Here is a 62,874-nt window from a genome sequence, read left to right on the forward strand (position 1 = left end):
TAGTTTCCAGGATTGTCTGGGAAGCATTAGGAAGTGTGGCTTTGTGGGAGGAGGTCAGTCACTGAGGAGGGGCCTTGAAGTCTTAGAGACTCTCGCTCTTCCCACTGTCTCTGCATCCTGTTTGTGGTTCAAGAGTTGAGTTCCCAGCTGTTCCTGACACCATGCTTTTGCTCTACTTTCAAGGACTCTAACTTTCTGACCATAGTCCTCATTAAATATCTCCTTTAGCCGGGCAGTGCTGGTACTGTTATCCCTGCACTCAGGAGGCAGGGGCAGGCGGATCTCTGGGAGTTCAAGGCCAGCCTGGTCTACAGAGCAAGTTTCAGGACAACCAAGACTACACAGAGAGACCCTGCCTCAAAAACAACATTTCTTTTACAAGCTGCTTTGGTCATGATGTTTTTCACAGCAATAGGAAAGTGACTAGGTCAATGTCTGTGCCACTCTTGTACCTGGTGCCAGAGGAGGCTAGAAGAGGGCTATGGATGCCCTGGAACTGGAGTTTCAGACGACTGTGAGTCACCATGGGGGCGCTGGGAACCGAACCCAGGATCCCCGGAAGAGCAGCCATCTCTCCAGTTCCACTTTTGTCATTTATTTTTCAGTATCGGGGATTTAATCTAGGGCTTCGTGCATGCCAGACTCACTATGAGACTCACGTCTGAGTCATTCACCTTCAACCCCTCTCTGAGGTTCTGAGAGGAAGTCTACACCCTGCATTGTACCCAGTCTCACAGGGGCTTTCATGATGGATGATCACGCCCCCAGCCCCTCATGGGGGGATTTGAGGCAGGGGCATTACTGCTGTGTCAGTCCCCAATCTTTACGTTTACATTTGTGTATAGCCATTACAGTACTGAAGACTGGCCCTGAACTTTAGATTCTCCTGCCTCTGCCTCCTGAGTGCTAGGATGACAGGGAGGGTGATGGCATGCAGATGGAATCCAGAACGCTGCCTAGGGAGCCTCTGTTGGTATTGGTAGACAGGGTTTCGAACAGCCCAGGCTGTCCGGCAGCCCCCGACGCTCCAGTCTCAGCCTCTGGACTGCCGTTATGATTGACACCTCTTAGATTCAGAAAACGCAGAGTTGGATTTATACTTCACCAGGAACTTGCGGAATAAGTTCCACGTAGGAGCTCCGCCCTCATATCGCCGCGCCTACACCAGACCACGCCCACTGCTGTCATTCAGTGGCGTAGGGAGCCCCCCCCCCAATACTTGGCGTCCGCCGTAGGAGGCGCGGTTAGAACGTCTGTAGGGTCCTGCGCTCCAATGAGACTTCAGGGCGCTGCACAGGAAGGGGCGAACCGCAGGGTGGCCAAGGGCGGTGCCTACTTTTCTATTGGGTGGCGTGTGGTTGTCAAGGAAACTGCAGTGTGGGGGCGGGGCTTCCTGGTGGGGCGGGGCTTCCGGGACGCCGAGACTCTCCGTCAGCTGACCCACCGCCATCTTGGCGGCCATTTGCGAACGGTGCTGAGCTCTAAGGCGAGGGTGCTGTAGCAGCGGGGCCACCTTCGCCGCCACTCTCCCCAGACTGGTCTCGGGCCGCAGCCGTCGCTCTGGCCTCCACGTTACCCGCTCCGCGGCGGCCGGAAGCGCAGCGCGTCGCGCGCCCGAGGTGTGGTCGCCGCGTCCCCGCTCCTCCCAAGGCAGCGGCGGCGGCGTTCCCCTCGGAGGCCTCAGCTCGCAGGCCGCCGCGATGGCCCTCAAGATGGTCAAGGGCAGCATCGACCGCATGTTCGACAAGAACCTGCAGGATCTGGTGCGCGGCATCCGCAACCACAAGGAGGACGAGGTGAGCCGGCGCGGAGAGGGGCTGCCCGGCTCTTCCCGCCCGTGGCCTCCGGCCCGCCTCGAAGGCGCCTCCTCGACCCCGTCGCCATTCTCGTCCCACCCGCTCGAGAGCCGCAGCTCTGCGCAGCTTCGCTTGGCCTCAGTTTACCCCCCAGCAGCTCCCGTCGTCTTGAAACAGACGCTGCCCCAAACGGCTCCGGTGTCTCCTCTGGCGTCACCAGGGGCCACTCCCCGGGCCTCCACCCTGTCCACTTGGAGCCAGCGCTGGCCCAGAGGCCCCAGTGTTTAGGTCTTGCAGTTAAGGCCACCCCTTGAGCCTCAGTTTACCTGCTCGGAGGGGAGCCGGCCTCCCAGAGAGCTAGCGCGGCCGTGTGCTTAGGCCGAGTTCTGGTAACAGAGCTTGGTTCCGGAGCCCACCCTGAGCAGTCAGGTGACGCACCCTCCCAGGGAACCATGGCACGGGGCTGCAGGCTGCCGTCTGGGGCCTGTCGGGAAGCCTGCCAGGTCTCAGTTCCTGTCCCCAGATCCCCCTAACTACCAGTGTTTGCAGCCCAAGTCCCAGGGGTGTCCTGGAATGGAGAAGCGTAGAATTCAGGGTGTAGGAGCGATTTTTCCAGAAGTTAAGCTGTGAGCACGAGCCTGCTTCCTTTTCTCCCCCCCTCAGCCGGTGACCTAGATTAAGGAAGAAGTGAGATAGCGGCCGCCTCCCGCCTGACTCAGTGGAAGGACACAGGCCTGTGCGGGAAGGCCGTCCTGAAAGGGGGCACCCGTGTCAAGGACCTTCTGGGCATGGTTGCTGTGTGACCCAGAGTTCAGGAAGCAGACCCCTGACTGGGACGATAGTTTCTCTGTAGAGCCCCCCTTCTGGCTGCTACGTCAGTGGAAGTAGCTGATTGACCTGCATTTTGCTGAGAAACTTGAACTTTCCTTTGTGCTCTCTTGTGGTCCTCTGTTCTGAAAGGGAACCCATGCCTCCTCATGCCTTCCTTCACCCGTTCGGTGAGTGTCCTCTGGGAAGCCTGCAGCAGTGCCCTGCCGAGAGAGGTTACATTTTAGTTTGGGTGCCTCAGACAGGCTCTAGCTAGGTACATAACCCAGGCTGGCTTGAAGCTCATGATTCTCCTGCCTCAGCCTACCCAGTGCTGGGATGATTGATCCGTAGGGGCGTGTGCCATGTCCTCAGGAGCCCGTGTTGTGCTTTGCTCTTCATGATCCCCACCCCCAAGGCTCGTGTCTTCATTGGGAATTGGTGTGGATGGACTGTGCCTGCCCTACAGGTGTCCATGGAGGCGTGCTGTATATAACATCGGGTTGTTTGTTCGTTTTTCCTAGTGTCTTTGGTGTGAGACATCCGGTTTTATATGTATTTTCACACGTGTACAGTGGAGGAAGTGCTTTCAGTAGTGCATAGCCGGGCCTGTTCAGAAAGCCCTCCAAGGCCTCATCTACATGGCTTCTGCCGCTGGCCACCTGGCATTCTAAGATTTTGGTTGTGAGCCTACCTTTAACTGCTAAGCGTCCCTCCTTCTTGGAGACCATCCTACTCCTGCTTGGGGACCGTTGTCAGGGGCCCAGCACTGACTATGGGCACTCACTTTTGGGGGTGCTGATGCAGGGCAGTCACTGCTGGGAAGCCTTGCAGCAGAAGCTATGCAGTGATCATCACTTGCTTGGCAGTGTGGTTGACACATATATCACTGTGCAACCCCGACTGGCTTAGGAGCTGTAATCTTCCTGCCTTAGCCTCCCAAGTATTTGAATTGTAGGTATGTGCACTCTGGAAGTTTTGTGGGTTTTCAAGATGATCTTTTATTTATGATTTTTCTTTTTTTCTTATTATTAAATTATAAAAGTTTCCATTTCAGCCCCTCCTCCCACCACCCTCCCATATTTATGATTTTTCAAGACAAAATTTCTCGCTGTAACAATCCTGACTGACCTGGAACTCTCTCTGTAGACTAGACTGGCCTCAAACTCAGAGATCTACCTGCCTCTGTCTCCCAAGTGCTTGGATTAAAGGTGTGCAGCACCACTGCCCAGCTCTCTATTTTTCAAAGGTTACTTTCCTTTATGTAATAAGTGTGTATTTGTGTGTCTGCTGTGTATGTGGATGCCTGCAGAGCCGGGTGAGGGCATTGGATCTGCAGGAGCTGTAGTTACAATTGGTAGTGAGCCTCCGGACATGGGTGCTGGGAACCAAACTCAGGTCCTCGGCAAGAGCAGCAAGCCTTCTTAACTGCCGAGCCACCTCTCCTCTCCAGCCTTTAATTCTTATTACCTCCCACCAGCTGTGACCTGGGAGACTCCAGGTACTTGATAGAGCTCTATTACTAAGCTACATCCTCCATCTTTGCCTTGAGCTAGGCTTCATTATGTAACCCTGGCTGGCCTCCACCTCGCTCCGATTCTCCTGCCTCTGCCTCCTGAGTGCTAGCATTAGAGGTGCGCTGTGCTTGCTTATCCTTCTGTAAAACTTTTTCTTTTTTTTTTTTTAACACACTTTTGATGTTGTTAAATAAGAACAGACAGCATCCTTCCCATCAACTTCCCCCACTCCTTCAAAGCAGCCACTTCCATAGCAGGCATGAGGCCTTGGCCTCTATCCTAGGTACCTTGCAGGAAAAAAAAAAAGAAAAGAAAAGAAAGAAAGAAAGCAAAGCAAAAGCTTACACTACAGGGTACCCCCGGAGTAAGTTTCTCTGCAGCTGGCCAAGTCTCCAAACATCCCGCTGTATTTAGCTCAGCACCTTCTGTAAGCTTCCTCTGGGCACTGGCTGGTCTGTACAGTGCAATCAGGCCAGCCTAGTTGTTTCTGAAATGCTGGTGTAGCTATCTCATGGGTTTTTAGCTGTTCCCCTCTGATGGAATGTTCCACGGGCTGGGTGGACATGTCTTCTCTGTGGCAATGTCTGTAGAGCTAGGATTTCCAGATTTCCAGAAGATATTCCTTGCTAATGTTGGTACTGCTCCATTGCCTGGCTCTTGGAAGTTTCTAGGAACTTCTAGGACCAGAAGTGCTCTCTGGTACTTGTGGCACCCCATTAGTGACTGATGGTGACAACTCAGGTGACTTCCAAACATCCCGCCTTGTTCAGGAAGAAGGTGGATTGACTCCATGCATCTGTACCCTGTGTGTCAAGGCCCCTGCCATTCTGCTCTAGCTAGTGACGAGGCTTCATTCACCACTATAGACTGGCGTTGTTGGACTTGGCTACCACCATATCATGTTTCTGTCTAGCCACCCACAGGTGTGTGCAGTCCTGTCCTTAGGGTCAGGGACTGCTCCAGGTCCTGGGTTGGACTTTTGCTTGAAATAAATACTAGCCTGGCTCCTTGACAGTCTGGGAGCTCATGGCTGTTCCTGTGACCTGTGCTTGAAGCTGCCTGTGTCCTTTGCTCTGCCTTGGCCATTCTTTTCCTGCTTATTTTGTACCCAGCACAAATGGCTGATGCTCTTAATTTTTTTTAAAAAACTTATTTATTTAGTATGTATACAGTGTTCCGTCTGTCTGTATGCTTGTAGGCCAGAAGAGGGGACCAGATCTCATTAAAGATGGCTGTGAGCCACCATGTGGTTGCTGGGAATTGAACTCAGAACTTCTGGAAGAACAGCCAGTGCTCTTAACTTCTAAGCCATCTCTCCAGCTCCCGTGTCAATTGTTTTTTAAAGATTTATTTATTATGTATGCAAGGTTCTGCCTGCATGTATGGCTGCACACCAGAAGAAGGCACTGGATTTGATTACAGATGGTTGTGAGCCACCATGTGGTTGCTAGGAATTGAACTCAGGACCTCTGGAAGAGCAGCCAGTGCCCTTAACTGCAGGTTGCTCTCTGTTTTTTTACTTTTAGACAGTGTCGCTGTGTTATCCAGGTTTGTCTTTTTGTGATGGTAGAACTTTTGGGCCAGTTCTTTATAGGCGTGTTTTTTAATCCCTGAGCTACATCTCTAGTCCTCATTGGGGAGTTCTAGGCAGGGGCTCCACCCCTGACCACACCCCCAAACTACTGCTGGGAGAATCCTGGTGTTGGGGGGTTCTACCTCTGAGCCACACTCCTAACACTCTTTTCATTTTGAGATGGGTTGTGCCAAGTTGCCCAGGCTGAACTTGACATCAAGATCCTTATACATTGGGGGCTGGAGCGATGGCTCAGAGGTTAGGAGCACTGGCTGTTCTTCCAGAGGTTCTGAGTTCAATTCCCAGCACCCACACGGCGGTTCACAGCCATTTATAATAAGATCTGGTGCCTTATTCTGTCATGCAGGCAGAGTACTGTATACATAACAAATAAATGTTTAAAAAAAAGTTTTTTTTTTTTAAAAAAAAAGATCCTTATACATCAACTTCCTGATTAACTCAAAGGACAGATATTGGAATCCCTTTGGATTGCTTATACAGAGGCTTTAGCTCCCCCCTAGGACTTTGTAAGTTAGGCTTCCTATGCTGCTACCTGGGTTCCATGTAGTCTCCAGACGTCACCTGTCACCTTACTTCCCAGGCTCCCCACATATCCACATTCCCTTTCTGTGTTGCAGGTGGGGCCAGTTCTCCATCTCTTGGTTTCTCCGCTGTAGCCATGGGAGCCACAGCTCCTGGCTCAGTCTTGCTCCTACTTTGGGTGACTTGGGTGCCCTGAGGTGACTTTTTTCCACCAGAGGTGCCCATGTGAGACCTGTGAACACATGCCCTCCAGTGACAGAAGGAATTCTCCAGATGGGATCTTGGATCGTCTGGACCCGTCTCATCATCAGGTCCTCAGGGAGGCAGGAAGGGGAGAATGGCGGATACTGGGAAACTGCAGCAAGTTCTAGGGGAAAGAAGGCGCCATGAGCCAAAGCTATGGAGCTTCTGGATGCTGGGCACGCAGGATATGGGTGCTCCCTGGAGCCGCATGAGTGATAGCTGTGCCCGCCTATACCGTAACCCAAGGAGGCTCCGCTGTCCTGTGATGATGTGCCCACATGGGCCGGTTCCTGTCCTGAAGTTGAAGTTTGCCTGTCTCCCAGAACGTGAGCCATGTTGCTTGTCAGCCCCGCCTGCCACAACTGCCTGCTTATGAGCAGGCTGGCATAGTCCTTATCGGACACCTGGGTTTTTCTGTGTTTGTTTGTTTTGTTTGTTTGTTTGTTTTTGTTTTGTTTTGTTTTACTCAACCAGGAAGTGCAAGCTGGACCATTGGTTTCTGCCTGGCTTCTCTGGGTTTGGCAGCTGCCTTCTTATCAGCCTGAGAAAGCAGCCCCCTCTTTTACAAAGCCGGTTGGCACAGAGCACACTCCTGGAAGAAAGCCCAGGCAGGAAGGTCCACCTTTAAGGCCAGCCTGAGTTACACAGTGAGGCATGTTTGCGAAGTCCAGGGCTGTGACGTAACAGTGGTAAGCAGACGCTGGGCTGCCCAAGGCCTTGGACTTCTTCCCCAGCACCACAGAAACAAAAGTATCTGGAGAAAGTGTCTGCCCTGTTTTTTATTTTGTCTGTCTGTCTCTTCTCTTCTACTATGTTGTTTCAAGGGATCAAGCTCAGGTTCAGGCTTGGCTTTCATTTTTTTAGAGACGGGATCTCACTCTGTAGCCCATGCTGGCTTCAAACTCAGAGATCCTCCTGCCTCTTCCACCTTTGTAAGTACTAGGGTGACAGGAATGTACCAGCAGTCTGAGGAGATACCAGCCCTGCTGTGTCTAGACAGGCCGCGGTGTCCATGTAGAGGTCAAAGGACAGCTTGCAGAGTTTGTTTTCAGGAGCATACCTTTGTTGCTGTTGTTTTTATTTTATGTTTTAAGATAGGGTATCTCTATATAGGCATGGGTATCATGACAGTTGGGATAAGAGATGCATGTTTGTACACTATGGGCACACAGTACCTGCAGAGGTCAGAAGAGGGCACTGGATGCCCTGGAACTTGACTTACAGCCCTTGTAAGCTGCACATCAGACCCTGGCCCAGTGAAAGAGCACCCAGTGCCTATAACTGCTGAGTATCTTAGTCCCGTGCTGCTTCTTGAATTGGGAATTTCTCTTCTTTCTTTCTTTCTTTCTTTCTTTCTTTCTTTCTTTCTTTCTTTCTTTCTTTCTTTCTTATTTTTGTATGGTTTTTCGAGACAGGGTCTCCCTGTTTAGTAGCCCTTGCTGTTCTTTAACTCGCTCTGTAGACCAAGCTGGACTTGAACTCACAGATCCACCTGCCTCTGCCACCTGAAATTCTGGGATTAAAACCATGTGTCACCACTCCTGGCTAAAGTGTGAGTCGCTGTTTTCACAGACTCTAAGGTGGTAGAGTCTTCTGTTCTCTGTTCCCCTCTGGGATTTATACTTAACAGCCTCAGCTCCTGCACCAAGGCTGTAAAATCCACTGGGTGAAATACATTATACCAGAGCCCTTACACTCCCGTGTGCCCGTGTGTGGCAAGTAGTACACAATCTCTGACGCTCCTGTTATGGACAGGCTGGCCTGTCCATTGCTCCTGAAGTTCCTGTCTTCACCTGGAATTGCACGTCTTCAGCACAAATAGCACTTTACCCACTGAGCCATATTTAATGTATTCAGTGTTGTGCCTTCATGTCTGCCTGGACATCAGATTCTATTAGAGATGATTGTGGGAATTGAACTCAGGACCTCTGGAAGAGCAGCCAGAGCTATTAACCTCTGAGCAATTTTGCCAACCTTTTTTTTTTCTTTTAAGATTTATTTATTTATTTTTTAATGTCTGAGTTCTCTGTCTGCATGTATGCCTTTCTGCCAGAAGAGGGCATCAGATCCCACTGTAGATGGTTGGGAGCCAGTATTACTAGGAATTGAACTCACCGCTGGAAGAGCAGCCATTGTTCTTAACTGCTGAAACCGTCTCTCCAGCCCCTCTTTGTTTCTTTTTTAATTTGGGTTTTTGAGTCAGGGACTTTGCTATGTAATCCATTCTGGCCTGGAACTTGAGGCAGTCCTCCTGCCTCGGTCTCTCAGGTACTGTGATTACAGGTTTGCCCTACCAGACCTGGGGAGTAGAGTCTCTTTAGGTTGTGTTTCAGGCAACAGTGGCCTTCCCTCCTGAAAACCAGGAGGATATTGCAAGGACTATGAACATGCAGCTTCTGAGAATCCTGGTGGAGCACTGCTCTGAGTACTTGGGCAGGCATCACTTGCCAGATGGAACTCTGGCACCTCTGGAGTTCTCACTTGGTTCACTCTTCAAGTTCCACCCTCCCTCCAGCTGAGGGTCCACCCCTTTCATAGATGCTGACCTTGAGTTCTTCCCTTTTCAATCCTTGACAGTCCGGGTTCTTTGAAGGGAAGAGGCAAGGTCATTCCTACAGCAGGACAATGCTAAGGATCCCCGAGTGTCATTTAATTTCTTGAGGTGGACTGTGGTGACACTTGTTCCATTGGACTCAGTCTAGATCATAAGATATTGAGGAAAGTACTCTGATTAGCCAGGCATGGTAGCCCATGCCTGCCATCCCATGGGGGTCAGTTCAGTGCATGGCAGTCTGGGCTATATGAAACCCAAGAGGCCAAAATGAACCAATCTGTTGTTGAGAGGGTGCTGGAACAACTGTGGCTCTTCCCTGTGGCCCCATGCTAGGAACAAGACACCCTGCGCAGTGATGGTCCCACAAACAGCCTATTAGGTCAGCCTTACGGAGCCTTGGGGTGGAAGCTGATAACGACGGGATTGTGGTAGAGGGTTCTGGGGTGTGGTGGGGTTGCTGATTCTGCTGTCATGACAGAGCCAGGCTCCATGCTCTGCTGTGGCTGCACCTCAGCGCCTCCTCCAGCTCATGCTGTCCCCGGAAGCTGCTTTGACTCCTTTTGTGCTTGTCCCGGAGTGGTGTAGGAGGCATTGCCTAGGGCCCACATCTGTTTCTCTGGACTTTGTGCCTCAGTCCTCAAGAAGTCATTTAGTGTATTTGCTGAGCTTGTGCCAGGGGAGGGGGAAGGTCAAGGGTGAAAGCCAATGAGTGGGACTGTGCAGAGCAGCCCATGGGAGGGAAAGGGGGTTCAGTGGGCTCTGTAGCAAGGGTAGATCAGGCAGGTGGCTGCAACACTACCTACGTCCAGAATTCTGCCTTCCCTTCCTCCAGCTGAAACCCTGTCACCTAGAAGAGTCACTAGCCTCTCCCAGTTCCACGTGTCTACTTTCCAACTCTAGATTCTGCTGTTTTGGATTTTCCAACCAGTAGAGAATAAATAGATGCCCAGTTGGACTTTGACACACAGCTAGGGTTCAGGTCTTTGCAACCAGGCTGTCTCGACTCTTCGTCCTGCCCACCTCCCTGAGCACCTGCTGGCAACCTCCACCTTGGTCACTGATTGTCCTGCATCACACTGCTGTCTCCCACCCAGGCCAAGTACATCTCTCAGTGCATCGACGAGATCAAGCAGGAACTGAAGCAGGACAACATCGCTGTGAAGGCCAACGCTGTCTGCAAGCTCACCTACGTGAGTGCCTCCTTTGTGGGCCTGTCTGCCTGCTCGTCTGTCTGTCCATCTTACATTGCTGCTGTGTGCAGCACAAAGCTTGTGCAGAGTCCTGCCTGATGCTCTTATGCAGGCTGGGCATGTGATGCAGAAGCTCCAGTTCTGAACCTGCCCTTTCGCTACAGGGCAGGTGAATGTGGCTGCCCTCTGCCCCCATTCCTCCTCAGGTTGGGAGGCAGGTACCATACTGATTCTCTGTATTAGAGTGTGCCACAAGGCCGTCACTAACCATTGTAGGAAAATTTGCCCTTCTCTATCTTTTTACTTTTTGAGCCCACTCCGTAGACCAGGCTAGCCTTGAACTCACAGAGCTCCACCTGCCTCTGCCTCCAATTAATGGCATGAGCCACCATGCTAGCTCTTATTTATTTATTTATTTAGGTTTTTTTGAGACAAGGTTTCTCTGTAGCTTTGGAGCCTGTCCTGGAACTAGCTCTTGTAGACCAGGCTGGCCTCAAACCCACAGAGATCTGCCTGCCTCTGCCTCCTGAGTGCTGGGATTAATGGCGTGCAGCACCACTGCCCAGCTCTGGGTTTTTTTTTTTGTTTTTTGTTTTAATGTTTATTTATTTATTATGTATACAATATTCTGTCTGTGTGTATGTCTGCAGGCCAGAAGAGGGCACCAGACCTCATTACAGATGGTTGTGAGCCACCATGTGGTTGCTGGGAATTGAACTCAGGACCTTTGGAAGAGCAGGCAATGCTCTTAACCTCTGAGCCATCTCTCCAGCCCTGCCCAGCTCTTTAATTTTTAAAATTAAAATTAAATTAAAATTTTAAAATTAAAATTAAAAGTGCTGGATTGGAAGCCCAGTCTCTCACATGCCAGGGACTTTTCTGCTGAGCCACACCCTGAGAGCAAGGGGAATTCTCTGTGGAGGATTCTAGGTGGGGCTGCTTCCCTGAGGAACTCTCCCTCTGAAGCACCTCCAGCCTTGTCAGAGTCATTTGTTGGAAAGAAAATATAAACGTTTACAAGGAAGTGTGGTGGATGAAGTTTGTATGCTCAGATTGAATGCTTTTTGTTTCCTCACATGTGTTGTGAGTGCTCTGATTGTGGCTGGACCTTTGTGCCTTGTCTCCTGAGTACAAACTTCCGTGCTTCCCCCTTAACAGTTACAGATGCTTGGGTACGACATCAGCTGGGCTGCCTTCAACATCATTGAAGTCATGAGCGCCTCCAAGTTCACATTCAAGGTGAGGACCCAGAATGTCTGGTAGGCAGGTGTGCTGTGTGTAAGGTCCCTGAGGGAGGGGGGTTCTCTGGCAGGAGGGTACCCTTGAAGGTGTGTCCTGTGGCCAGTGTCCTGCTGTTGAAGGGAGACAGCATGTTTGCCCAGAAAGTGTCACTTAGCCATCCTGCCAGTGGGGAGGGCCTGAGATAGATACGGTAGCAACAGCTTCTGCCTGAAGGACAGTGCAGGTGGAGTGCCAGCCACCCTTCACTCGGCTGTTTTGTTTTTTGAGACAGGGTTTCTCTGTGTAGCCCTGGCTGTCCTGGAACTTGCTCTGTAGACCAGGCTGATCTTGAACTCAGAGATCCACCTGTCCCTGCCTCCCGAGTGCTGGGGTTAAAGACATGTGCCACCACCACCCAGCTTGACACTGGCTAGGGATGACTGTGACTTTCCACACTGTGGACTGGCTTTGAACCCCCTGTAGTCTTTTGCCTCTGCCTCCTGAGTGTTGCCATGAGAGAGTGTGCCACCCTATACAACAGTAGCAGTGTTTGATTGGAGCATACCTGACCCAGGTGGCCAAGGCTGATCAGCACTGCTGTCCCAGGGGCCCTGATACCTAGTTGTGGGGTCATTGTCATGGCGAGTTATTTCATAGCCGCTGGTAGACACCCTTGGACACACTGGTCTCTTTAGATATTTTTCCGTTACCTGTTTTGTTCCATGCATGTGTGCCATATGCTGAACATACCCAGCCCCCAAACAAGTCCCTCTTCTGAGAGATGGAGTGGTAGGTAATCATGAGAACCAGGGGCTGCCTGCTGTGCGTGTGTAAACAGCAGAGTGGGTAGACCTGTCTGCACTTACTGAGAGGGGCATTAGGGAAGAATGCCTTGGAACCCTGTGTCCCAGTGCCTGTCCCTCTCCGTAGGAGCTCCTAAGAGATTCAGGTGCTCTGTTGTTGTCACCCTTTGTCTACAAGAGTTTGCTGGGTGCTCCCGTTGGGCTTCACCCACGGGCTCCAGGTGGCTCTGGCTCTGATGCTGTGGCTATTGATTCTGTAGCGTGTCGGCTACCTTGCCGCCTCCCAGTGCTTCCACGAAGGTACCGATGTCATCATGCTGACCACCAACCAGATCCGCAAGGTAGGCCCTGATGCTTTCTTAACCACTCAAGTGAGCTACAGAAGGCCACCACTGAGGGCCTTGTCAGTGGTGCACTTCCCCCGCCGCCTGGGTCAGCTTTTCAAGGCCATGGTACTGCTCATATTCCCTACCTCTCAGCAGGCCTGAGCTTTCACACTCTGGGGGCCTGAGGCTGGAGCTTTCTGCATGTCCCTCCCCACTCCCCATTGGTACTGTAGGGCAGCGGCAGTCAGTCCCTCCAGAACTCCAGTGCCTGTGGGTGTCCTTGGCCATGCCCCCTCCTTCCTGCCTGCCTTGTGCCGCAGACCCTTTATAATTTCTATCATAGGACACACCCTATATTCACAAATAACCCCTGCAGGTTTTTGTTTGATTTTTCGAGACAGGATTTCTCTGTATAACAGCCCTAACTGTCCTGGAACTAGCTCTTGTAAACCAGGCTGACCTCGAACTCACAGAGATCCACCTGCCTGTGCCTCCCAAGTGCTGGGGTTAAAGGCGTGCATCCCCACCACTCGTCTTGAGGCTGGGGTTTTAGAAGTGTGTTGTGGGCAGGTGTCAGGTGAAATAGGGAGCTCTTGGTGCTGGTAAGGGTGGATCCTGGCTGAGGGTGAGGCTGGAGGTGCAGGGCTGAGTGGTGCCATAGCTGCGAGCCACTTGGGCAGTGTGTCAGGGTTATGGAGTCATTCAGGCAGGAGGCCTGGGTGAGCCAGAGCACTTGGAGGAGCAGATCCTGGGTTGGTCAGGCGTTCTGAGAAGAACAGGGGTCTAAGTGACTGGGTCCTTCTGAGAGCAGCAGGGGCCCAGGTGGGCATAGGTGGGGCCTTCTAAAGGACAAGGTCCTGGGTGGGTGGGCCTTGTGGGGAGAAGCTGCATCTGAGAGGCCAGGCTCTGAGGGGAACTGGGCTCTAGGAGGAAGGGAAGTGGGGTTGGTTTGGGGCTGAGACTGGCTCTGGCTGGCTACATCAGCATCTAGCTGTCTGTGTGCCTTCAGTGTGTACGGCCAGGGGTTAGGTCTCCCTCTGTAAGAGACATGGGAGCTTGGAGAAGGTTGGGGAGTTACTGCTGTCCTTAGCATTTGCTGATGTCCTTAGTGGGCCCTGGTGTCTGTGTGGCTCAGCACAGGCACATGTTGTCCCAGGCCTCTGCAGTCCCAGTGCAGTTTAAAACAGCCTGGAAGAGCAGTGCTCTCATTGCTCACTCCTTTTCTTCTCTGTCTGTTTGGGAGGCGTACTGTGACGTCTGGCCTCTGAGGACAATTGGCTGTGCAAACGCAAAGGCCTTAAAGCTTCCAATATTCTGCTAATTATTACTCAGCATGCCCCAGGGTGTCCATGACGTAGCTGGGAAGCCCTTCAAAAGTGGATGGTGAGCCCTCTAATGACAGGTGCACTGCCTTAGTGAGAGCGGGGAGTCAGGACACCAGAAGAAATGGAGGCAAGTGGGGTCAGTCTTCTGCCTCAGGTTCCCTGCTTATTAGAAGGATGAAGTCAACACTGGTCCAGAGCCTCTCAGCTCGGAAACAGCCAGAGGACTGTCCCTAGTATCATGGAGAGTGCCTGAGTAGAATCAGATTCCTATAACATTACCAGGAGCTGGGCTGTCCTTTCCTAGGAATTGTGACTTACAGAGTAGCCTCTGTCCCCAAGGAGTCCAGAGACCTGTTGGCTTCCATATAGAGCTTTCTAGTCCTCTGCCTCCAAACTGTGTTCCTATTGATGACAGCAGAGGAGCTATGAAATGCCACCTCCTGCTGGGCAGCAGAGTGACTGGGATACAGACATCAGATAGTCCCAAGGGACTGCACTGACGCTCCTGCTGTCCCCTTGCAGGACCTGAGCAGCCCCAGCCAGTACGACACTGGAGTGGCACTGACTGGTCTGTCCTGTTTTGTCACCCCAGATCTTGCCAGAGACCTGGCAAATGACATCATGACCCTGGTGAGTTTGTGTGTGCCTGCGCCACCCTTTACCTTCATCCGGCGATGCCCAGAGTTGAACTCTCGCTCTGAGGAGACAGAAACAAACCCTCGAAGTGGCTGGTGTGTGGCCAGGGTGGATGGGACCAAGCAAAAATCAGCCTTGGGTTTGTCCCCTGGATCCTGCCTGGTGAATCTCAAAGTTCATCAGTACCGTTGCGGGGAGGGGGCAGAGCCCACTGTCTTATCCAGATCTAGCAGGTACCTGTTGTAAACAGAGTTCCAGTAGGACCTGCCATGCCCTTCTGTGGTGGCTGCAGCTGTTGTGACAGATTGTTTAGCCCATTGAGTAGCAGTGCGGCTTGTGAAGCTTTCCAGATAGTTGCCAGCCCTGTGGACTAGAGAGCATGCATGGCTTGCACAGAGCCCACCTAGAGCCTGATGAGATAAGGGGTACTCCTGCTAGCGGTCCATGCGGAGACTGTCCTGGAGTAGACTCCTGTGAAGGCAGCCTGGGGATGGGGCCACATGTTATAACCAGATCAGCTTTACAAGTGACTGGCACCCTCTGTGGGCTGGCATGTCTAACGTAGGAGGGAGGCCGACCTGAGTGAGGCTGATATGGAACCTGAGGGCAGCAGGGCCTACTTTAGGTGGGTTGTGGAGGGAGGAAGGGGTGCTGGGCGGCTCGCTGAGCAGGTGAGTTGCTGACCACCTAGTGTCCCCTGCAGATGTCTCACACGAAGCCGTACATCAGGAAGAAGGCAGTCCTGATCATGTACAAAGTGTTCCTCAAGTACCCCGAGTCACTGCGTCCCGCCTTCCCCCGGCTTAAGGAGAAGCTGGAAGACCCAGACCCAGGTTGGTAACAGGAAACTGCCTAGCCAGCTCCTGGGAGGATGGGAGGATGGGGCATGGAGGGAGGTATCTGTATCCCCACTGCAAATCTCCTTTAATCCACAAGCCACAGTTCACAGAGTGAGTAGAACTTCCCATGGCTCCTGGGACCTCTCCTTCTGGCCTGAGTGGATTGTCAGGTGCAGCATAGCCAGCTTGCTCTGAGGTCAGTGGAGCCCAGGGGTTCCCTGGAAGCTATGCAGCTGTGGCCATTGAGTCTTGCTATCTCCTACCTCTGCAGAGTTGACTGAGCGGTGCAGGGTGTTGTGGGCCTTACATCTAGCCCAAGAGCTTTGAGGGGCTGGGGAACATGTGGAGGCTTTAAATGTCATTTGATTAAAATTGTAGTCATTTAGGATTTGAGCTCAGGAACATCTCTTAAGGTGAGACACACAGGTAAAGTAACTACGGTGTCCTTCTCGGGCTTGTGCTGCAGTGGCAAACCAAGGGAACAATCCCACTCAAGTCTGCTTATGTCAGCATGGGCATCTTGTGGGTGGAGACCGCTGTGGAGTCTCCCTCCCACATCAGTACCCAGGCTCAAGGAAACAAAAAGGGAGGCAGGCGAGTACTCCAGGCAGAGGCAGGTGGATCTCTGTGAGTTCAAGGTCATCCTGGTCTACAGAGTGCCAAGACAGCCAAGGCTACACAGAGAAACCCTGTTGCAAGCAAGCAAGCAAAAAAAAAAAAAGACCAGAAAGAAAACAAAAAAGCTAAAAGCTAACTAAAGGGAAAGTACAGCTTGAGAGAGGGCTCAGCTGCTAATAACATTGTCTGCTCTTGCAGATGATCCAGGTTCAGTTCTCAGCAGCCACATGGCAGTCCTTTCTGGTGTGCAGGTGTAAATGTTACTTAAGGGGCAGGGCATAGATAAACCGTTTCTGTCCTGAACAGAAGCAGTGTGTCTTCGGAAAAGCGCAGGAACTGTGCCCCATGCTGTGTGTACGCAGGCTTCCACAGACGCCTGTACCACACGTTCTTGTTATCCAGGGTATCCCTGTAAATGGGAAGGCTCCTTTGCTGTGTTGGGATGTCCGGATTTTTGGGTGTGATTGTTACTCATGGGGATGGTCCCTATAAATGGGGATCACCCCACTCTTTGCTGATGTGAGCCCGTCTTTCTGTCCTCAGGGGTGCAGTCTGCAGCTGTTAATGTCATTTGCGAGCTAGCCCGCCGCAACCCCAAGAACTACCTGTCCCTGGCCCCGCTGTTCTTCAAGCTCATGACGTCCTCCACCAACAACTGGGTCCTTATCAAGATCATCAAGCTGGTAAGTCCAGAAGGCTGGGGTGTGTGCCAGGCCTGAACCCGCAGTCTGCGGTATTCCAGTGACCACAGCACCCTTGTCCCTGTAGTTCGGCGCCCTGACTCCCCTGGAGCCCAGACTGGGCAAGAAGCTGATCGAGCCTCTCACCAACCTCATTCACAGGTAGCTGCTACTCAGCCACCATCCCTGGGCAGGGACATTGGTGCCACTCTGACATTGGCTCCTCTCTATCCTGCCCTTCTTGGCTCACTGAGTCTGTTTGATTTTTTTTTTGAGGCACATTTCACTCTATAACTCAGTCTTGCCTGGAATTCACAGCAATCCTCCTGCCTCAGCCTCCTGGGTACTGGGTTTATAAGTGTACACCACTATACTCAGTTTCACCTATACTCCACATACCAAGCAGTGCATGTTGCCCTTTACCCTTCTAGGGCCCCAGCGCCATGTCATGTCCCCCTGGACTGACCCTTTGGAAGGGTGACACAGGAGGAACTATAAGCAATCATGACATGCAGGGATGGTTTTGGAGTGGTCTGGGGCTCAGCCTCAGCCTGGAAGTAGGAGAAGTTGAAAGTGTTGGGTTGTATTCCCTGACTGGGAGGACCAAAGTAATCACTGTGATGTCACAGGATTTTAAAGGGACAGCAGTAATACTGTTCCCATGGAGCCCAGCAGAGTGATCTTGTTTGTGTGCGACACTGCTTGGGCTGGGTCCTCACACCTTCCTCTCTCTCAGCACCTCTGCCATGTCTCTGCTGTACGAGTGTGTGAATACCGTGATTGCAGGTGAGTGTGTTGACCATACCTCTGCTAGGAGGGTGCTGGTGTGGGTGGGAGATCAGCCCCCCTCTCGAGCTGCTTCCATGCTAGGAGAGGATGCAGGCCTTCTTGCTGGAAGGAGCTGAGAGGCCTGAGCATCTCCTGGATGAGGTGGTTAGCTCCTGACCAAGTCCTCTTCTCTGGTGCTGCTGTAAACTCAGGTCTCTGCAGGGCTCATCCCTCAGCCCTTCCTCAGGCCCCTTTGTAAGTTTAGAGGTTATTCTCCCATGTGGGGACAGAGCCCAACCTGAAAGGTACATCCCACTTTTCCAGATTTCTTCCAGTCCCCTGCAGCAGAACTGAGCTGAGATAGTCATATCATCCAGAGATTACGTAGGAGCCGGACTTTGCAGGCACAGGGGATTGAGCACAGTCTGCAGCACTGTCTGTGTCCACTTTAGTCACTCTGTGCTGCAGGTTAGGAAGGATGGGAAGGGTTACAGAGGACGCCTGCCGTTTACCTTTGTCTCCATACGAGCACACAACACCCAAGGAAGTTAGGACTTGGGCCCAGCATCCTTGGGCTTGCGATTGAGCATGACTGTTCTGCCTGGGTAGAAGGAGCAGAGGAGAAAAGATAGCATGAAGGTGTAAGCTCCCAGGTGAGGTCTCAAGGTCACAGTGATCACAGGGGAGTCCTTAGGACTCACATGGCCACCCTTGTGGCTATACCCCAGTGACACAACCCAGCTGTCAGCCACAGGAAGAGCAGTCAGGGCTTCTGGAACCCTTTCTGAGAATCAGATCATGCTGTGTCCTCAGCCACATACAAGATATGATGTGTGATTGCTGTCATCTGAGAGCTCCCCAAAACCATCATCACTCAGGGTTTTTGCGAAGTCTCGGGGACTGCTCTGCCCAGCATAGGACTGCACCTCAGATCCCAGACATGAGCAGGGACTGTGTACCAGTGCTTCAGTGCCCAGAAACTATTCCTGTTGGGGAGGGTGGGAGACCCAGGCTGGATCCCCTGACTTCTGAACATACAAACCGTCTCAGGCCCCTGTTGGTGGGGATGGGTCAGCAGGGTGTCCTTGTCTGACCCAGGGTCACTCATCTCATCTTCCTTGTGTCCCAGTGCTCATCTCATTGTCTTCGGGCATGCCCAACCACAGCGCCAGCATCCAGGTGCGTCTCTGGGAAGATGGCCTCCGCAGATCAACTGAGCTGGGACTTAAGGGCCAGGCGTGGTGCTCACCTCCAAGTTCTCTTTTCTCAAACAGCTGAAGTGTAAAGAAACCCCTCTAGCCCCAGCCTGCCCTCAGGCACCCTCTTTCCCCACTGTACTTCCACTTGCCCTGTGGGGACCAAATGCAGTCTGCCTGGGCAGCTGCTGTTATCATGAGATACCCCCACTGGCCCCTCAGATCATACTGAGCAGGGTCCCTAGTGAGAAGGCTGCAGTCACCTGCCCTCTTGCACCCAGATACATGCCCTTGGTCGGGACTGTTAGCAGGCTGCAGGGCGTGTGGAGGGGTGAAGACCAACTTGAGCCTTGCCTGGGAAACCGTGACTAGTGTGATATTTCTCCTCAGCTCTGCGTTCAGAAGTTGAGGATACTGATAGAAGACTCAGACCAGAACCGTAAGTCACTGCCACCTGCTAGGCTGCCATTGCATGAATGCCATGCCTGGAATTCAGAAATCCCAAAACTCAGGACCTTCTGCTGTCCTCATGCCTTCCAGCATGATGTTTTTGTGGGTTTAGTAGGAGCAATCACCGTGGGGAGCAGGCACTAGGTAGTTGCAGCCCAGGTACCCTGACAGGTGGGGACTGTGCTGAGTGTAGTGTGGAGACAGCAAACATGAAAATGATCTAGGCTGGGTTCAGGCTTAGTTGTTTGGGCATGCTGGTGTGCCAGGCTGTAGGATCCAGGCTTACCTGGGCCTCAGAAACCAGGTGGGGCCATCGGTGTCAAGGTCATGCTTGGCTACCTAATGAATTCAAGGCTAGTCTGAGCTCCATAAACCTTGTCTCAGAAATAAAGTAAACACTGTAAGGTCTGCAGGGAGCAGGACACTACAGCAGGAGAGGTGAGAATTCAGGGCCAACCTGGATCTCAAAACTAGGGGGCTGGTAAGATGGCTCAGTGGATAAAGGGGCTTACCACCATGCCTGATGCCCTGATTCCTTCCCTGGACCTCATGTGATGGGCTGACAAATGACTCCTACAAATGGTCTTCTGACCTTGGTGCACACCCCCATATAAAAAAAAAAATGTGACTGTTTTTTATTTGAAGGAAAGGGAGGCCTGGTGTACGGGTTATCATGTGCACTTGGGAGGTGTGGAGAGCCAGGGTTCAGGTCCAGAGACCTCTGGCTAGGTATGCTTGGTCCTCAGTGACCTCCCACACTACTTCTAATTGGAATTCTTGTCAGTGACATCAACTGGTAATCAGACCAAGTGACAGGCCCAGCTTCCAATGTCTACTGTGCTCCCCGTCCGTCTTCCGTGGACCATAGCATCTCAGCGGCTCTCATGCTCTTGCTGTTGGAAATCATCTCTGTCTGTCTGTCACAAAGTGAGGACTCCCGCTTCAGCCTCTCCCTTCACTTTTCCATGAGGCCTACTCTGGGCTCAGTTTGGCTAGTTTTACTAGTTTGGGCTCAGTTTTACCTTTAGATCATATTGAGAGGGTCCTCAAACACACCATCATTGGGGTTCTTTTTTGTTTTGTTTTTTTGACACAGGGTTTCTCCGTGTAGCCCTGACTGTCCTGGAACTTGCTCTGTAGATCCGCCTGGATTTAAAGGCATCTACCACCACACCCAGAAGGGTTCTTTTTCAAATATACAAAATTTTAAGTTCTTTATAAATTTTTATCATTCGTAGTTATGTGTTTGTGTATGGGTCTGTGCTCAGAAATGCCAATTCCTATGGAGACTGGAGGCACCTAATGCCCAGGAGCTGGAGTTGGTCAGAACACCCAATGTGGATGCTGGAAGCTGGACTCGTGTGCACTGGAGGAGCTGTGCACACTACTGCTGAGCCATCGCAGAGTGCACATGGGGTTCACCCTGCATAGTTCTGACACCTGTTCCTCCCATTCCTAGAAGGCTAGGCCAGTGGAGCATGCTGTGATAGGTTGGGGTGCACAGCCTCCACTTTGGCTTCATGGGGGCAGGGTATCTCAGAAGTGGCCATCACCTGCAGTCAGCACCAACTGGGGCCACAGTGGCCAGAAATGGTGACAAATTCTCCCTGTTGCACCCATTGACCATGGTATTCCCCTCAGTATCTGCAAACTAATGGCCACTTGATCTTCACAGTAAAGTACCTGGGGCTGCTGGCCATGTCTAAAATCCTGAAGACACACCCCAAGTCCGTGCAGTCCCACAAGGACCTGATCCTTCAGTGCCTGGATGACAAGGATGAGTCCATCCGCCTACGCGCCCTCGACCTGCTCTATGGAATGGTGTGTGTCACTGTGCCAGTATGGGGAGCCTTTGAAGCTTCTGCACCTGGTCACTCCTGCCCTGACTGGGACAGCAGCCTGAGCTCGCTGGGGTTAACAGATGACACCTATCCAGGCTGTAGGGAGTGAGGCCGTAGTCCCTTAGTCAGACATGATACACTGACTTCTGATGTGTGGGGAAGAAACTGTTCTTCCTCTGCTTATGAACTCAATCTCAGCTGTCATCTCATGACTGCCTGTGCTGACCAGCCGACATTCTCCCACAGGTGTCCAAGAAGAACCTGATGGAGATCGTGAAAAAGCTGATGACCCACGTGGACAAAGCCGAGGGCACCACCTACCGCGATGAGCTGCTCACCAAGATCATTGACATCTGCAGCCAGTCCAACTATCAGCACATCACCAACTTCGAGTGGTACATCAGCATCCTCGTGGAGCTGACACGACTGGAGGGCACCCGCCATGGCCATCTCATCGCCGCACAGATGCTGGATGTGGCCATCCGCGTCAAGGCCATTCGCAAATTTGCTGTGTCCCAGATGTCTGCACTGCTTGACAGTGCCCACCTGGTGGCTAGCAGCACCCAGCGCAGTGGCATCTGTGAGGTGCTCTATGCTGCCGCTTGGATCTGTGGGGAGTTCTCAGAGTGAGTTGGTGGGCCCTCGGAGGTGGCCCAGTATGGCCTGGTGGGGGGGACATGTGGACCATGTGGCTTATAATGACTGTGGAGAGGGTGCCCTCTAGTTCATAGACCATCAAGAGATCTGTTCTTCCTAGCTGGGCAGGCAGTCACCCTCAGAGCCAGGCCTCACCATACACTGGTGGCAGACCCATTCCCGCCGGCCCTGAAATTGCCTGGTAGAGCTCCACACAGCATCTGCTGTGCCCTCGTGCTAGGCTCCAGGAGGATGCGGGTGGATATGCCACTTCGCATACCTGACTCAGAGGACATAGGACAGCTGTGTCCCAGAGCAGATGTGGACAACTCCGGCTGTCCTAGAAGTCCACTGGAGAGCACATTGCTCTGGAAAAGTCACAAAACTTACTTCCCATTGCCCCTGGGCACAGCCCATGGCAGCTGCATATCAGGCCCCCTTTGAGGAGGCCCCAGTGGGGAGTTTCCTCTCTGAACCCCACAGGACATCCACAGAGTACACATGGATGCCAGAAGTTTATTGATGAATGTTTGGTTTTGTGGTGCTGGAAATTGAACCCAGGGCAGAACAGTACATATCAGTCAAATGCTCGTTACCAAGAACATTGATGGCAGTGAGTGGGTCGCTTAGGTCCTCCGTGTCTGTTGCTGATCGTTCCTCGAACCATGTTTCCCACTCACGCTTAGTGAAAACAAGTACCCTGGCCTGGCTTCCTTGTGAGATGGGCCTGTGGGTGTGCTCAGTAGCCTCATGCAGCCCCTATCCACCAGGCACCTACAGGGGCCCCAGCAAACTCTGGAGGCCATGCTGCGGCCCAAGGTCACCACACTGCCCGGCCACATCCAGGCTGTGTATGTGCAGAACGTGGTAAAGCTGTACGCGTCCATCCTGCAGCAGAAGGAGCAGGCTGCCGACACAGAGGCTGCACAGGAGGTCACCCAGTTGCTGGTGGAGCGGTTGCCGCAGTTTGTGCAGAGTGCTGACTTGGAGGTGCAGGAGCGGGTAAGACCTGCAAGCTGGGGATTCTGCTCAGGATTGAGACTAAACCTGATAAGGGCAGCTTCAGAGAGGATGGTTGTGTGATTCATACCCTGTGAACACATCCAGGGCTGGCATGGTGTCAGTCAGGAGTGGGGGCTACCTGCTCACCCCACACGTCTGGCAGGCAGCAGGACTGCCTTCTAAAGATCCCACAGGTGCCACACTTCCAGCTGAAAACATGTCTGTGTGAACATATGTACCCACACAGCTCAGTCTGGAGACCTGTTGGTCCCCTACTAGCTCCTTGTCCCAGTCAGAGCCAGTAGATGGGAGGGATTTTCTCCCTTCTCCAAAGTGGATTGTTGAGGTCTATCCTAGCTCTGCCCAAGCTCTGCTTGGGGTTCCTGGACAGGGATTGTGGTGTGGATGAGCCTGAGAGCCGGCCTAGGAGGTAGGCAGTGCCCTGCTACTGTTGTGGGAGAGCTGATGTGGGACCCCTTTGATTGTGGTGGGGCAGGCTTGAAACAGGAGCCTGCGTGTCTTAGACATGTGCTGTGACATTGAGTCATACCCATCCTGGGACAGCAGGTGGCCAAGGTCCTGGGCTGACACCGGGGAATTGGGACCCAGTGGCCAAGGTAGAACCAAGGCTGCTCCTGGCACCCCATAGTAATATAGGTTCTCAGCAAACCAGGTGCCGTGAGGCTTCTTCTAGGTCTCTGGGGACCCCTTGAGAAGGTCAGGAGTGGGTACTGACCCATCCATGGTTGAGGAACTGACCCAGGCTGAGCCCTGTGAGAAGTAGGGACCCACACTGAGCCACACCTTGATGTTGTTGGGATTGATGGTGCGGCATGGTAGCAAGGACGGCCTAGAGCCAGCACAGGACTGAGGGCTTTATGTGGCCCCACAGAAGGTGACATAGCTGAGCTCCCTCCTGTTCTGACCCTTGTGGGACTTGTCTCTCCCTGTCTTGAGAGAATGAGACATGACGAGGTCTGTGGCAGAGCTAATGGGGAGGACAGGCCCCAGCACTGCATCCTCAAATACCTGGCTGCCAAGTTCTCCCGTGGCTTTAGTGACTGGGCCGGCACCTCACTCTGTTGCTGCTCCCCTAGGCGTCCTGCATCCTGCAGCTGGTGAAGCACGTGCAGAAGCTGCAGGCAAAAGGCGTGCCGGTGGCTGAGGAAGTGAGCGCCTTGTTTGCTGGTGAACTGAACCCCGTGGCCCCCAAGGCCCAGAAGAAGGTCCCAGTTCCTGAAGGGTGAGGATTGGGAACGTGGTGGGGTGATGAGGCTACAGCCACTGAGATGGTTCCTGATCTAGGAAATTGGGTAGGGGTTTTCGTGCTCCAGGACCTGCCACCAGCCAGGGGAACAGATGGCCCTGGGGCTAGATGGCCTGACCCTGCCCTTGCTCACTCACATAAAACCACTCTGTCTTGGTGCTGCTGTACCAATGGAGTACCCTGTTTGTCATGGTCCTGCCAGATTCCATGGTCCCTGTCCTGGCCTGCTGTTTGCTCCCAGACTTCCTACCTTTTCATCTCTGGGTCTTCTCTCCGGGGTTGTGACATCCTGCCTTGCCTGGTCCCTTTGGTGCTGATGTTGAGAGATGTCACAGGTGCATGGCGGGCCAACACAGAGGAAACCAGGCCACTATGTGACTCCCTCTGTACATCCCAGCCTAGACCTGGATGCCTGGATCAATGAGCCACCTTCAGACAGTGAGTCTGAGGATGAGAAACCCAAGGCCATCTTCCATGAAGAGGAGCCAAGGCATACGCGGCGCCGGCAGCCTGAGGAGGATGAGGAGGAGCTGGCGCGGGTGAGCAGACCTTTTCAGGAGTACCCAGCATATGGCAGAAGCTCAGCTTGGGATCTGTTTACAAAGAGTAGCTGATTCTCAGGCCTAGAAACACCTGAGGCTCTGCTATTTGGCCAGACACAGATAGAGGACACTTAGGTTCTACCTTGTCCTCCTGTTCAGAGCCCTCCCATGAGCCCCCTTTCCTGGGCCCTCAGCAGGAACACTGGAGTGGGCTTCTGAGCCTGCAGGAGTAGGAATGGTGGGCAGGAGCTGTGACTCAGGGTGGGGTAGACCCAGATCAGTTCTGCTCCCAGGAACCCAGAACCTCAGGCAGTCTGCCTGTTGATGAGCGCTGCTCTTAGGAGACAGGCCTCCCTGAGAGCTCTGCCTCTTGAGGTAGTCCTCATGTTTTCTGCTCTGATCCTTCCCTGCCCACCTGGAAATGGACGGGCAATTTTCTGACATATGTGCTCATGTAGAGTCCTGTCCCCACAGCGACGAGAGGCCCGGAAGCAGGAGCAAGCCAACAACCCCTTCTACATCAAGAGCTCCCCGTCCCCACAGAAGGCAAGTGGTATCCTTGAGCATCTCCCCACCACCACCACACTGATGCCTCCAAGAGAGGAATGTAGTTATGGCCATACCTTGGGGAGCAAGCTGTATGTGTAGTCCAGCTCCAGCTAAGCCGAGCTGCTCTGCATCCAGGTCTTGGTCAAGAACCTGGGTCATCTGGGTGGGGTCTATCTAGACTGCCCTGGGACGGGTGCTCTGCCCAGCTGGCCCATTGCTCCCACAAGAAGTGCTGGCCTCTCAGCCCTTTGCAGTTTCTCAGGGCCCTGGGAAGTTTCAGCTTTTGTGGGCAGATCCTACAGTGGTATCAGGGTCACTGGTGACTACAATGGCCAAGGAGGAGAGTTCACAACACTCCAGGGAGGAAAGGATACCTGAGGTTAAATGTGTAATACTTCCTCATTTTAGAAAAAGCAAAGATTGGTACTAGGACTAGGACTCTGTGGGTGGAGCCCTTGCCTAGCATGTGTGCACCTTGGGTCCCATCCTCAGCACCACATAAGCCAGGTATGTCAGGAGACAGACAGGAGAAGCAAAAATCTAAGGTCGCCCGTGGCTACATACTGAGGTTGGGGCCACCTTAAAGTCCGTGTCCAAAAAAGTGATAATCATGAATAGTCCTAGGTGTAAAAGTTCCTTCCTGCCCATAACGTAAGACATCACGTCCCAGGGCTATGTCTTTATGGAACCTGGAGCACATGAGTGATGTTCCCATGCTACATGGAGGGCCATCACTCTCTAACACACAGCATTCCCCTTTCCTGCCTCATCAGTCTCGAGCTACACTGACACCCTGTGGTTCCTCCTTCAGCGATACCAGGATACACCAGGCGTAGAGCATATTCCTGTGGTACAGATCGACCTCTCAGTGCCTCTGAAGGTTCCAGGCGAGTGTCTCCTTGTCTTAAGTTCATGTGTGGGACATGACAGGGTTCTGGGTGTCCCTGAGCTCTGGCCATCCACATGTCCCACAGGCATGCCCATGTCAGACCAGTACGTGAAGCTGGAGGAACAGCGGCGACACCGGCAGCGAATGGAGAAGGACAAGAAAAGGAAGAAGAAGGAGAAGGGCAAGCGCCGCCACAGCTCCCTGCCCACAGAGAGTGATGAGGACATCGCTCCTGCCCAGCGCGTGGACATCGTCACTGAGGAGATGCCTGAGGTCAGTCCCTGCCCAGCCCTGTTGGCCCTGGTGGCAGCAGGCTTGTCTGTGTCCCTATGTGCCTGGAGGCAAGAGGCTGACTCACTCTGAACTGGTGACCACAGTCACCTGTCACACAAGCCCTCAATGATGGACATGATTTTACTCCACTTTCTCCACTATGTGAGCTGGCAGCCGCAGCCCAGTACCTTGGGCACATGTAGGTATGGGCATGACTGTCCAGGCATGTTATTCTGTTACTTGAGGGAGAAGTGACAGGAGCCTCCACCAGGACAACATGGTTGCTAGTTGACTGAGCCCTGACCCCTCTATCCCCTCAGAATGCTCTGCCTAGTGATGAGGATGACAAAGACCCCAATGACCCCTACAGGGCGCTGGACATTGACCTGGATAAGTAAGTGATGGGTGAGGAACAGACTGAAGACTGGGTGGGGTTGCTCTTAGGGTGGTGAGGTCCTCATTCCCAGGGTGCTGAGAAAACCCTTGGCCATGGTGGAGGCACTGCATTGGTGGCTGTGTGAGCGAAAAGGCCTGAGCTCAGTCCCCCAGCACTCATTAAAAGCCACCCTAGCACCCGAGGCAGAGACAGCAGACCCCTGAGCTCACTGGCAGCCAACCTGACTGAGGGAGGGAGTTCCAGGTTCAGTAAGAAAAAAACCCTGCCTCAAAAGATACAGTGCAGAGTAGTGGGACAATGCCCACCACATGACTGGGATGTGTGGACTGGCATGCCGACACCCACACTCCACATGGGCATGGATATGGACATCCAAAGCATGGGAGAGCATTGGGTTGCTTGGCTGTGCAGGGAAGAGGGTCAGTTCTCCCAGGTCTGTAGTTGTCATGGGTATTCATGGAGCCTCAGGATTTTTTGGGGCCAACAGCCCTGAGGGTGGGCCCCAGCTCAGCCTGGTGACCCCGGGTCTTCTCCTCCCCCAAGGCCCTTGGCTGACAGTGAGAAGCTGCCTGTCCAGAAACACAGGAATGCTGAGGCTGTGAAGTCCCCAGAGAAGGAAAGTGTCCCCACTGTAGAGAAGAAAAGTAAGAAGCCCAAAAAGAAGGAGAAGAAGCCCAAAGAGAGAGAAAGAGAGAAGAAGAAGGACAAAAAGGTGCGTGCCCTGGGGCTCTGGCTTGAGTGCAAAGCTAGGGCTATGGAGTGTGGGGGCCATGCCAGCCCAGCCAGGGTGCAGAGCAAGAAGCAGTTGTGAGGAAGGGAAGCCAGAGAGGCCATGCACAGCGAGCTGCTGGTCGTAGGCTAGGCTTCTACAAACAGATTGTGTGCTGGGGGTATAGGTGACATCTGGAACCCAGGGCTGTGCACATGCTACATAGGTGCTTACCCTGCCACATCCGCAGGCTGTTTTGTTTTTGGTTTTTGGTTTTGTTGCGATAGGGCCTCACTTTATAGCTCTAGTCGTCCTGGAACTCACTCTGTAGACTGTAGTCTAGCTCTGTAGTCTAGTTGTGGGCTAGACTCAAACCCACAGCCATCCACCTGCCTCTGCCACTCAAGTGCTGGGATTAAAGGTGTGTGCCACCACCACCCAGCTCCCAGGCTACTTTCTTTTTTACTTTTTCTTTTTTTTTTCTTTCCCCTTTTGGTTTTTCAAGGGGTGTGTGTGTGTGTGTAAGTAACAGCCCTGGCTGTCCTGGAACTCAACTGTAGACCAGGCTCGAACTCGAACTCGCAGAGGTGCACCTACCTCTACTTCCCAAGTGTTAGTATTAAAGGCATGCACCACCACCACCAGCTCCAGGTTGCTTTTTACGTTGTATTTGGAGACTATAACTAGATCTCACTGAGTTGTCCAGGTGGTCTTGAATTTGCAATACTCCTACCTCAGCCTCTTGACTAGCTGGCTAGATTTATTTGTTGAATGCTGAGATCAAGCCCAGGATCTCACCGATGCAAGGCAGCCTCTGAGGTATAGCTCAGTGTGGTGACACTTTGGAGACTACGTATCATTCTCCTGCTTAGGCTGCACCCCCATGCCAGCTCTCATAAGACTGAGGGAGAAGGATTCTCCTGACTTCTCCCAGTTTGAGCTACAGTGTGAGAACTGAGTTGCTTTGCCGTGACCTCACTCCAGTCATGGCTTAGCACAGCACTGTCTTCCAGAATGCCTGGTGACTGGTGGCATCTTGACTGAAGTGCTTCCCCTGAGGACCTGTGTGGGTCCAGTCAGAGCATAGCCTGAACTTGCCATGCCACGCAGCAGTCAGATAGTCTGGGGCAGGGAGGCAAGAACCCTTGCTGCTGGCGCTCCCTGCCTTTGCCTAAAGTGCTCCTCTTGTGGCTTCAGGGTGAGGACCTAGACTTCTGGCTGTCCACCACTCCACCACCTGCTGCTGTCCCCGTTCCTGCCCCGTCTACGGTAAGTGCCTGCCCTTCGTGTCCTCAGAGGTATCACCTATGCATTGCCACAGGAACCAGTGCATGCCGGGCGTCTCCCGTGGAGTTCAGCCCGGTGGGATGTCAGGCCTGGGTCTGCTGTCCAGTGGGACTTTGCTTAGCAAGTCTCAGTGAGGCAGAGGAGTGATCAGCAGGACTTTTGTCCACAAGGCATCCTTTGGAGAATATTCCCAACCCTCTGGGGAAGGCACTGGTTAGGTGGGACTCAGAGTTCCCTTTTTGCTTCTTAAGCTGAAATCCTCTGAGCAGTCAAGGAAAGACAACCCCATACCCTACCCTAGCCCTGAAAAACCATCCTGACCTTCCTGGCTTTCCAGGAAGAACTTGCTGTGAGTACTGTCACCTTGGCTAAGGACGAGAGTGAGGGACTCAGGAGAGAGGAGCTGGAGGACGAGGACAACACGGATCATGACCAGGAAAGGGTAAGGCTTACAGTACCAGCGCTTCCTTCAAGTGGCTGAGCCCTCATGCTTTAGCCTCTAAAAGGATTCTGGTATTTCCAGAGCAGCCACACCACCATCTCATTCCAGAACCATCAGCCTAGTAGGAATCCTTACCTCGTGTGCAGTCTGTCCCACCCCTTCCTGATCCACCTTCACCCTTGAGTCCACTCTCTGACTCTGGATTTGGTTGTTCTGCATGTTGACTGGCATGGAGTCCCACATTAAGTGGCCTCTGTTGTCTGGCTCTCTCACTGAAAACATCTCTGATGTTCTTCCCTTTTTTTTTTTTTTTTTAAGATTATTTTAAGCCAGGTCTGGTAGTGAATGCCTAAGAAACCCTGTCTCATTCCTCACCCTCCCACCCCCAAAAAAGATTTTAGTGGTGTATGTGAATGTTATTTCATGGGTCCTGGGATCTGAACTAAGGTCTTCATGATTGGGCAGCAAGCACAACCTAGCCCAAGCCCTATGGGTTTTTTGAGTGTGTGTGTGTGTTGTGTGCGTGTGCGCGCGCACACATGTATGTGAGAGAGAGAAAGAGAGAGAGAGAGAGAATTCAATCTCAGAGATCTGCCTGCCTCTGCTTCCCAAGTGCTGGGATTAAAGGCATGTGCCACCACCGCTTGGCCACCCCATGTTCTTGAAGTCCCTCCATTCCGGTGGCTGTATGATGCTTCAGTGTGTGATTGGACCCCATGCTCGCGTCTGTCATAGATACTGGGCCATTTTCCCATCTCTGTGAGCACTGCTTCCTATGTGGTGTGGCCAGTAGAACTGTGATCCCCATGCACGTCAGTCTTGCTGATCTATACTGTGCATTCCCAACGTTCCAAGTGACGCCTGCCACTAACCTATTAGTCACAAGGTTCTAGTGTCTGCCAGGCCTGGCCTTCAACCCCAGTGACCTGTAGAATTCCTGGCTTTGTTGTCCCATCTCTCTTTCCCTGTGACCCCTACCATGTGATATGAAGGGAGAGAATGACGACAGGCTCCCTCTTGCTGGAGACAAGGGGCCTGAGCCCAGACTCTGCTTTAGAAATCATCCCGGCACAAGAAGAAGAAACACAGGAAGGAGAAGGAGGAGAGGCCACGAGACAAAAAGAAAGCCAAGAGGAAGCAGGCAGCACCGCTGGAGAATGGTGCAGCAGAGGAAGAGGAGCCCATCCCAGTAAGCATCCCCGCCAACTCAACCTTAAAACCTGGGTTCCATTCGGAGAGATCCCAGAGTCTCTGGAGGCTGTGCTCTGTGGTGGGAGCCATGACCCAGCATCATCTGGTGGCTCTTGGTCTTTATGAATGTGTTGCTATCTCTTGAGATACCCACGAACGGCCAGGGCCCTATCACCCACAACTGACATTGTCTCTTCTTCCCCAGCCCATGTCCAGCTACTGCCTTCTGGCTGAGAATTCCTACATTAAAGTGGTAAGTGACACTGGGCTGCTGCAGGGAGGGGGCCATTGCTGGGTGAGCAAACCACCACACGAAGCCTTGCAGGGCTGGCAGCAGCAATCAGACTCCAAGCTCAGGCAGCGGCCCAGGCATTGCCACCAGTGTAGGACCACCATGGCCAGCAGCCTAACCACAACTGGAGAGCCCAATGTGGCCAGGTCACCTGAGGACAGCATTGCTAACAGGACAAAGAGTGGCCATGGCAACATACACATTGGGGTAGAGGCAGGAGAATTACAAGATCAAGATCAACCAGGACTGCATTGCAAGACTTTGTCTCAAAGACTCAAAAAGACAAGGGCTGGGGGTGTAGCTTCATGAAGAGCTTGGTTTGAGGGTGGGGCCCTGGGGGGCCACAGACAGCTTTCACAAAAGAGTCACTGTCCTTGATCTTCACTGGGAGCTTACTCTCCTCAGCGGGGGCCCTGGTGCTTGACCCTGCCCTTGCTCATGCAGACATACGACATCCAAGCCAGCCTACAGAAGGACAGCCAAGTGACCGTGTCAGTCATCCTGGAGAACCAGAGCAACAGTTTCCTGAAGAACATGGAGCTCAACGTGCTGGACTCGCTCAACACCAAGATGGCCCGGCCGGAGGGCTCCTCAGTGCATGATGGTGTGCCCGTTCCTTTCCAGCTGCCCCCTGGTGAGCCCACCCATTGACCCTGGGGTTCACAGAGCCAGCTCTGCTCTTTATGCTCTTGTTACCTGGGCTCCTCCACAAGGAATTTAACTAGAGCTCCTGGCGACAGTCAAAGCCACAGGCCCCAAGCCACTTGCTGGGCTTTCCCTGGGACAAGGCTGGGATCTGGGGCCAGCAGCAGGAGCCCATTGCTTCTGTGACTCTGCAGAATCCTTGCCAGCTATGACGCTCTAGAGCCAGTGCTGACTCAGACCTTGGGCCCCACTGAGTGCCTTGTCTCCCATCAGGCGTCTCCAATGAGGCCCAGTTTGTGTTCACCATTCAGAGCATCGTCATGGCCCAGAAGCTCAAAGGCACGCTGTCCTTCATTGCCAAGGTATTCACTGGGTCCCCAGGAACCATGGTCAGTGCTGAGGAGCCCACTCTACTCTAGGCTCCGGCTCCTTTGCCCTGCCCCAGTGGATGTCAGGCATCCCAGGAAAGGAAGTGCATGTCTGGAAAGTCACCCCACAGCTGCAGCTTCTCTTCTCACAGGATGACGAAGGGGCCACCCATGAGAAGCTAGACTTCCGACTGCACTTCAGTTGTAGCTCCTACCTGATCACCACGCCCTGCTACAGGTGTGTGTGCCTCCACCCCACCAGAAACACCTCCCAGGGTGGGGAGGGCGCAGGGGCAGGGGTAGCAGCTCGGTGATGTGGTGTGTGAGGTGGAGGTAACATGAGACTGTGCTACAGTCACCTTTGACTCCTGACACATCCTGCCGCTGTCCTGGGTGCTGGTTTCTCCTGGGCCCCATAGCATTGCAGAGGCCTCTCTGTCCCCAGACGACTGCCCTGTGTGCCAGCTTCTGATGGTGTCACATAGCCCAGGCTGTCTTGAAACTTGAAGCAGTCCTCCTGCCTCGGTATTCCCAGCGCTGGGGTGACAGGTCTAATACCCAGGCCCTGCCATCACCCTCCATTCTGTCCTCCCACAGCGATGCCTTTGCCAAGTTGCTGGAATCAGGAGACCTGAGCATGAACTCTATCAAAGTCGATGGCATTAATATGTCTTTCCAGAACCTCCTGGCAAAGATCTGTTTCCACCACCATTTTTCCGGTAAACAATGTCACAGTAATATGGGTTTCATCCCACCAGTGTTGCAGAAGCCAACCCCACACTCCAGTCAGTCCCTTCCTACGCAGGGCCTTGGTCTGCAGCCCTCAAGTGCCAGTCCAGCATGAAATTTACAGCCCTTGAGAGGGCCTGACTCTCCTTCTGTTGCAGTTGTGGAGCGAGTAGACTCCTGTGCCTCCATGTACAGCCGCTCCATCCAGGGCCACCATGTCTGCCTGCTGGTGAAGAAGGTGAGGTCATGGTAGCACCTGCTGCTCTGTGGCAGACCAGGGCAGTCTTCAGGGAGAGGCTGAGCCTCACTGACCAGGGCTGCTTAGACCAGTTAGCCCAGGCCCCCTCCACTACGTCCACCCCCACAGTTACACCAATCCCCTCTCCCTGCTGTGCTAAAACCTACTGTTGGACCAGGCCCCCACCTGGTGAGCACAGGGCAAGAGGAAGGAAAGGCTCAGCACAGTTTTAGGCCCCTGACTGGTGAGCAGTGTACTGTCCACCTGCTATCCACGCACTCAGGAGGCTGAAGCAGAGTTCCTGAGTTCTAGGCCAGTTGTGGCTACATAACTTCAAAAAACTAAAGTGAATGCTGGACGGTGGTGGTGCACACCTCTAATCCCAGCACTCAGGAGGCAGAGGCAGAATGAGGGTTCCAGGACAGGCTCCAAAGCTACAGAAAAGCCCTGTCTCGGGGGAGAAAAAAAAAAAAAAAAAAAAAAAAAAAAAAACACTAAAGTGAGGCCTAGGTCCCGGATGAGGGGAGGAAGGGTTGGCATTTTCAGCCCTGGACCTCGGCACGGGCACGGGCAGTATATGCATATGCCGTCCCCTAGGGTGAGAGCTCCGTGTCAGTAGATGGGAAATGCAGTGACGCCACGCTGCTCAGCAGCCTGCTGGAGGAGATGAAGACCACGCTGGCCCAGTGCTGAATGACAGAATCCAGGATGCCCAACAGACCACAGACAGATGTGATTGGTCTTGCCTCTCCTCTCCTCTCCTTTGTCATGTGTACTGTCCCCACACCCAGCATTAATTTAATGCCACCGGCCTCCACTGTGTGACTATGAGGTCCTATGTTGCATCAACTTATTTTATTATCCCTTTTGTATTCTGACCCGCACTCCTTTGGCAAGAAAGACCATTCCAACCCTAGCCAGCAAGGGGCTCCCAGCTCCATTCTCCGTTCTTGAAGATGGCTGTGGGGACTTCAGGCTGGTGGGCCTCCGGGTTTCCAGCAAACAGTGGGACTGATGTGTCCGCACTCTTCTGCCCCCATGCTGCCTCTGGAGGAACCCTTCCAGCTGCTGCTGTCCCCAAATATCCTGACTTGTGGTGTCTGTGGAGAGGTGAGCAGGCCAGCTATTACATTTCTTGCCAGTGTATGTGTGGCCAGATGGAGGAAGTGTGCTTATGGGTCAGCTCAGCTGCTGACAGCAGGGACAGCCCTTTGATTTTCTTCTGTTCAACAGAATTCTGGTGGGATTCTGTTGAGGAGGTGGTCAGTGAATGAGTGCAGTCCATGCCCCTCAGTTTGTCACTACACATCACGGTTTGTCTCTGCGCTGTGCCACAGCTGTGGAGGGCCGAGTGCCTTGCAGTGGAGAGAGTGTGCATCCTGGGAGCATTCGGTGCTTACCCAGCCATTCCGGGCAAGGTGAGGAACCCCAGCCTGGATACTCCCTATAGCTGGGTAGCTGGGCACAAGCTGAGCCTTCCTCATTGGTGATGGTGGTCTACAGACATTCTGGCTGTTCCTTTGAGGACTACTGTCACTTTAGCATGTAGAGTACTCTGTTACCGACCCCACATGACCCTCCAGCTCTATGATGTTCCATGATTGATTTGCTGCCGACATTCCCGTGTGAAGAGAGATATATCACGCTGCTGATGATCGGTGTCACAATGACCCAATAAAGAGTCGCAAAGCACGTTTGTGTGTTTTGTCCTCACAGTACCTGAGAGCACTCCCCAGTGTGCCATTCAGGCTCCTGGGGCTCAGATGAGTTCCCTCAACCTCCACCCGTGGGAGCTGTCACCCACAGTTTTGTATATGTGCTATAAGTACTGATGTGTGAGTATGCGTGCAGAGAAGACAGTGTTGTCTGCCCCATCACTCTCCACTCAAACAGCACTGGGATCAGACTCTGGCCCTCAGGTGTGTGCAGCAAATGCTACTGCGCACTGAACCATCTTGCCATTTCTTCTTTTTTAAAAAAAAGAATTTAGGGGCTGGAGAGATGGCTCAGAGGTTAAGAACATTGCCTGCTCTTCCAAAGGTCCTGAGTTCAATTCCCAGCAACCACATGGTGGCTCACAACCATCTGTAATGGGGTCTGGTGCCCTCTTCTGGCCTGCAGGCATACACACAGACAGAATATTGTATGTAATAAATATTTAAAAAATTTAAAATTATGTAACCAGGCAGTGGTGGCACAGACTTTTAATCTCAGCACTCTCTGTGAATTCAAGGTCAGCCTGGTCTACAGAGTGAGTTCCAAGACAGCCAGGGCTACACAGAAAAACCCTGTTTCCAAAACAAAAACACAAAAATTATGGCGTCTATGTAGCATGTGCACATCTTGTTTCCTGGCACTGCAGCTTCAAGTAGGTCATGTGCCATCCCACACTGAAATGCCAGGGACTCTGCAAATCAACCAGGACTCTTGACTGCTGAGCCACATTGCCAGTCCCCAAAGGCCCCTTTCTTACTAAACTCATGGGGTTGTGAGGTGGAAACAGGATCTTGGGTTTAAAAAAACACTTGCTCCCTCTCAGCTGCTCACTGCCACCTTTTGTGGGGACAGGCAGACAAGTCACAGCTTTGTCACCAGCAGCTTAAATTCCAAGCCCAGGCCTCTGAGGCACAGCACTCTACTGCTCCAAGCATCCTGCCAACCCTGCCCAGGACCCAGAAGCGATGCAGTCAGCAGTCACTAAGTGTACAGAGTGACCACTGCTTGTGGTTGCTGACTGGCAAGAGTGCGGCTTGAGCTCCCAACAGAACATCCAGTGTCCCTGCTCTGTGTCCTGGTCCCTTAGAAGGAAAGAGGGACTTTAGATGCTACCACTTGGTATTTGTAAAATGCTAACCTGCAGCTGCTCATAGGAGCAAAAACTGTAGGGATGTACATAGAGATGTACACCCATCACTGGAGCTAGGAGACTCTAAAGATAACAAGGAAACCGGGTAGAGGCATAAGTCCCTGAGTTTCCTGCAACAGTCACCTCCCAACGCAGACAGCCAACCCTACTCAGTCATTTCTCAGCCCAGACAGCCAGCTGGGCTCTGGTCACTGGCTGCCAGGTGCTCTCTTCTGACCTGGGTCTTCCATGATGAAATCCCAAATAGTAATCTGGCCCCGCTTTCACCCCACTGTGCATTCCATCCTGAGGCTGAGGTGAGTCTGGGCTACAGACAGACTTTAATCTCAAAGCGGGGAGGGGCAGGACTGGGCTCCATGAACACAAGCCAGGTTGCACACCTGTCATTGCAGCAATAAGGAAATGGAGGCAGGGAGAATGTAAGGGCTTCTGCTATGTGGCACACTCCAGAGCATACTGGAATACATGAGATCTCGCATCAACAAGAACAGAACAGCCCCTCTGCAAATCTCATAAGAACTCAAAAGGACAGGGATAAAGTCAGAGTCCCTGGACCCTGAGGAAGATGCTGCAGGTGCCATTCAGGCTGTTGGGTCCCTCCCTCCGTGTGAGTAGGAGATTAGGACTCCACACCCACACATGTTCAGGAGAAGCCCATGCCTCCAGCTACGTCAAATACGCAGCCAGATCTGGCAGAAAAGAATTGCTCATCATGAGAAATGTCAGGGCACTTTAATCAAAATATCTCTGGGGGCCATGCCCAAGGGTCCCGCCATCTATGCACAAGCCCATCTCGCTGCCTTCCCCAGCCCCGGCCCAGCCTGGGCTCCATGGGGTGACCAGAGGCAGGTAGCAGCAACTAGCCTCTCCTGGAGAAACAGACAACAGTGTAGCTGAGTCCTGGCCCCTGCTAATACTGGGGCTGAGCAGCGCCATCAATGCTGGGTCAAACACTCAGAGGCGTTTTCCAAAGTCAGGTTCACCAAGTGCTGCAGTTCCAGACACCTTATACTTGGTGAAAGGCTTCAGAGGAGGAGGAAGAAGTGCCCTGAGCCCATTTGCTCATTCCCTCCTGCCTCCCTTCCCAGGCTGCTTTTCATGACCCATTAATATAGTTCAAGCTGACCCTCTACTTGAGATATCTTGTCTCAGAGGCTTCCTAGAAGGCTGGGATTATAGGTATGCACTACTAAATCCAGTCCCTGTCTTTTTGTTTTGTTTTGCTTTCTGCCTGTTCTTAAGTCCTAAAGAGTGTCAGGGAGTTATCCACCCTCCCCAATACCCACAATGATGGGCCTTAATAGGATATGGGAGGATCTGTGGCAAAGAGGTCGCTTGACGTTGGATTCTCCCCCCACCCCAGGCCACCTGCTTCTTTATTGCCTTATTCCCTGGGTCACTCACAAGGCTGGGGTGGTTCTGCACATCCAAGGCGAGGCCATAGAGAAGGACAGCACAGTTCATGCAGTGGTCACACAGGGCGGTGTGATGGTGTGATTATATTCGTCCAGTGTGCCCACAGGCACACAGCCCTGCCCAGAATGCCCTCCCACTCTCACTGACCCAAAGACTTCGCCCCCATCCCTGCACTCATCCCTCCCCTGTGGAAGGCCTGTCTTACCTCGTGCCTGTATCCTGACTGAAACAGAACAGGGCAGCGATTAGACCCTCCGGGTCGCCATCAACTTGGGAACCCTAGACTTCATGAAGACCCTTCAGCCAGGATGGTCTGCCCCCTTCCTCCAGATGAGCTTAGAGACCCTCAAGGGGGAGGGGGCAAAGTCCTCCTGGGTCTCTGTAAGCTTCAAAATCTTACCATAACGTACATACACACACACTGTCTTGGATAAAACTGGAGATGGATTTGAACAGGAACTTACTTGTGCCAGGTATTTCTACAATGACAATTTGTTTGGAGTCAGGGGACCAGGTGGCCTCCCTTTGTGTCCCCCTCTCTGAGTTCTGGTGCCCAATAAACCCCAGCTCACATGTAACTCAGAAGGCCCTGTACAGCTGACTGCCACTGTGTTGATGACCTGGGGGAACACAAGGCTTGCTGGTGGGGTATTCCCAAAGCCCAGGACCCCAGGGGCAGTGGGATAGGTGGCTAAGGCATACTTGCAGTAGTAACCAAAGCAGACAACACGTGAGTCTGTGCAGTTGACGCAGGAGATGGTCTCATACTGGAAGATGCCTGAAATACAGGAGAGGCAGCCACAGGCTCCCTTGGCCCCCCAGCCTGGGCACCTGCCACTGCGGCCCTCAGTCTGGACCATGGTTCACTTACCACAGTGACGCTGACAGTCGATGCGGCCTGAGGGGGGAGGGGGGACGACAATAGGACAGTGCCTTCTGACAAAGCCCAGAGCTTAAGACCTGTCCCTCAGCCCCACTTCTGTTTCTGTAGCCCAGGCTGACTTGGAACTTGTGGCAATCCTCTCGCCTCATTCCCTCATTCCAAATGCTGCGATTACAGGTATGTGCCACATATTTCATGGAAGTGGGAATGGGTCCTCTAGGAGGACCTCAGTGCAAGATGGAGCTAACCTACGGGATGGATGGTTACTGCTCCAGGTGCTACCAGGAGACTAATATGATAGATGTGAAGGGTGATGGGTGCGCTGGTGACCACTCCTGCAAAAGGGCCTCCTGCAGAGCTACTCCCTCCTGAATCCTGTTTCCAGCACCCCCAGCCCTTTAGTGCCTGTGACTAGGGGCATTGTCCCCTCTGTGGAGCCCACTGCTCACTCTCTATGATGGCGTTCTGGATGAGGCGCACTTGCTCCCGAAAGATGGCCCGCAGCTCATTGGGAAAATACCCTGATGTGGGAGTCACAGCAGAGTGGTCAAGCTCAGGTGTCTGGTGATCCGCACCGGCCCTGCCTCAGTTTCCCTTCTTTACCTGGGAAGTACATCTTCCCCTGGTACAGCTGGTCCATCCTCTGGTACACGGCTCCTGCCACTTGATCCAGCTTCTCCCGGGCTGAGGGCGGGAGGGAGAGGAAGCAGATGAGCTGCCCTGCCCGGGGTCCCTGTTGCTCTTCTCCTGACCCTGGGATGGGCTCCGCCGCTCACTGATCTCGGCGGGAATGGCCAAGTGTAGTTCCTTCATCGTGTTCTGGCTCCACTCGGTAAGCAGCACTCCCGACACGGGGATGTCACCAACCCACCAGGACTTGAGGTTCACGTGGTGGCGGTAGAAGGAGAACTTCTTCGAGAAATTGGGGTCGCAGTGCAGGCAGCCCCGGGCCAGCGCCGCTGTCATGCCCAGGCACAGCAGCAACATCATGGCCTGGCCGGGTCGGTCGTGCCCATCCATCGGCGCCAGCAGCGCCGCGCCCCAACCAACGGCGCCGCCCGCGCCACGCCCCGTCACGCCGCACCAACCAACGGCGCGCGCTCTCGACCCCGGACGAGCCGTCTGGCCCTGCCTCCGGCTCTGGCCCCGCCCCACCACAGATGTGGCTCCGCCCACGAACCAGGGCGTGTCCGAGAATGGCTCCTCCCCTGCCTGGCCCCGTCCCAATAAGACTTCTGACCCAGACCTAGTTTTGCTCACAAGCCTGGTCGCGCGGCAGATGGCTTCGCCCCCTGCCTGTCCTGTCCCAGTCAGGCTCAGGTCTCAGGTCTGGCTCCGCCCTTAGATATGGCTCCGCCCTAAGATTGGTCACGCCCCTATTGCAATTGCAATTGGCTAGTGGTGATGCCAGTCAGCCTCCAGGTTCCACCCCCAATTGGTTCCGCCTCTCCTGCAGCACCTCACGCATGCGCCACGGCCTGGCGCCAGTTCCAGAGCTTCAGCTCACGGAATCAGCCCCCACGTAGTATCCCAGCCAATGAGCAGCGCCTGTCCTCGTCTCCAGGGCGCTGAGAGCCCGCCCTTCATACGGGGCTCCTCTGGAGCTCCGCCGCCACGCCTCCATCCGGGCTCCGTCCCTTTAAGGGAAGTAAATCCGGCCCGCGGGCGCGGCCAGGGCGGGGCGCTCGGCGTGTCCCTCCGCGGGTGTGTCCCTCTGCCCGTGCGGCCCGACACAGCGAGGCGGGAGTGGGCTCCAGACCGCGGTGGTCCTAAGGCGGCCAGGTGGGTCCTCGGAGGGCGCAGGCGGGCGGCGGGACCCCATCCCTCAGAATGACAACGTCCAGTGACAAGCCCTGACTCAGAGGGCCCAGAGTGGGGACCTGCCTGTCAAAAGGAGGATCACTAGGTTGCCTGGACGCTCCCATCAGGAGGGGGAAAGTGAGCGTCATGGGTCTCAACCCCATTTTTAATATTTGAAGCCTCAGGTAGCACGGGCTGGCCTTCAGATGATTGATCGTGTCCTTCACACCTCCCGCCAGACTCATTTCTTTAAACCGATCACGTTTCTGACTAAAAATTCATTGAAGGCCTGAGGCTCTCTTGCTCAGGGGTGAAGTGTTTGCCTTGTGTCTATAAAGCCCTGGGTACCATCCCCACTACCATCGCCCAACCCCCGCCCCGCCCCGCCCCTGAAAAAAAAGCTATTGAAAAGGGTGGACAAGCAAGTTCCAGGACAGTCAGAGCTGCTACACAGAAAAACCTTGTCTCAAAAAAAAAAAAAAAAGAAAGAAAGAAAAAGAAAAGAAAGAAAAAAGAAAAGCAAAAGAAAAAGAAAAAAAAAGAATGGACAGGGACAAGGGAGTTTTGAAAACAGATCACAGGAAGTTAACTTCGGTGGCAGTTTCCTCTTTTCTTTCTTTCTTTCTTTTTTTTTTTTTTTTTTTTTTTGAGATAGGGTCTCACTATTCAGCCCATGCTGTTCTGGAACTCGGAGATCTGCCTGCCCCTGTCTCCTGAATACTGGGAGTAAAGGTGTGCTCCAACGCCTTTTCCTTCTTTCTCAATCCCCACCCCCGTCCTTCCGTAGGCCTACAGTCAAAGTAAAGGGTTGGTGTAGTATGAGGTGTGGCAAAGTCCTTTTTACGTCTTCCAGAGCTCACCTGGATCCTTGTCAATTTTGGTTTCTGATTTGCTACCATTATGCAAAGTCAGGGGACTCGGGTGAACAGAGGATGGAGACCCTGGGACACTGTGTTCCTCACCCAGTCTCAGGTTCCTTCCATACTATCTCCATCTTTCCTGGAGATCATAAACTCTTAGAGGCTGCTGGTAGCCCTGTTCCTAGGCATCCATGAGGGATGAAACCCCCAGATGCAACCCAGGGACAGGAAGAACTCCCCTCTCAGGTCTGAGAACTTTTGGAAGCCAGGTTTTAACCCCACTTGTCCTATCTGGGGCACACTTTATTAGAACTCATATGGAGTGGTGGTAAGGCCTGAGAGTTCTACCCCTGGGCTCCTTGACAGCTGCTCTTTCTCCATCTTGATCCACAGCAATTTCATTTAAGTTCAAGGACAGCCTGGGTAACTTAGTGAACCTCATTTCAAAAAGCAAAAGGAGCCAGGGCAGGGATGCACACTTTAATCTTGGCATTCTGGAGGCAGAGATGGGGATTTCTGAGTTGGAGGCTAGCCTGGTCTACAACAGCCAGGGCTACACAGAGAAACCCTGTCTCAAAAAACTGGGGTGTGGTCAGGAGGAGCCCCACCTAGAATCCCCAGTGAGGGGCTGGGGGCGTGGTCAGGGTGGAGCCCCACCTAGAATCCCCAGTGAGGAGATTGGGGGCGTGGACAGCAGCAAAATATTAGTTTAGAGTATGCAAGGGCCTGGGTTCATCTCCAGTACTGGGGGGAAAAGATAAGCATGGCCCCAAAGTAGATAGATGTTAGGATGGTGTGAAACTGAAACCATTTTGATTTTCCTTTGCCTGGGACCAGTGAAGTAGAATAGGCAGAGACCCCAGTCAGATGTCACTGACACTAGTTTGACAACACCGCAGGGTACCACGTGACTGTCCTAGTGTCATGAGCTTTGGGCTCTGTGGGTGACACACGCCTTTTGACCTAGGAGATACACTTGTGCATACAGTGTGTGTGTGAGCGCATGTGTTCAGCACCTGCCTTCAGGCACTCCTGGAAGTCAGAGAGGTCCGGTCTGCTGGAACTTGGGTCACAGGCAGGTTGAGCCACCATGTGAGTGCCGGGAACTGAACCCCAGCCCTCTGCAAGCGCAGTAAGTGCTTGTTAGCTCAGAGCCTTCTCTGCTGCTTTTTTATTTTTTTAATTTTTATTTATATTGAAACAGAATCTTGCTGTGTACGCACCCAGCTGGTTTGTCCTTCCTTCAGTATCAAACTCAGCAATTCTCCTGCCTCAGTCTCCCAAGAACTAGAACTGAAGATTTATATATATCCCGTTTATAATGGATTTATTGGGCAGAATCACATTGTAAATCAGAACATCTGAATAGTATTCTACATTTCATCTCATAGAGTTCTAGAGGTTTCCATGACATTTATTCTGTCAGCGAATATGTGATGAATATCTTCTTTGGGGAATGGGTTGAGACAGAGTCTCCCTGTGTAGCCCAGGCTGGCCTTGAATTCAGAAATTGGCCTGCCTCTGCCTTCCAAGTGCTGGGATTAAAGGTGCGCACCACCAAAACCTGGCATGTAATTACTATTTTTAAAGAAACTGTCATGTCCTGCTGTGTCGTTTGGCTTGGACCAGAACTCTCAGCCCAGGCGATCCTCATGCCTCAACCTCCTGTGTAGCTAGGAACAAAAGCTGCACACTAGACCCCAGGCATGATAAAGTTCTCTGTAATTAGAGCAGTCCCTCGCTAAATTACTATGACTGCCATGAGCTCACTCTGTGGACCAGGCAGACCCTAACTCCCAATCCTCCTGCCTCAGCTTCTTGAGTGCTGCCATCACAGTAGAGTTTTAGGTTCATGCACAGCTGACTGTGAGGTGGGTTTGGTTCCACAGTGACCTCTTTATGACCCAAGTTGACATCTCTCCTTAGGGCTCAATCTGGGGGTCAGCTGTTGCTTTCTGTGTTGCCTCACTGGGGGAAGGAGCCTGGTGTGCTGCCAGCCCTGCCCCAGGCTCCCAGCACTGAGGTCTGTGGCACTAGAAGTTTAATCACGGCTCTCTGCTCTAGTACAGCAATGGCAAGGGATCTTCTGTATGCACCTTAAAGAAATTTGCATCTGTCTATCTGTCTGTCTGTCTGTCTGTCATCATCTATCTATCATCTATCAATCATTATCCATCTATCATCTATCTTATCTATCTATCTATCTATCTATCTATCTATCTATCTATCTATCTATCTAGTGAGGGAGGAGTCTGGTCTCTTCTTCTACCATGTGGGTTCCTGTGGAACTCAGTTTCTCAGACTGTGGCCAGTGCCTCCACCCACAGAGCCAGCTCACTGGCCCCTGCTTTATTTTTTCTCTCCAGCTCCATGTTGAAACCCAAGTCACCCTGTTATTCTTCTCTCAGGAAGCTCACAAAATGCCACTTCAAAACTCAGGCATGGTGGGGCAAGCCTGGCAGCATAGGTAAAGGCAGGAAGGTCAGGTTCAAGGCCAGCCTGGGCTGCATGAGACCTGATGCCAGTTCAGATCCTCAACTTGTAGCCTCGTGATTTTCACTAGGTGGGATGGCCCAACTCACATGTAGCTTTCATACATGACCTTCATACTCTGAAAGTTTCTGGGGGGCATCTCTATAGCCAGTGTCCCATGCTGTGGAAATCCCCTCCACTTGGAAATTGGGGTTTCACTGAGAGAAGTTTCCGGGAATCCCCAGCAGTTGGAAATAGATGTGGCTTTCCGAGAATGCCTGACTTCAAATGTCTTAACCAAAAAGGGCAAAGCCTGTTCAGGCAGGAGGAGTCCATGCGCCTTTGGCTACACAGTGAGTTTGAGTCCAGCTTGAGCTACATGATACCTTGTCTTTTAAAAAAGGGGATAAGAAAAAGAAAGAAAAAAAAGAATTATTTGGAGACAGAAGGGATGGCCCGGCAGTTAGGAGGGCATGTGCTCTGTGGTTCCATCACGATGAGGTTTGGAAATAGTGTCATAGTGAGCAGAATGTAAACCCAAGGTGGTGTGCAGAGGCCTTATGTCTGTTTCATTTGTCTTTCCTGGGGTACTGGGTTTGAGCCCTGAGACTCAGGCTCCTAGCTCTGAAGTGACCTTCTGTGTGGAGGTGGCCCTGAGACACTGCTTTGTCCTCAGAGTCTGGGCCACACACTGAACAAGCACATGGGACCGCCTCAGGCCCTGTCCCCAAGGCAGTGGCAGGATGTGGAAACCTCCGGAAGGAAGTGGGTGACCCTGGGCTCTGGAGCCCTGCACCCTGGCCTGGGAGGGGTCAGAGCCTTGTTGCCTAGAACACTGTTTTCTTGTTTTCAGAAAGGGAGGAATAGGAGCCTGTGGGTGCTGGGGTAGGAGAGCAGCTTTATCTACCTCATGTCCTTATAGAAGGTTCTGTGTGTCTGTCATGTCTTCTTCATCAGTGGGACAGCCTAGAGAAGAGGACCCTGGGGTGCTGGCATCCAGTTCTGAGCAGGTGTTGGAAGTCCACTAAGAGGACCAGAGAGGAGACGCCCAGACGGTACCTGGGGCTGTATGGGGAGGAGCGTGACGGGCTGTGGCCAGCCTAGGTCTCTGTGCTGGAGGAAGTGTGTTTCCAACAGAAAGCAGTTCATCTTGACAGGGACTCTATCCGTCCCCAGATTTTCTAGAAAGTATTTGCTCCTCCCTTGAAAAAAAAGAGATTCTTCTTTTTAAGAGGACATAGAGCCAACAGTGTGGTGCACGCCTTTAATCCCAGCACTTGGGAGGCAGAGATAGGCAGATCTCTGAGTTTGAGGCCAGCCTGGTCTACAGAGCGAGCTCCAGGACAGGCTTGTGGGCTCGGTAGCTACAGAGAAACCCTGTCTCAAAAGGACATAGACATACATGTGGTGGGGCTACAAAGACCTTCCCCAGTGTCTAGAACAATCCTGTGGGAGTGCAGTAGACACTCGGAAAGTGGATCCTGTGGGGGTGCAGTAGACACTCGGAAAGTGGATCCTGTGGGGGTGCAGTAGACACTCGGGAAGGGTAGGAAAGGTCACAGTGAATTGGTTTGGTGGTGTGAACTGAGCAGGAGGATGGAGAGTTCAGGGTCAGCCCAGGCAACCTAACGAACATTCTGAGAATAAAACCTAAGAACCAGGCAAATGAGAGAAGCTTTCAGAATCTGTTAGTCTAGACCCCAGAGGACCCTTCATGCCTCCCCGTGGTGGCCCCAGCTCCTGCTTCCCCCAACTTAGTAGCAGTATTAAAGGGAATCCCCAGAATTGTCCCCAGGGAAACCCTGTGGCAGACAGAGACAGCCACCAGCAGGTGATGACCCAGCTCCCCACAGGCAACCAGAGGCGATGCATGACCCCTGAGCCTAGCCCCAGCTGCAGCCATGTACCTACCGACTCTGGTAAACTGAGGCTTGTACAGGTAGCATGTGTGGTGCATTTGGATGGCAGACGACAGTTGTGGGCAGGCAGGCTGCGGGAAGTGCTGGGTGGGTAAGGGTGGCAGTGAAGGGGTGTGGACACCCCTGCCTTCTTGACTGTCGGAGTGGGCCCTGTGCTGCCAGGGAAGGCGAGGAGCACCACCAAGGCTGTGCACTGGGGGGTGGAGGGGATTTGATTGGGCACTCAGGGCCAACCTGGGCTAAGCAAGGCCCTGTCAGCAGAAATATACCAAAGAACTGGTGACTGCTTCTCTTAATTCCGTGCCCCTCCCCGATCCCAGGGTCCTGAGCTAGGAAGGCAGAGACCCAGCCCTGGAGCCTGCATGTCAGTAGATTCCTGAAGTGTGTGCGCGGCTTCTGACACCTCCGCCGCACATCCCACTGTCACTGTCCTGCCACAGTTCCCCGTAGGCTGTGCAGGCCTGAACAAGCCAGCTTCCCTCCTGGAGAGTCTGTGGGGCAGGGAATTGCTGCCTCCAGGGGACCCTGGGTCAGGTGGGAGAGGCAGCACCCTGTGTGCGGTGGGTGAGGCACCACACCCTGCATGTGACCACTGAGGCAGAAGAGCCTCAGGGGAGCTGTCTGGAATGAGGTGGCATTTCCTCAGAAGGCTGTGAAGTGCACAGTGCCTAGTCAGGTGAGGTGGGGTGGGGACACCAGGGACAGATGCCGCGAGGAAGTTTGGGCCCATCTGGTGTCCAGTGTCCTGCCTCCAGGGCACTGCAGACCTGAGTAGTATCCCTGGTGACTCCCACAGGCTCACCATTGGACCCCCTGTCAACCTCTGCTTTGTTTTATTTGTTGATTTTGATGTGGTCTCACTATGTAGACTCTACTATGTAGAGTAGGCTGACCCCAAACTCATTATGTTTCCTTGTCTGGCCTAAAACTTATTATGTAGACCAGGCTGGCTTTGAATTCACAGAACGCTGGGATCAAAGATGTGTGCCACCATGGGAAGCCCTTGTTTTATTTCTTATGTCAGGGTCACATTAGCCTGGCCTGAAACTAGCTGTGCTACATAGGGTTATTTCAAAGTCCTGATTCTCCTGCCTCCACCTCCTGTGTCCTGGGACGATGGGCATGAACCACCACCCTTGGTTCTAACCTCTTATGTCTGCCTTTCTCCATAGCTGTGCTCTAAAGGCAGGTGCTGAGTGCGGGCATTGGCATACCATGATAGTTCTGGGGAACTAACCTCGGTTTCTTCATTTCTGGGGTCCAGAGCAGTTTTGTTGGCGTCCTAATTTGTGTGCCCTGTGTCTCATTCACAGGTTTAAGACATAAAAAGCAGGGCTGGAGTGATGTCTCAGAGGTTAAGAACACTGACTGTCCTTCCAAAGGTCCTGAGTTTAATTCCCAGCAACCACATGGTGGCTCACAACCATCTGTAATGAGATCTGGTGTCCTCTTCTGGCGTGCAGACATATATGTAGACAGAATGCTGTATACATAATAAATAAATAAATCTTTTTAAAAAAAGACATAAAAGGCAGGGTTAAGTACAAGAGTACAAGCTAAGTTGTACAGCCACCCACTACCTCTAATTCCAGAACATTCCATCACCCTGTGAACTAGAACTATGCTGTCCCTTCCCGGCCCCCACAAGTTCAGTCCTGCCTCTAACTTGGCCTAATGAGGATATCTACTGTCGTCGAGTCCCTCACCATGGCCCTTTTTGTCTGCGTGTGCTTCGGGACTGTCCTCCTGTGCGTGTGTGGTTCAGTAGTGCCCCGGGCTCCATAGCTGCTGTCCGTCTGCATGTGGGTGTGACTGCAGGTCTGTGCACTCTCGCTGAGGAGGGGCCCTGTGGTCCAGCTCAGCAGGTAGAAGCCACATGAGAGAAAGAAAAAGCACTGAGGGTTGGTGAACCTGGCGTCCTAGCACTCAGGAAGTAGAGGCTCAAAGAGGCCAGCCTGGGCTACATGAGACCCTGTCTCCCAAAAAAACCACACAAGTTATTTACTGTGAGTCAGGTAGGGCTGCCTGTCTTGGGTGGGGCCAGCCCACACCACATGTCTCTCCCCCACCCACACAGCTTCCCCTTTTGTCTGCAACTGTTTCTCCAGTTCCCCAGCGTCTTTGTTTCATTTCATGACTGCACCCCAATTATCTCTCCGGTATTACCTGGCCCATCTCAGGGAGCAGAGTGCAGTAGGTCCTCTCTGGTGCAAGCTGAGAAAAAAACCTCCTGACTAGTGTGAAGTCCTAGGTCCGTCCCCAAACATGAAAGAAAAGATTAGGTCCTTGGCTGCCCAGCTAATGCTGCGTGACCGTATGTTGAGATGTTGAGGCTCTTTCTCACAGGTCACATCCTGGGACTCTGAGGACCAGATGTCTCCACACCACCTGTGTCTGTCACTGCCAGCGCTCCCCCATGCTTCCTGAAGAAGTCAGAGCAGTGCCTGACCTGGGTCAAGCCAGGAAGAGCACGGGTGCCTCTGAGGGCATCGTTTTGTGTCATGTGACCATTTGTCCACAAGGAACCTGCCCCTTTTGGTGAAACTGTTTCCTGCCGAAAGTCTGCAAGCCCAGCCTTTGTTTCTTAGAACAGACATTTCAGAATATAATTTATAATTGCTTACACAGTTCCTAAGTCCTTGCCCTGCAGCGCAGGCTGATCTGGAACGTGGGGAAATCCTCCTGCCTCAGCCTCCTGGGTATGTCTGGCCCCCTGACTGTTTTTGTGGAGAACAGTTACTCTGTGTGGTCCACACTGGAAGTTGTGATGCACCTGCCTTGGCCTCCTGGGGTGGCAAGCCCAGGCGGGTGCCTAGCCCTAATACCATCCTCTCCTGTTTCAGGCCTCTGGGTGACCACAGCATCCCTCCGTGGTCTCTGCTGCACCTTCTGAGACACAAGTGCCACCAAGATGTCTAACCCATTTCTGAAACAAGTGTTCAACAAGGACAAAACATTCCGGCCCAAGCGCAAGTTCGAGCCTGGAACACAGCGCTTTGAGCTCCACAAGCGCGCACAGGCGTCGCTGAATGCAGGACTGGACCTGCGGCTGGCGGTGCAGCTGCCACTAGGTGAGGACCTCAACGACTGGGTGGCTGTGCATGTGGTGGACTTCTTCAACCGTGTCAACCTCATCTATGGTACCATCAGTGATGGCTGCACTGAGCAGTCGTGCCCAGTTATGTCCGGGGGCCCCAAGTATGAGTACCGCTGGCAGGACGAGCAGCGCTTCCGGAAGCCCACGGCGCTCTCTGCACCCCGCTACATGGACCTGCTTATGGACTGGATTGAGGTTCAGATCAACAACGAGGACATCTTCCCCACCAACGTCGGTGAGTCCCAGCTGCACCCGTCTGCTCACACCCAGCAGGGGCCGGCCCAGCCATGCCAGGGCCCATGTCTGCTGTGAGCGCAGCCCTGAGCAGAAAGGCCAGACAGGCTCATCTGGCTTTGCGGTTTGCATGTGAATACTACTATTTCATGTGCATGTTTGTGTGTACCATACAACATGTTTGTGTGTACCATACAACATACAACATGCTGGGGCCCCTGGAGCTCAGCACAGGCTTTTGGCCACCTGGGCTGGAGTTCTAGGTGCTTCTGAGCTCCATGGGCTGCTGGGAACTGGTCCGGGCTCCTCTGCACATGCCTCTAACCACTGGGCCATCTCTCTAGGCCTGCGTTATTATTATTATTATTATTATATAATATTATTGGGTTTTGTTGTTGTTGTTGTTGTTTTGGTTTTTCGAGACAGGGTTTCTCTGTAGCTTTGGAGCCTGTCCTGGAACTAGCTCTTGTAGACCAGGCTGGCCTCAAACTCCCAGAGATCTGCCTGCCTCTGCCTCCCAAGTGCTGGGATTAAAGGTGTGCCCGGCTTGCATGATGATTATTTGTTTACTTTTGGTTTCTAGAGACAGGGTCTCTAGAGACTGTGTAGCCCTGGCTGTCCTAGAACTCACTCTGTAGTCCAGGCTAGCCTCGAACTCAGAGAGATCCTGCTGCCTCTGCCCTGAGTCATGCACCACAAGTGCAGTACCTTATGTTTTTTGTGGAGTATGTGTGCATGGTCATGCGTTTGTGGGCACATGCAGGTGTTTGGGTGCATGCGCACTGGGAGGCCAAAGGCCTCCTTGGGTGTCATCAGAGAAACAACCTACCTCCTTGGAAGCAGTATCTCTTGGTGGCCTGCCGTTCGCCAGTTTGGCTAAAAGAGAGGGTTAGCTGCAAGGTAGCTTCTCAATAAGGCTTCAGGTTCATGTTACCACAGTCCCCGTTTTCATACACATTCTGGGGTGCCCACTCAGGCCTCAGTATTTTACCAACTGGACATCTCTCTAGGCCCTGTTTTCTTTGTTTAGACAAGAGCTTCTATAGCCTAAGTTGGTCTTGAACTCAGTACGTAGCTGAGGCTGGCCTTGAACTCAGTATGTAGCTGAGACTGGCCTTTGATTCTTACCTCAGATTTCCAAGTCCTGAGGTGACAGCTGTGCCATACCTGGCTTTTTATTCATGATTTATTGACCGTTATGGGTTTTAATTTATTTTTTCTTTATTTATTTTGAGATATGGTCTCACTGTGTAGCACTGGCTGGCTTCAAACTCCATAGGTCAGCCTGCCCTCCATCCATCTGGAGTGCATGGTTAATAAGAGGGCTGGGGCGTGGTGGCCTCAGAGGCTCCAGCCTCTCCCTTGCTGAGTGTGTCTCCCAGTGCTGTGACTTAAACCACTTGCCGGCCACAAGTGCAAGTGCTGACCTGTTGTTCCCGCAGGAGGCCGGAGGCTCAGGAGTTCAAGGATTGTCCTTGAATCTAGTGTATCCAGTTAGAGGCAACTCAGACTCCCAAGATAACGACAGCAGCAGAAAAATAATAAACCAAAACCCAATGAAAGTGCAGTGTCACTTCATGGCCCTGATTGGCCCTTGGGCCACCTATAGTCTGGGCGTGGCAGGAGCGCGTGGCCCATGCAGCCTTGATCCTTTGGCTCTAGGCCCCTTCCTCCCTCCTCAGCACTGGCAGCATCTCTCAATCCTCTGCCTCTCTCTGAGGACTCTGTGGTAACACGTGAGCCCCAGATATTCCAAGATGATCCCAACTGAAGGTCCTCACTGAAGGACCCTTCTGTTCCTGGAGGGACTTGCTCCAAACTTTGGGGACCAGGATATAGTCACCACGGAGCCTCATTACTGAGCCCAGGTCTGAAGGGCTGAGCGCTGCGGCACTGCCCGTCTTCACTCTAGAACCCCAGCCTGCCTGCCTGCTCTACAGCACTGGCGGGGACACCGCTGGCTTGGCTCATCCTGGGACACTCATGGTCATGCATTCATGTGCTGTGTGATCCGTGTCCACAGTGAGGCTGTGGCAAGCTAGCAGCTGCTGGGCCTGAAGAAATTTCCTGGGGCTTTGAAAAGGGCAGAGCAAGGTGGTCAGAGTGGACCAGGGCTCCCATCACAGAGAAGGCTCCCCAGGCGTCAGCAGACAGTTGCCCACGGAAGCTGACTCTTGACTTGGCAGGAAATTGGTCCCTGGGATGGGAACGTTTGCTGTGTGACCTCAAGCATGCACCTTGACATCTTTGAGCCTCAACCATTCTCACCTCTGTGGCTCAAGATGGAGTGCATCTCAGGCTAGGCCAGCTGGTCCTGAGTGGTCTCCTTCCTGGTTCCTCCCCCAGGCACACCATTCCCCAAGAACTTCCTGCAGGCGGTGCGTAAGATCCTGTCCCGGCTGTTCCGCGTGTTCGTGCACGTGTACATCCACCACTTCGACCGCATAGCGCAGATGGGCTCTGAGGCGCACGTCAACACCTGCTACAAGCACTTCTACTACTTCGTCACTGAGTTCAACCTCATTGACCCCAAGGAGCTGGAGCCCCTGGTGAGCTCAGGGGTGGTGTCCACAGCAGAGGTCTCCCTGGAAGTCTGCCCCATGTGCCTGCCTCAGAACAAAAAGCCCCCAGTTTCCTAGTTCACCACACCAGGGAGGTTGCCATGTGGTCTTCCCATCCAATGTGGCTCACATGGGATGTAGAACAGACCATGGTGGGGAGGCTCCTGCTTGCAATACCCCAAACATCCCTGGAATTTCCATGCAGCAGTTCCCCATGACAGGCGGCCTGTGCTCCCACCCGATAGTCTGAGGTGTGCTGATTGATTGATTGATTTGGGCTTAGTTTTGGGGGTTTTGTTTGTTTGTTTATGTGTTTCCATGTACAAGCATGGCTGCCATGACATGCATGTAGAGGGCCCGGGACAAGCTGGGTATCCATTTTCTTCCTCCATCGTGTGGTACCGGGGCTCACGCCCAGTCACCAGGCTGGGCAGCAGGCTTCTTCCTCCACAGCTCCTGGTGCTTCCTCATGGAGGCTTGTCCTCCTCCTCCCGCAGCCAGCTTTTTTATTAAGTTGTATTGGTCCGTGGCCCACTTGCCAGGCGTCAGGGGACTTAAGTCACAGCCCATGTCCATATGCCCCCAAATCAGAGGCACAATCCTCTGTCCACCGTAGGGAGCAGTCCCCACCCCGCACACTGCCCAGGTTCTTGCATGGTTTTGTGTGTGAAGCCTTGCTCCTCTCTGCCCCTGGTGTGTGCCTCTGACACCTGCCTGTCTCCACAGAAGGAGATGACCTCACGGATGTGCCACTGAGGCCACCTGGCCGCCAAGACTCAGGGAGAAAGCTTGGGAGCCCCTGTCAGCTTTGTTCAGCCTGGGTCTCAGGAGCAGCGTCACCCCGAATGCCGCTATCAGAGGAACAGAGGGACTCTGGCTCCTCCCTCCATCTCTGACCTGTGCTGGACTTGAAATCTGTAATACTGTATCCTCTCAGCCTCCGGGTTCATACCGTGTCTGTGCCACAGCCTCTGGCAGGAGGCAGGATCTGGAGCCATTGCCAATTACCCCCTTGTCCAGTCTCCATGCCTGTCCAGCCTTGCCCCATGGCCTTAGTATGTGTGGCCACAGCTCTGTCCCCTTCTTCCTAGCCTGGAAGGAGAGGTGGCGTGCGGTCTCCTCTGCAGAGCCACTCTGTGTGGTGACCACATGGACGCCCAGCTGCCACACATTTAAAGATGTAATAGTACGCATGTCCTCCACTGCCCAGCTCTGCCCTCTGCTTGTGCTTCTGGACATCACGCATTGCCAGATCTCTCCATTCATTCTGTCAGGCCCTTCTGAATGGCGCCCTCTCCAACCCCTGCCTCCCTGCCCCCCAGCAGGATTTCCAGTATGGAGTGTTCTCAGGTACCTTTGCAGGACTGGGAGGGTACAGATGCTGCATGCAGTGATCTCAGAACTCTGGAGGCAGATGTAGGAGGATTACTGCAAATTCAAGGCCCCTCTGGCCTCCACACTGAGAATCAGGCCATTCAGGGTCAAATAACAAGATTGTCTTTAACAAAAAAACAAAACAAAACCAAAAAAAAAAAAACTTTAAAGGAAGCCAGGTGGTGGTGGCGCATGTGTTTAATTCCAGCACTTGGGAGGCAGAGGCCGGTGGGTCTCTGTGAGTTGAGGCCAACTTGGCCTACAGAGCTAGTTCCAGGACAGCCAGAGATTACACAGAAAAACCCTGTTTCAAAACAAAACAAAAAAAAAGTGTGACCCCAACCCCCACGTGAAAGCCAGGTATGGTAACATTTGTCATCCCGGCCGCGGTCAGATCCTCCTGCTTCTACATCCCACGTGTGCAGATTGTAAAGGATGTCAGACACAACACCCAGTCCATTCAGAAATATCTGTGTTTTGTTTCATTTTTTGAGACAGGGTCTCAGACTATTCCTGGCAGACCTGGGACTCGTTACGTATCCCAGACTGGCCCCAGACTCCCAGATCCACCTACCTCTGCCTCCCCAGTGCTGGGACTCAAGACATGCCCTTCTGGAGATCTTAGAGAAAAAGTTTAGCCCGTTTCTAGTGGCTACCTTCTTGGGTGCAGTGCCCGGTCCAACCCAGAATCCAGGAATGAATTTTCACATTGTTTCCAGCATCTGCTGGGGTCAGCAGTTCCTAGTGGGTCGCAACAGGGGCATTCCTTCAGTGGCAGCCTGTTGTGTGTGTGTGGACCCTAGGGGCCACAGGACCAAACTCCCACGGGACTCCTCTCTGCCATGCCATGGAGGACATAGCAGGGTGTGACTGTCTGCAGCTCCAGTCTTTGACCCTTTGGCCTTCCCCTTGAGACCTGTGCACTGTGAAGACCCCAGGGAATTCTGGTTATTTTCTCAAATCTGGGAAGCTGTCACTGAACCAAATGAGCACAGTTAGCAAGATGTCACTGCCTGAGCCCTTCAAAGCCTGATGTTGCAGCCTCGGAAGGACTCAAGGACCAGCCCTCAAGGCTTGACTGAATGTATCTCCCACCCGCAAGACGGGGCCACTGTGCCAAATCCCAGCAGCCCACACACCAGCCCAGGGAGAGGTCCATACTGCCTCATCCATCCCACCTCAATTCAAGCCTAATAATAAAGTCATCTTGACACTCTGGGCAGCTGGCTGCTGTTTTTGTCCACTCCCACCCTCAAAGAGGGACTGGCCATGAGCTTTGGTAGCCGCCTATTAGACCCTAAAGGGCCCAGGGAGCCCAAGGTCCCAGGAAGCTGCACAAAGAAGGGTCACAATGTGTAGCTCCAATTCTGTGTTTTGAGATGGGAGTTTTCCTATTGTATGGCTGTCCATGTGTGCCACGGCGCTTGTGGAATCAGAGGACAACTCTGGAGACTTTCTCCCCTCCTACCCCATCATGACCCACACACACACAGGGCAGAGTGTGTGTGTGTTCCTTCTAGACAGGGCTCCACCCTGACCATGCCCCTAGCCCCTCACTGGGGAATTCTAGACAGGGGCTCCACCCCTCTGGGGTTCTTTGTATTCCGTGGGGGTGGGGGGTTTTGAGACAGGGTTTTTCGGTAGCTCTGGCTGACCTGGAATGCCCACTGCAGACCCGGCTGACCTTTAACTTAACAGATCGCCTGCTTCAGGCTCCAAAGTACAACTGCCAGGCCTCCCACTCCTCTGTTTTATGTGGAAAGCATGCAGTTTTGACAACCCTCTGAGTCTCATTCCGTATATGTATTATGGTTGTAGATGCCGGTGGTCTGAAACAAGATTCCTAACTTCCAATTCATGAAGTTCTATGCCTTCCATGGCTTGCACTGTGTGCCGTGTTGGAGACATCTGAGTGTGGGTTGCCCTCTAGGCGTTGGCGCGATACCTCTTCTCATCCATAGAGGGCGCTGCGGACTAAGGCAGAGAGAGGCTGTTGGCTCCACGTGAGGCCCCTGAATGTTCCTCAGCTTCTTCCTGCCTCAACTCAGTAAAGCTTTTCCCAAGGCATGCTGCTTCTCCCGAGGCCCCAGGTTTTGATCTTCATTTGGGGCATTTCCTGTCGTGGCGTCCTGTATTGTGTGACCTTTTCTGTCTGGTTTTGTCGCTGAGCACCATGTTTTCGGGGTTCCTCCACACTCCTTTTCTGGAATAGTACACAGGCTGTGGCAGGGCACGCCTGACCTGCTCTCACCGGCTGGGGCTTGGCATGCATTGTCTTCCAGTACAGATGTGTTAGGGGGCCCTTCTGTTGGCCCAATGACTACCCTAGGCACATGGCCTATGTTCCTAGATACTTCTTTGACCACTGCCCCATTCACCCTGGGACCTTCACATGGACACTGACCCCAGCACCTACTTGCCTATCTGAAGACACAGAATCAGGCTTGGTCGCCTCCATGCCCCCTCCACACAGACCACACGATGTCCTTTACCTTGAACGTCTGTGTGTAGTCAGGTCCCAGTGACACTGTGGCGTGACGGGGGCAGCTGGCCTAGATCCCCAGAGGTGTCCTCCTCTGCTAGGCCCTCTGCTTCTCCTGAGACTCAGCCCTGTGACCATGGCTAGCCAGGTACTGTAATCCACCATAAGTTCCCTGTCCCCTCTGAAGGGCTGCAGATGGGTCACTTAGAAGGTGCAATGGAGCCGTGCAGTGTTTCTACCATCTGTCTCCAGAACTTTCTGTCTCCTCTCACTGAAACTCTGTCTCCATCTGACTTGCTCCCTCCCTTCCTCAACTCCCACCATCCCACTTCCCCTCTCCACGGATGGCTCTGCCACCTCCAGGGACCTCTGGGAGTGCTGTGCTTGCGTGCATGCATGCGTGCGTGCATGCGTTCTTCTGCGTCTGGGGCATGCTAATGAGCATTGTGTTCTGGAGGTTCCTACACCTGAGAACATGTCAGGTGACCTTGTCTACTTTTTCATAATTACTTGGGACTTTCACATCATGCACCCAGGTCCTCACTCCTCACGCTCACCTGTGACCTCTCTCCACCATACACACACACACACACATATACACACACATACACACACACCTATTCACACATACATATATACACATGCACACACACACATGCACACACATATACATACACACATTACACACAAACACACACATATAAACACACATACATACATATACACACATACATGCAAACACACACACATATAAACACACATACACACAAACATGCACACACATATACACACATACACACACACATACACATATACACACACATACACACAAACATGCGCACACATACGCATACATATACACACACATACACACATACATAAACATACACATAGACACATATATACACACATACATACATACACACACATATATAGACATATATACATATACACACATACACATGCATACATACACACACACACACAATAGGAAAAGGCCACTTTGTGCTGTCCATATGCACATTGGATCATGGTCAGACTCTTAGTGACCAAGGAAAGGTAGGTGTGTTTTTCTCCTCCTGCATCCACCCGCCACCACCCCACTAGAAGCCATCAACTATGGAGAGGCCCACAGGGGCAGGGCCAACTCAGGAGGGCACATGGATATCTACATGGCTTTAGTGAAAGCCTAGACCTCCTACATCTGAATGGCTTCTGTGTTAATACTGCCATGGAAGTCAGCATGGCCCCTTGTTGGATCAGGAGCCACTCATAGGCTTCAGTGGCCACACAGACCACTGCCGCTTCAACATGGCCTTGGCTGGCTAGACATGCCACTCGTATCCAGAAGGTCTCCTTGAGCTGGTGGTGGCATATACCTTTAATCCCAACACTCTGGAGGCAGGCCTGGTCTACAGAATAAGTTCCAGGACAGCCCGGGTTTTACAGAGAAACCCTGTCTTAAAAAAACCAAAAGTAAAAAAACAAATGACAAACAGAAACAGAAGGCTCCTGAGGCCACAAAGCCCGAGGACATCACCAGGGCAGCAGTCCACACTGAGCTCAGGTGGGGCAGCCTTCCCACCAGCACTGCACTGTGCTTCTCTAACTCCCTAGCTCTCCACCACATATCGGTTCATCGTAGTGGGGGGGGGGCTCTACTTTAACTTTCTAGAAAATACTTATTATGCTGGGAGGTGGTGGCACATGCTTTTAATCCCAGAACTCAAGAGGCAGAGGCAGGTGGACTTCTGTGAGTTTGAAGCCAGCCTGGTCTATGAAGGAGCCACGCATGAGAGGCTTAATAAAAACAGACGATCCAAAGGAAGTTCTTCCAACCATTGTTACAACGCAGGTGGGGGGGGGGCTTTGTTCTGCCTGGCCGCCCCACTAGCTTACACCCAAAATAACCACACAGAAACTGTTCATTTAAACACTGCCTGGCCCATTAGCTCTAACTTCTTATCGGCTAATTCTTACATCTTAATTTAACCCTTTTCTATTAATCTGTGTATAGCCACGTGACTGCAGCTTACCGGCAAGATTCTAACCAGCATTCGTCTCAGGGAGGAGATTCATGGTATCTGCCACTCTGCCCCTCTTACCAGCATTCAGTTCTGTCTACTCCACCTACCTAAGTTCTGTCCTATCAACTAGGCCAAGGCAGTTTCCTTATTCATTATCCAATGAAAGCAACACACAAACAGAAGGACCTCCTACAACAAACCATTATTAGCTGCCAGTGTAGGACACAGCCATGATAACTTAATGGAGGCCTGAGTCTCAGAATGTTACCCTGAAGTTACCCTGGTTGCAGGAAGGACCATTACCTGAGCACCATCCAAGAACAGACCATCCAAAGAAAATGCCTAATGTTCCAACCGCTGTAGATAGGATCACCTGCCAGCATACACTCACCAGGACACCCCTAGACAAATGTCAGCCAATCAGGGGTTCTGAACCTCAGAAACCCCTCACCCCCACCTTTACTACTATAAAACCCTACTCTAACTGAGCTTGGGGATCTCAGTTTATTCCAATACGTTGGACATGTAGAGAGACTGAGTTTGCCAACTTGTATAAAATAAAGGCTCTTTGCTTTACATACAGGTCTCAATCTCCTTGTTGGCTTTTGGGGAACTTCCTGAATCTGGGTGTAACAATCTACAGAGTGAGACTTTGTTTCAAAAAACAAAAAACAAAGAAAAAACTAACAAAAATAGAACAAAACAAAAAAATTGTGTATATTCTATTCTTTTTTTATTTTTTTAAACTTTATTTTATGTGAATTGGTGTGAAGGTGTCGAATCCCCTGGGACTGGGGTTACAGACGGTTGTAAGCTGCACATCGGTGCTGGGAATTGAACCCAGGTCCTCTGGAGGCACAGGCAGCGCCCTTAACCTCTGAGCCATCTCCCCAGCCCCTTCCACTCTTGTTTTGCCTACACAATGTCTGTGTACCACACAAGTGCCCAGTGTCCTTGGAGGCCATAAGAGAGTGTGGATCCCTAGAACCAGAGTTACGGGCAGTCTTGCGCCACCTTGTGGGGCTAGGAGTCGAAACCAGGTCCTCTCTGGGCAGGAGCAGCCAGTGTCCTAACCATAGGTCGCTCGAGCTCCAGAGCTCCTTCCTTGACATCTAGCATTTTGGATGCCACTTTAAAATTTTAGCTGAAGAGTGGGAGGAAGGGATCATTGGTTAAGAAGCATCGCTGCTCCTGCAGAGGACCTGTGTTTGACTCTCTGTATGACGTGGTCCCAGACGTAGCTCAAGGACTCCATGGGGGAAGTGCCATTCAAGCATTAAAATTCAGCACAGCCACCACCTGCCAGAACCGAAAGACCGAATCCACCCAAGCCCACAGTTCTGGGAGCATCTCTAATACACTAACCGTGCTTTCTGGCTTTCGGACTTCTGTAGTTCCGCTTCTGGCTAACTGTTGTTGCTAACTGAAGCATGTCAACCCAGGATGTGGTTTTGTGCTCCGGGCTACACTGGGGTCTAGACACAGACAGCAACTAGAGTGTGGTTACTTGTTGGCTCTTAGACACTTTCCATTGGCTAAAACCCGTGTCTGACCCAGGACACCAGAACCTGCATGGTAGCTCACCACCACCTGCAACTTGGTGGCCCTCTCCTGCTCTGTAGACACCAGGTAAACATGTGTTGCACAGATACACATGCAGGCAAAGCACACTGATCAATTTTTATATATTTATTTTTCAAGACAGGGTTTCTCTGAAGCTTTGGAACCTGTCCCGGAACTAGCTCATGTAGACCAGGCTGGCCTCAAACTCACAGAGATCCACCTGCCTCTGCCCCCCGAGTGCTGGGATTAAAGGCGTGCGCCATAACTACCCGGCCAGTTTTTTAAAATGTTAATGGAAATGCGCACTGCTCTTGTAGGCAGGGGCTGTTTGGTTCCCGGTCCTTGCACTATAAGCCCCAGCGATACGTGACTGGCTCACAACGTAAAAACCAATCTAAGCCGGGAGGAGGTGGCACACGCCTTTAATCTCAGCACTCAGGAGGCAGAGGCAGAGGGTCTCTCTTAGTTGGAGACCAGCTACAGGGTGAGTTTCAGGATGCCAGGGTACAACAGAGAAACCCTGTCTCAACCCTCACCCCCAAATAATAATTAAATAAATAAGAGAAAAAAATTAAAACTTTTTTTTTTTTAATTTAGGGACTCAGTGGTTAAGAGCACACTGGCTGCTCTTGCAGAGAACCTGAATTTGGTTTCCAACATCCATATCTGCCACTTCACGATCACCTGTGACTCCAGCTGCAGGGGCTATCACACCCTCTTCTAACTTCTACACACATGCGGACTGGAGAGATGATTCAGAGGTTAAGAGCAAAGGCTGTTCTTCCAGAGGTCCTGAGTTCAATTCCCAGTAACCACATGGTGGCTCACAACCATCTGTAATGAGATCTGATGCCCCCTTCTGGTGTGTAGGTGTACACGCAGACAGATACTGTACACATAATAAATAAGTCTTTAAAAAAAAGACACACATGCTCATAAATAAAAATAATAAAAATTAAAAATTAACTAATAGCTGGATGTGGTGGTGTACCCCTTCAGTCCCAGCACTCTGAAGGCAGAGGCAGAAGAATCTCTGTGACTTCAAGGTCAGCCTGGTCTACGAGAATGAGTTCCAGGACAGCCAGGGCTACCTGAAGAAACAAAAGAAAAGTTGAGACTTACGAAGCGGCTCACAGCTGGACGGGGGACGATCTGGGATTTAGCCTGTCCTGCTGACTCAAGTCCCCAGCTCACACCCTGGTCCTCGCGATGCTCAGTAACGACAATCTGATTGGCTGGAATTGGTGCTGGTCACGCCTTCATCCCTAAGCCTCTAGAATCCTATTGGTCCGGCGGCTGAGGCCAGCCTTGCACACTAGACTAACGGGGGGGGGGGGGGGGGGGAGAAGTGGGGGGAGATGGCTGAAGCGAAGGTGTTGCCCGGCAACTGCTGGCTTCTTGATGACCCGGGCTGCAGATGGACTGTGAACCCGCATGGCAGGGCACTCGTCTAAGAGCCTGTTGCAGTCGGGGGACGCGGACCTCAAGCCTGCACCCACCTCCTGCTAGCTGCCAGGGCCTCGGTTTCCTGTATAGCCTGGGCCCCGTGTGGCCAGGCTGACTGCGAATTTAGAAGCTTAAAGGTTCCAAATTGATCATCTTATGTGTCTTGGGGTCACAATAAGGTTAAAAATAAGGGTTAAAAAATAAGGCCGGTAAAAGACAAGATCTCCTGAGTAAATTGGGGAGCATGGGGACTTTGGGAGAGGGCTGAAGGGGAGGGGAGAGGCAGGGAGGGGAGCAGAGAAAAATGTAGAGCTCAATAAAAATCAATTAAAAAAATAATAAGGCCGGCATGGGCGGGCTGGTCTCTCCTTGCGGCTCTGGCGCTTGCCCCAGTGTGTAGAAGACACAAACCCCTAGGCCAGCAGCCATCTCCTCTCTTCCTAATCGACTGCACAAAATCTTGCTGCCTCTACTCTGAGCCTCTGTCTCCCTTTGAGGAGGACTCCACAGCGACACTGTGCGTCCGATAATCCACGGTGGTCCACAGCTCTCGTCGGAGTCCGCTCTGCCCCAGGAGGGGACCAGGCACAGCCTTCCCAGTACCTCACCTCACCCTAACCATCAAAGTTTCCAAGCAAACTCCTAGTTCTAAAATGTGGCACCCTACACCCCTGTCCGGAGACAGGCCAGGAAAGACCAGGCGACCAGGACCTAGACTTCCCGAAGCACCTGGTGTTCTCCAGATTCCCTCAGAGGCAAGAAGAAGACAGCAGATTGGCCAGTGACTGGTTCACCAGTCACTAGGACGGTGTGGTGGCTTTGAACCAACTGCTGAGCCAGCTCTGCCCAGCCTCGCTGCACAACCCCTGTCTTCCCTTAGGGACTGAGCGCACTGCTGGACGCCAAGTGAGGCGGGACTTGTGTGGTGTGATCTGATCAGGAGGACAGGGCCCCAAGTCTGCCAGGACACTCACTGCCTGGTCAGACCTGGCAGTCACAACACCCAGGCCACACCCACCGCTCCCAGGCCACACCCACCGCTCCCAGGCCACACCCACCGCTCCCAGGGTTCTTCCAACTCCCAGTATAGGACACTGACAGGCCCAGGCCATGGCCCTGTCCGGCTCTGTTCAGTGACTCAGCCTGCTTACAGCCAATTGCATCAGATCAGGCCTCTGGCAGGCCACAAAGGCCAGTTTTGCTTGCATGGGTGCCTGTCTCTACACTGGGGCACCCCACTGAACTGTCGGGGTAGAGTGTGGGGTGAGTGCCGTGCCTGGGAACTCAGAATACACTTCAAGTCCAACTACCTCAGTCCTAGATGGTCATTCTGAACCTGGAACGCTAGGCTGTGGGCTCGTTCAGAACCTGCTTGGTGTTAACGCTGAGGTGCCAGTTTTGAGCCAGTTAGGAAGGACTCTCCCCAACCCGCCCCGCTCTGACGATATAAGTATGATGTAGGGATCCATAGCAGTCCCAGCTGGGCCTCAGGCACAGTCCTTGCCCACACTCATGTATGTGGGCAGAATGTCTGCTGAAACCAAGAGAAAACGGGTGCACACGGTGGCAGGTGATGGGAGCAGAAGCAGGGACAACGCCAGGTACCTGAGGTTGGGAGATTGCTATGGCCCAATTCTGTCACCCCAGAAAAGAGATTGCTGAGGCCTTGCAAAGCTTGGAACTGGCTTGAGCCACACAGTGAGTCCCTGTCTCAAAAAAAAACAAAACAAGGGGGCTGAAGGGAGAGCACAACAGCTAAGATTCCTGGCTGCCCTTCCAGAGGACACGGGTTCAGTCCCCAGCACCCACATGGCAGCTCCCACCTGTCTGCAGCTCCAGTTCCAGAGGATCTCATAACACCACATAGACATGCATGCTTGTGCATAGAAAATAAAGTCAAATTAGAAAAAAAGAAGAAGAAAAAGAAGAAGCAGGGGCAGTGGCTCTGAGGGTCGCTCCAGCAGCTGGAAAGGTCTGGGTCCCCTACCTAACCTGGTGGCAAGGAAGGAAAGAAAACCAAAAAGCCAGCCTGTTGGGAACTGAGCCGACTGAGGCAGGAAACTCAAGCTGGCTGCCTCAGGCCCCACCTCATTTCCTGTTTGTAGTCTAAGAGTTTGCTCAGACCTAGAGGTCTGGCGGCTCCACTCTGGCTTTCACTTTAAGACTCTCCCAAGGCTAGTCCCTTCCTCAGAACCCTAGGGTGAGGGTAGTGAACCTCGGACCTTCTCCATCCTTCCTGCCTGTCGTGGTGGTGTCTTTCCTTTGCTAAGGCTAGAGCTACCCATCACCTGGCGAGCCAGGCCTAGTATGGAGGACAGAGGAAACTCCTGCGTGCACGCCTCTGCAGGACACCCGTGACATCTCCCTGGGGCAGAAGCTGCAGCAGCTGGGGAAGTCAGGGCCTCTAGTCACCCCAGCTCCAACCCCCCATGCCATAGGACTCTGAGTGCCCCATGCCACTGGAAGCCTGGCTTGGAAACAGGAGGCTGGAGGCAGAGACTTGACAGCAAGCTGGCGGCTTGCCCAGGCAAGACAGGGCATGGCAGGGCAGGGTAGAGTGAACAGCTCCCAGCATGGTACATCCCCTTCCTGTTTCTACTGGCAGCTTTTCCCAGATACAAGTGTGAAGGGTGGTCCCTCCATGTAACCTGTAGACCACAGGTGACTACTTACATGTCTGACAACATACTTGGTTATCATACCCGGCAAGGTCAACACACCCCACTTTCTAAGGTTTAGCCTAGTGCGCCCGAGGACTCCAGGAAGAAAGCCCATTCGAGGTCCAGCTTCTCATCTCTGAGCGACCTGTTTCCCAGGTCTCCCTGGGGGAGTAGGAAGGGCATTGGCTCCAGATTAGGGAACAGGACTGTCACCTCTATCAGGGCTCTGAAATTTGGCTTTTCTCCCCAGTGTCTGAACTAAACTGCATGGAACAAGAGCCCCAGCTTAGGGTTGTTTCCTGTGGTCAGCATGAGCAGCTGGCCAGTGCACCACACTGGAGTGTGGAGCCAACCTCTTGTCCCAGGAGTGCATCCCATCTGCACGCCAGGAATTTTTGTATCATCTTATTTAGCTTGTTAGTTTGAGATAGCAGCTCAGTAGCTCCAAGCTACAGAGACAGGCTGGCCCTGAACTTGAAGCAGCAATCCTCCTGAGGGCTAGCTGTGTGTGTGTGTGTCTGCACACATGTGGGTGTGGGTGTGTGTCCCACAGCACACATGTGGAGGTTAGTCATGGCCACTCGAGTCCATTTTCTCCTATGTGGCTCCCAGGAAGGAACTCAAGTTGTCCAACTCGTTGGCAAGCTCCTTCACAACTGAGCTGAGGTCCTTGTTTATGTCTGCTGGGAACTGATTCCTCCGACATGACCCTTATGCCAGGTATGAGGATTTGATTTGAAGACAGAACTCTCTACAGATGTAATTACTAACAAAGACGATGAAGCTTGGGAGACAGATGACTCAGAGGTTAAGCCTTGTTGTTGTTGTTGTT

At 52.7% G+C, this 62,874-nt stretch overlaps 3 protein-coding genes across 6 annotated transcripts; 2 read left to right on the forward strand and 1 right to left on the reverse strand.

The window, feature by feature from the left end:
* The first annotated feature begins 1,449 nt into the window (after positions 1–1,449).
* On the forward strand, positions 1,450–34,074 carry Ap3d1 (adaptor related protein complex 3 subunit delta 1). Its single transcript, XM_048460574.3, has 31 exons — positions 1,450–1,796; positions 10,128–10,223; positions 11,382–11,462; positions 12,508–12,588; positions 14,421–14,528; positions 15,238–15,367; positions 16,535–16,674; positions 16,760–16,833; positions 17,408–17,457; positions 18,569–18,618; positions 19,026–19,074; positions 20,761–20,906; positions 21,173–21,552; positions 22,333–22,564; positions 23,662–23,807; positions 24,229–24,370; positions 24,848–24,919; positions 25,734–25,809; positions 25,897–26,084; positions 26,405–26,478; positions 27,025–27,193; positions 28,388–28,459; positions 28,815–28,919; positions 29,977–30,108; positions 30,316–30,363; positions 30,847–31,036; positions 31,321–31,409; positions 31,568–31,653; positions 32,013–32,134; positions 32,303–32,382; positions 32,980–34,074. Exons 1-31 carry the CDS (start codon positions 1,701–1,703, stop codon positions 33,073–33,075), a joined length of 3,600 nt encoding a protein of 1,199 aa, XP_048316531.2. The 5' UTR covers positions 1,450–1,700; the 3' UTR covers positions 33,076–34,074.
* Positions 34,075–35,961: 1,887 nt separating this feature from the next.
* Positions 35,962–38,875, reverse strand: Izumo4 (IZUMO family member 4). 2 transcript variants are annotated; one of them, XM_048460548.3, is made up of 10 exons: positions 38,324–38,873; positions 38,151–38,231; positions 37,997–38,068; positions 37,536–37,562; positions 37,367–37,442; positions 37,237–37,284; positions 37,129–37,143; positions 36,870–36,887; positions 36,653–36,667; positions 35,962–36,271 (listed from the first exon to the last, which is right to left on the reverse strand). In XM_048460548.3, the coding sequence occupies exons 1-10, from the start codon at positions 38,565–38,567 to the stop codon at positions 36,184–36,186; spliced, it is 684 nt and encodes a 227-aa protein (XP_048316505.1). In that variant the 5' UTR covers positions 38,568–38,873; the 3' UTR covers positions 35,962–36,183. The 2 variants fall into 2 exon arrangements, with proteins under 2 accessions (XP_048316505.1, XP_087765497.1); XM_087909371.1 differs by lacking the exons at positions 35,962–36,271; positions 36,653–36,667; positions 36,870–36,887 and adding an exon at positions 36,896–37,009 and having other exon boundaries at positions 38,324–38,875.
* A 309-nt stretch (positions 38,876–39,184) lies between these two features.
* On the forward strand, positions 39,185–53,082 carry Mob3a (MOB kinase activator 3A). Of its 3 annotated transcripts, XM_048460521.3 has the most exons (5): positions 39,185–39,329; positions 43,637–43,734; positions 47,442–47,930; positions 50,276–50,478; positions 51,217–53,082. In XM_048460521.3, the coding sequence occupies exons 3-5, from the start codon at positions 47,510–47,512 to the stop codon at positions 51,244–51,246; spliced, it is 654 nt and encodes a 217-aa protein (XP_048316478.1). In that variant the 5' UTR covers positions 39,185–39,329; positions 43,637–43,734; positions 47,442–47,509; the 3' UTR covers positions 51,247–53,082. The 3 variants fall into 3 exon arrangements, with proteins under 3 accessions (XP_048316478.1, XP_048316484.1, XP_048316491.1); XM_048460527.3 differs by lacking the exon at positions 43,637–43,734 and having other exon boundaries at positions 39,196–39,329; XM_048460534.3 differs by lacking the exons at positions 39,185–39,329; positions 43,637–43,734 and adding an exon at positions 46,999–47,297.
* The last annotated feature ends 9,792 nt before the right edge of the window (positions 53,083–62,874 follow it).

This window comes from Myodes glareolus, chromosome 8 (genome assembly GCF_982192425.1).
Source record: "Myodes glareolus chromosome 8, mMyoGla1.1, whole genome shotgun sequence".
NCBI classification, from domain to species: Eukaryota; Metazoa; Chordata; class Mammalia; order Rodentia; family Cricetidae; genus Myodes; species Myodes glareolus.

Coding starts and splice junctions, on each gene's coding strand:
- Ap3d1 (XM_048460574.3), top strand. CDS start 1,701: ATGGCCCTCAAGATGGTCAAGGGCAGCATCGACCGCATGTTCGACAAG. Junction 1,797..10,127: donor GCAACCACAAGGAGGACGAG/GTGAGCCGGCGC, acceptor TCTCCCACCCAG/GCCAAGTACATCTCTCAGTG. Junction 30,109..30,315: donor AGGAAGAGGAGCCCATCCCA/GTAAGCATCCCC, acceptor CTTCTTCCCCAG/CCCATGTCCAGCTACTGCCT.
- Izumo4 (XM_048460548.3), bottom strand. CDS start 38,567: ATGGATGGGCACGACCGACCCGGCCAGGCCATGATGTTGCTGCTGTGC. Junction 38,069..38,150: donor GGGGAAGATGTACTTCCCAG/GTAAAGAAGGGA, acceptor CTCCCACATCAG/GGTATTTTCCCAATGAGCTG. Junction 37,443..37,535: donor CGACTGTCAGCGTCACTGTG/GTAAGTGAACCA, acceptor CCTGTATTTCAG/GCATCTTCCAGTATGAGACC.
- Mob3a (XM_048460521.3), top strand. CDS start 47,510: ATGTCTAACCCATTTCTGAAACAAGTGTTCAACAAGGACAAAACATTC. Junction 47,931..50,275: donor CATCTTCCCCACCAACGTCG/GTGAGTCCCAGC, acceptor TTCCTCCCCCAG/GCACACCATTCCCCAAGAAC. Junction 50,479..51,216: donor CCAAGGAGCTGGAGCCCCTG/GTGAGCTCAGGG, acceptor CTGTCTCCACAG/AAGGAGATGACCTCACGGAT.